Source organism: Cornus florida, unplaced genomic scaffold (assembly GCF_030987335.1).
Source record: "Cornus florida cultivar Cherokee Brave unplaced genomic scaffold, ASM3098733v1 CherokeeBrave_3.0.0_Hap2_Chr05, whole genome shotgun sequence".
NCBI lineage: Eukaryota > Viridiplantae > Streptophyta > Magnoliopsida > Cornales > Cornaceae > Cornus > Cornus florida.
Window position 1 is genome coordinate 101354032 of NW_026775575.1, and position 64896 is coordinate 101418927.

Here is a 64896-nt window from a genome sequence, read left to right on the forward strand (position 1 = left end):
TATTAGCTTTGCCGTGTGTTTGTTTATGGCAAGTGCCTGGCGCTCGGCTAGAATGCCACTTGCCACTTGGCTTTAAATTTTTAGCAAGTGTCTGGCGTTCGGCTTATAGTGCCAGCTGCCACTTATCTTGCTTAAGTGCCTGGCGCTCGGCTAGAATGCCACTTGCCACTTGGCTTTAAATTTTTAGCAAGTGTCTGACGTTCGGCTTATAGTGCCAGCTGCCACTTATCTTACTTAAGTGCCTGGCGCTCGGCTAGAATGCCATTTGCCACTTGGCTTTAAATTTTTAGCAAGTGTCTTGGCGTTCGGCTTATAGTGCCAGCTGCTACTTATCTTGCTTAAGTGCCTGGCGCTCGGCTAGAATGCCACTTGCCACTTGGCTTTAGATTTTTAGCAAGTGTCTGGCGTTCGGCTTATAGTGCCAGCTGCCACTTATCTTGCTTAAGTGCCTGGCGCTCGGCTAGAATGCCACTTGCCACCTGGCTTTAGATTTTTAGCAAGTGTCTGGCGTTCGGCTTATAGTGCCAGCTGCCACTTATCTTGCTTAAGTGCCTGGCGCTCGGCTAGGATGCCACTTGCCACCTGGCTTTAAATTTTTAGCAGGCCGTTGGAAAAGAAAGTTATTATTATTTTTTTGTAAATTTCAGTAACTTGCTCATTCATACGTATTTGATTGACAACAAACAACATCCAATTAAAGCCGAAACTTAGCTTTTATTGGTAGTACCTCTTCAGAGACGTGGCGTTCCAGGGCTTGCTAACCAACCTTCCCGCCATGGTTTCCAACGTATATGCCCCCTTGCCTATGACTTCTGCAATTCTGTATGGGCCTTCCCAGGGTGGCATCATTTTTTTGACCATCCCCACCTTTCTTTTCAGAACCAGATCGCCAGGGGCAAAATCCCTGTGTTTTACTCTTTTGTTGTGACTATTCGCCAATACTTGCTGATACGATGCTAACCTTATAGCCGCTGCGTCCCTCCTTTCGTCTATCATATCGAGGTTCAATCTTAACATCTTGTCGTTCTGATCTCGACTCCATGCTAAGCTTCTGATAGTGGGGACCAAATGCTCAACCGGTATAACTGCCTCGGTAGCATACGCCATTGCAAACGGGCTCTCCCCAGTCGGCCGCCTTGGGGTGGTTCTGTAAGCCCATAGAACGTTCGGTAGTTCATCCAACCACTTCCCTTTATGATCTTCCAGCTTCTTCTTAATGCATGCGAAAATGGTTCTGTTTGTGATTTCTGCTTGTCCGTTGGCCTGAGGATGACTTACTGCAGCCAACTTCTGGTTGATTCCATACTCCTCCAGCAGCTTTCTTACTTGCCTGCTGTCGAGGTTTGTGCCATTGTCCATGACTATTGATCTGGGAACACCGAAACGGCAGATAATATTGTTCCAAATAAATCGTCTCACATGAGTCTGAGTCACGCTAGGATATGGTTCTGCTTCCACCCATTTAGTGAAGTAATCCGTGGCCAGTAACACATACTTGTTCTGAGCTCTTGCAGTTGGCAGAGGACCGACCACATCCATCCCCCATTGCGCGAAAGGCCATGGCGAGGCCATTACGTGCAATTCCTCAGGTGATTGGTGGATCAATGGTCCATATCGTTGGCATTTATCGCACCTTCGAGAGAACTCCTCCGCATCTCTTGACATGTTTGGCCAGAAATACCCTTGTGTCATTACTTTATGCGCTAACGATCGCCCCCCAGAATGATTGCCACACACACCCTCATGAATAGCTCGCAATACCTGCTGCGCCTCCGCGGGGGTGACACACTTCAAGTATGGGCCAGAGTAGGACCTTCTGTACAGCTGGCTACGCACGATGGCGTACTTTGCAGCATTCTTTTTGAGTCTCCTAGCTTCATCCTTCTGCATAGGCAAAACGCCATCTCGAATATAGGTGATGATGGGGTCAATCCAACTCGGTTCATACGGTATGACGTTGACTTGCTAAGGGTCAGAGTCCAAGGGTTCTTCGAAAATAGATGGCTGGGTCAGTATTCCTACTGGAATCACCCTCGCCAATGTTTCACCGCAACTCGAAGCACTACATGCTAACCGGTCCGCATCTGCATTCTGTTCCCTCGGCAGCTGTATGAATTCAATCTTTGCAAAGTCCTTAGCTTTATGCAGAACGGCAGAACGATATGCCCCCATCGTGTCATCCTTGGTCGCGTACTCACCATTTACCTGCCGAACAATCAGCTGCGAGTCACTATACACAGTCAAACTTTTGATCTGTAGCTCTCTGGCCAACTTTAATCCATTTAGCAACGCCTCATATTCCGCTTCATTATTGGTGGCTCGGAACTCAAGTCTGAGTGCTTGGCTCAAGGAAGTACCCTCTGGGGTTTGCAGTTTGATCCCAATTCCAGCCCCCATCTGGTTAGAGGAGCCATCCACAAAAAGTTTCCAAGAGCCGCATCTAAGGTCTTCTTCCGTATCTTCGGCATCACATTCTAGCAGGAAATCGGCCACCGCTTGCCCTTTAACAGCTGTTCTCGGCTCATACGTTATGTCAAATGAACTCAACTCTATGGCCCACTTTGTCATTCTGCCCGAGAGCTCTGGCTTGTGCATAAACGTTCTGATTGGGAAAGTTGTTAGAACAGCTATGGGGTGGGATTCGAAATAATGCCTCAACTTTCTTTTTGCATTTACAAGTGCAAGTACCACCCGTTCGGCCTTTGAGTATCTTTTTTCTGCCTATGTCAGTGTTTTGCTTACATAAAATACCGGGTATTGCACCCCTTCCTTGCAACGAATCAGAACGGCACTCGTCGCGACACCAGATACTCCAAGATATAGAAATAACTTTTCTTCCGGATCTGGGGCTGACAGGATTGGTGGATTCTGCATATATTCCTTCAAATGAGTCAATGCTTGTCGTTGCTCATCCCCCCAGACCTGCCTTCCATGGCGCCGAATCGTGTCAAAGAACGGTTTGCAGTGATCTGACAATTTTGAAATAAATCGACTTAATGCAGCTATTCGCCCTGTGAGGGCTTGCACCTCTCTGATCGTCTTTGGCTCGGCATTCTTAATCAAAGCCTCTGCTTGAGCGGGGCTAACTTCGATGCCTCTGCGGTTGACCACGTGTCCCAGAAACTGTCCGGAACTCACACCGAACGAGCACTTGGTTGGATTGAGCCTCATCCCATATCGCTTCAGTACATCAAATACATCTTGCAGATGCTTTAGATGATCATCCTTCTTCCTACTCTTTACCACCATATCATCAATATAGGCTTCCACAATCTTACCCATTTGATTCTTAAAAATTTTGCTAACAAGTCTTTGATAAGTTGCTCCCGCATTCTTTAGTCCGAAAGGCATAACTTTGTAGCAGTATGTTCCTCGCTCGGTGACAAAAGAAGTTTTTTCTTCATCTGCAGGGTCCATAGGGATCTGATTATAACCTGAATAAGCGTCCAGAAAGGTTAAACGCTCATACCCGGTGGTGGCATCCACCATTTGATCAATCTTAGGCAGTGGGAAGCTGTCCTTCGGACAGGCTTTGTTCAAATTGGTGAAATCAATGCATACTCGCCATTTCCCATTCTTCTTCTGCACGACAACGACGTTGGACAACCAATCAGGGTAGTGCACTTCTCTGATAAATCCCGCATCAAGCAGCCTATCGACCTCTTCCGCTATGATTTGATTACGTTCTGGAGCAAATCTTCGCTACTTCTGTTTCACTGGTTTGAAATTGGGATTGACATTCAGGGAATGACAGGATACGGAGGGACTAATTCCAGGCATGTCTAGATGACTCCATGCAAATACGTCGGCATTGTGGGACAAGAAATCCACTAGCTCTTGCTGCTCTTCTCTGGTCAGTCTTATACCTACTCTGGTAGTTCGTTCTGGCCTGGACTGATCGATCTGCACATCCAGAAGGGGCTCCCCGGTCAAGTCGACTGACTCCTCCACCCTGTTCTGCTCGAGCGGAGGTTCCTGTAATTGCTATCTGGGGCTTGCCGAACGGACGGGTGCCTTCCCTTTCCCAGCATGCTTTAGTGTGACGGAATAACACTCTTTGGCTGCGACCTGATCCCCCCGAATGTCTATCACTTTATCTCCATCGGGTCCGAGGCACCTCATGACCTGATGCAGAGTTGAGGGTACACCTTGGACTCTGTGAATCCATCCTCTTCCCATCAGGAGATTATACGAGGGGTGAATTTCTACAACCACAAAAGTTTCCATAAGAGCTCGTTCTGCAGCTTGAACTTCCACTTCCACCATCCCGACGGGCTCCACCCTCTTCCCATCGAACCCTAACAAGGGATTTCCAGTGGGCTTGAGCCTCTCTGGTTTAATCTCGAGCCTATCAAATGTGTCCCTCGGCATGACATTCGCACTGCTCCCAGGATCGATCAGAACTCTGCGCACCAAGCAGTCCGCCACTGTTAAACTGACTACCAACGGGTCTTCATGGGGCAGTTGAACACGCTGCAGGTCTGTCCAGTCGAACTTTATCTGCATCGACGGGCTCTGCTGGTGTAGAGTATTCACACTGCTGACCCTTTTCTTCATCTGCGCCTGCCGCAGGCGCGCCCGGAGTAACTCATCTGACTCTTCACTAGGCTCGGGTCGACCATGGATAGCATTGATTATACGAACTGGTTGTGAATTGTGGGAGCTTTGTTTATGATTCCTTTTTATTTGTTCCACCGGTCGATTCTGCTCTATCGCCGAGCCTTGAACATAACTCGCGAACTCCCCTCTAGCTATCAACATCTCCACCTGCCTCCTCAGGTTCCTGCATTCATTAGTTTGATGACCGAAATCGGAATGGAAAGCACAATGTTTAGTTTGATCCCTCTGTTCGAGGGGTTGCCTAATTGGCAGTGGTGGATGAAACTTATCTTTGTTCTCCTGATACAGCCTCGCCAGAGTGACGTTCAGCGGAGTAATCAGCTCTTCCTCCCTGGACCTTTTTTCTGCCTTCCAAGAGGTCTGACGTTGCGGCTGAGCCTGCTTCTGCCTGATCTTTGCCTTGGACTTTTCCTCGGTCGACACGAGCGACGCTGTCCGAGCATTAGCTGCCTCCTCTTCTTCTAGGCGCACAAAGCCGTCGGCTCTTTCATTGAGTTCATCCATAGTAGTCGGCGTGTTCACTACCAGACTAGTGTGAAACGGAGTTCCACGTGTCATGGCTAACTTGAAGGCTTGAACTGCTGTAGAAGGGTGGCATTCGATCACCATACTCTTAGTGAGATTAAACCTGGTAAGAAAAGCCTGGAGACGTTCATCTTTGTGCTGCCTCATCGTGAATAGACTCGAGATGTCCTTCGGCGGGCACTTGTTCCCATAGTACTGGCTTATGAACCGATCGCACAGGTTTCTGAAGCTACCAATGGAGCTCCTAGGCAAGTTTTTGAACCAGCTGAGCGCCGGTCCGGCCAGGCTTGTAGGGAAACATTTGCACATTAAAGAGTCGTTTTTCGTATTCAGGGCCATTTTCAACTGGATATGGTACACATGATCGATCGGATCGGTTGTTCCGTTAAACAGAATAAAGACTGGCATAGCAAACTTCCTTGGATGCGGGGCATTCAAGATCTCGTCGGTGAATGGTGAATCAACCGTCCGAGCTGCGGATCGGAGAGCTTCATTCTCTCTCTGGAGTCCAGCGGTAGCTCTGTGAGTTACGGTTCTGCCCTCCGAACCGCGATGAGTGATATTAGCCATGGATGGCCGGTAAGACGGATCGAACGACCGTTCCTCTATGAACTCTCTTTGCCAAGGCGACGCTACTCGACGGCGATCAACCTCTATCACTTCCTCTCGGTCGAACCCTTCCCGATGCGGATCAACGTGAGTCGATCCTTCGTGATCTTCAACTCGACGAACATTTGGCGGCAAATTGTCCATCATCCTTTCATCACGGTGGTGAGCTGACTGATTGTTCTCGTCCTGTTCGCCTTGACGCGCGATATTAGATTGAACACCTCCTTCACCGACCGGAAGTGGATGCGAAACCGCAGGTATTTGCCGATGTTGCATTCCAGCTTTCAATTCTGCATTCTCTTTTCTGAGAGCCTCAATCAAGTTCATCAACTCCTCAAGCTTTGTTTGCTGGACAGCCTCCATCGGATTGGAGCTTTCACCTATCATTATTCCTGAACGGAGTAAAGGCATTAATCTCAAGTTCGCGAGTAGATCTGAGCTTCGTGAGTGGGAATTTTTCAGATCTGGTTTCGAATTCTCCGAATTACGCTCACCGTTTACGAGATCTGAATTGTCTGAACTCTAAATCCGTCAGATCCCGCCACAATCGAACAACTCGTTGTTGCGTAGATCTGAAGCCACTTCTGCCAAAGCTTCAAGAATTGTAATTCCTCCAGAGTAGGTCACAATCGCTCAGATCTGGATCCAAATCCCAAAGATCGAGTCTCGATCAACCGAATTGGTCTGAATCCACTCGATATTCCTCATTGATCAACCAAACTTCCATACGTTTCCCACAGACGGCGCCAATTGAAGATGCAAGATATTCATTCCCTCTTTCTCTCTCAAGAATTCTTACACTTCAACCAAAAAGATCCTCCCATCTTTTCCATTCCTTCCCCCATTTATAGATATTTACAAGATATTTGCAAATATTGACTGATTGCTGGATCTGGGCCTGTTCCTGCATAAGTCCTGGTCACCTTTGATGGGCTTACTCGCGTTCGGCCCATATGGCAGTGTCTTTATATGGGCTGACCCAGCTGTACGGACCGAATGTAGTGCTTGAAAGTCAGATCCGGCCCATGTCGTCCTGGGCCTCCTCATATATACTATTATTATATTATTTATTTTATAAAATGCTTATAAATAAAAGAATTTGATATGAATATTTGATCAAACAATTAATTAGATCGACAAAAATAAATCTTAGTTATATAAGTAATTGAATGGCACAAAGTAGCTATTAATTTTATAAAATATATATTCTTTAATTTTTTGATGATACATATAATAAAAATTAAATTAAATTTAAATATTATTATTCAAGAAAAAAAAAATGAAAAAAATATTATTTTTTTTAATCTAAATTCACACAATTTGATGAATGGCAATAAATAGGCCCGTTATTGCAATTGCAATCTAAGCGCTGTCATTGTTGTAGACTTCATCTACTAGTCCTTTCGAAACACGCCAATACCGCAATACGTACCCCATTCTCTTTCTTTTTTGGTTTTGTGTTTCTTTTATTCCCTCGTGCGACATGAGCTCTCTTTCTTAATTAATTATGGAACACTAGTTATATGTATGTATGTATATATATATATATAGACACACACATATGCATGTATGTACACCTAGCAACAGAGAGATACAAAAGCTAGCTCTTCAATAATAATCGGTGATAATGGCATGCATAAGGAACATTTCGTTGCCTTCTCAATCTTGGGCTGTGTGTAATGGTCCTCTTGTAGTTCCATTGAGAGGTCGTTCATGGCGGATAAAAACCTCCTCACGTTCTACTTCTATGCATTGCATGTGTACGCTTATTCCTTCACCACACATGTCAGCCACATTCGTCAACCATTCTGCTATCAAATCTCCACCCCTTCCCACGGTAAATATGATTCATATCATTTTAGTACCTTTAGATTTTTTGTCTAATTAATTAATTGTTTTTAGTACGTAGCTAACATATTAAAATCAAAACATGGATTTTATGGTTAATATGGTAGCAGGAGTTCCCTTATCAAACTGATCATAAGGGCGCCAAAACGATGGAACTGTTAGAAAGAACGCAACGAGAACTTCGAAGTACATCGTCTCCGACCAGCACGTTGAAGTTGATTGACACACTTCAACGATTGGGAATCGCATATCATTTTGACGAAGAAATCAATGCAGCACTGGAGGGGTTCATGGATTATTGGCATTCCGGTGAAGATCTCTTCACTACGGCACTGCATTTCCGGTTACTCCGACATAATGGTTTTCAAATTAGTTCAGGTACAACAATCATGAACCTCTTCACTACACTGTACTACTTTTCAGTATAAATAAGTCGAGGGTTCAACACCACACAACATTATTAAATTGAGGGTACAACACAGTGAAAATGTGTCGTATTCTATATTTATATGTATTGCATGTAGGTGGCGTGATATATGTTACTTTTCTGGAGTAACATTTTATTGTGTTGAACAGATGTTTTTCAAAAATTTGTCGACAAGAATGGGAAATTCAATGGATCGTTGAAGAATGACACATGGGGCATGTTGAGTTTATATGAAGCTTCGTATTTAGGTGGAAAAGATGAAGATATATTGTCCCAGGCTACGGAATTCACAGAAACTCAGCTCAGACAATCAATTCCACTAATGGAACCCCAACTTGGTAGACAGGTTAGTGAGGCCATACAGCTTCCGAGGCACTTGAGGATGGTGAGGTTCGAAGCTAGAAGGTTCATTGAACAATTTAGTAGGGAAAGCGACCAGAGCTCAGCCCTGCTGGAACTTGCAAAGTTAGACTATGACCAGGTTCAATCACTGCATCAATCAGAGTTGGCTGAGATTTCCAGGTAATCAGAGTTTGTTTGTTTGCTTTTAATAAATTGATTTACCCAAAAAAAAAAATAATTAATAATTAAAATAAGTGAGTGGAAGCTAAATTGATTGATTGATTAAAGCAAAAATCAAACACAAGATGTTGTAGAGAAATATGATATATGTTATTGATGAATGAAGGAATAATATGGTCTGTGTTGTATGTATTTATAATAAAATAAACTTAACAAGCAGTAAAAAAGAATTCGAGTCGGGTTATATCTTTAACAAATTTTTAAAAAATATTCAACAATCATGAAAATGCGCTTTTAAAGCCCTCAAAGCTACTGATCTCTGCGTAAAATTGTTCCAAAAAATGTCTCATCCTATGTTTAAATATTGGCCTTCGGATGGTCCAAAACAGTTTCCGTAACTTGTTACCCAATAATGAAATTTTATTAGAGGTGGTGATGATTGAACAATGGAGCTCTTGTATATATTCAAAACTCGATGCCTTTTTAGGCTCGTACCATGTGTATTTATACAGATGGATCGTGGCTTATTTTCCTCTTTGATTCTTTCTATTTGATACCCATTTTTAGGCCCCGATCGTGCTCGTTATTAACTTCCGGCTTGCCATTTTTGCTTGTGTGGCTTCTTCACGCTTGATGATTAGGACACGTGGCGGCTCCTAATTGGTCTCTAGGTTGGGCAGGTGGACTCCTCTGATTGGTGTATTATTTCTGGTCCCGCTTTCTACATCAAAACAAAGAAATGGGTTAAGAATTTCCATAGCATGATAAGAAAAAAAATTTGATATCCCAAAATTTTAATTTATTTATTTTTAACAAAATAATGACAGATATAGATAAGGTGTGTTTTTCATTCAACTGAGATACTCACACTAAAAAACAGCCAACAACTTGTCCTAATTTGAGATAGAAATAGAAGATAAAAACCATTCACTACTGATCCTAAACAAACTGGTTCATGTATCATAATTAATGCATGCCTCTAATAACACAGACATAAAAAGTTAATCTTTTGTAATATTTCAGGTGGTGGAAACAGTTGGGTATTGTTCATAAGCTCGGGTTTGGTCGTGATCGACCCTTGGAATGTTTTCTATGGACTGTTGGAATTCTGCCAGAACCCAAGTACTCCAGTTGCCGAATTGAGCTAGCCAAGACCATTGCCATTTTACTAGTTCTTGATGATATATTCGACAGTTATGGCTCATTAGATGAACTTGTCCTCTTCACTGAAGCAATTCGAAGGTTTACACACTTTTCTTCTCCTTTATATTAATTTCTGATGCATATATATCAGTTAGAAATTTAATGGACTATAAACTAAAATGACACATTAATTGAATATTTGCAGATGGGATCTTAGTGCAATGGAACAGCTTCCTGAATACATGAAGATATGTTACATGGCATTGTACAACACTACTAATGAGATTGGTTACAATATCCTAAAGGAACATGGATGGAGTATTGTTCCATTCCTAAAACGGACGGTAATACTTTTTTACTTGTGTTGTTTTTTTCTCGATTACTTGGGATCCGCTACATAAATCCTATAAAAATTTATTGATGTTGCAGTGGATAGACATGATTGAAGGTTTCCTACTTGAAGCCCAATGGTTAAACAATGGATATGTCCCAAAAATAGAGGAGTATATAGAAAATGGGGTTACAACAGCAGGAACATACATGGCACTGGTACATATATTCTTTCTCATAGGTCAAGGGGTTACAACAGAAACTATATCAATGCTGGACCCATATCCCAAGGTCTTTTCTTGCTCCGGAAGGATTCTTCGGCTTTGGGATGATCTTGGTACCGCCACGGTATGTAATATGATGAACCTTCATTTTAAATATTACAAATAGTTGTGGAATTATTTGAAATATATTTGATTTACTAAATGGGATATGAACACAAGTACAAATTTTTTTTTTTGGTGAAATAAAATTATATTAGGAGGAGCAAGAACGAGGAGATATTTCATCGAGCATAGAACTATTGATTAGAGAGAAGAATCTGTCGTCCCAAGGTGAAGGCAGAAAAGAAGTGAAGCAAATGATTCATAGCTTATGGAAAGAGCTCAACGGGGAGCTAATGGCTGCGAAGGCATTGCCGCTACCAATCATCAAAGCTGCTTTCAACATGTCAAGAACATCCCAAATCGTTTATCAGCATGGAGATGATCACAGGTTTCCCAACGTCGATGACTGTGTGCAGTCTTTGTTCTTCACACCAGTTCGTTTTTAGGTTTCAAATCAATGCATGGTTGGTACCTACGTGTGCAAATTAAGACTACCAGTTCTACTAAATCTAGTCCAATTATCCTTTACTGCTTGTTAATTATAATTGCATATTAGTACGTACAGTAAAATAATCCCAAAACAACAATTTCTAGCCTCATTAATTCAAATCTGTTCCCATGCACTATGGTCAGATTGCAATGTTTGATTTTTTTACATGCATCTACCAGCTATTTATGTAATGGGGTTCATTTGATTAAAAACAAAAATGGCAAGTTACATTTAAACTCTAAGGTTTGAAAACAAAATGTCCCGCATTACATGCTTTACGTATTTCAACCTAGCAGAGTGTATTTTCTTGTATTTCAATTTAAGTAGTATATACGCGTTTTAACAATATTATAAAAAACACTTAAACAAATACTTATTTCGTTCAGAATTAAATACTAAATTAAATTATCATACAACAGCTAAATAAGTTTGGTTCTAAACTTAAACCTTCTGTGTTTAGCATTATGCTGCATTCATTTGAGAGACCGCGCCTCAGCGAATCCCTGCCAGTTAGTTTGTCATTTTCTCATTGTAGTTTGACATTGGTGGGTTTTGTTGGACACCACATGAACAGGTGGGTATTTCCTCTCCTAAATTTGACAACCTTACGCAATTTAAATCTAAGAATGCAAAACACTGTATTAAAGGTATTACCAAAGCAAAAGTTCAATTCATTTTAATTCAAACATGTAACACTTATGTAATGTATTACAGTAGGTTTCAGAGCTATAACACTATTAAATCTAAAATAAATTATTTTTTATATTATTGTTCTATTTATAATTTGATATTAGTATTAGGTGGTGTTGCATTTTCAATTTAGTTACACTGAAGCCATTGGACTCAAATGTGTACTGAAGAGAACCGAACAACTAACAAAGGTTCGTTTTTATGTGTTGAATAAATCTTGGATACTGTTGCCCAAAAGAATGAGAACAGAGAGTCATCTGCTAAGTGTCCATAACACTTTTCATATATATACATATACATATATATATATATATAGTGACGGACTCAGAAAATTTAGTGAGGGGGCGGTCTTTTAATTTGTGGGGCAAACTTATATGTTGAGTCCATTTTTATAATTTTAATGAAGTTATCTTCATAAATTTTCAAAAATTTAAAGTATAAAATGCAAAAAATTAAAAATTTAAAAAAAAAAATAGTGGAGGCGAATTGTAATTTTAGTAGCATCATTTTCATAAATTCTTAAACATTTGAAGTATAAAATCTAAAAAAAGAGAACCCAATAAAGGCGAATTCTAATTTTAACAGGGACATCTTCATAAATTTTTTAAAAAAAATTAAAATATAAAAAATATCCCCTCTCACTGGTTCTATGTTTAGTCCTTGCCTATATTTATATATAAAATCCAAATTTATAGTATGGAGGAACAAAAATCCTCTTTTTCTCCCAACAATTTATTCACTTTTATCTTTATATGAACTTCATCCAAAGCTATCATTATATGTGTCAATCTGGTGGGATTGATCAAATCATCTCAGCTAAGATGAAGTTAATCTTAAGGATTAACCATTTGACTCTGGTATAATGTGAATGAGCATTAAAATGAGACTGTATATGTCGTAACCCAAGTGGTGGGCGAGTTTCACAGTATGGTTTGAGTGTCATGTTCCATCCATCCACCCTCTTGATTAGAAAATAAAAAATAAAAAAAATTTATTAGGTCAAGTATAAAAAATATTCCTATAATAAGTGCATATTACACTATTGACACGCCGAAAACACCTCTAAAATTTTTATTTGTGAAAATAAATCTCTGCTTACACATTTAACACATTTAAGTTATTGATGAACTAAATTATCCTTATTCAAACATTTTATAGATTATTTAAAAATACATTATTTTATAAAATGACATAAATAATACCTCGTTTAAGCTCATTGTTTCACATATGCATCAAATTGCAAGTGTAGACAACGTCGGCCGGTGACTCGAGAGAGTATTTGCGACCGGAGAAATTGAAGTCAATAACGTTCAAAAACGATGATAGCGGAGGAAGGTGAATCTTGGGTCTGGCGATGGTACCGAGCTGGCCACGTATTTATGGCAATGGTGGATTTTGTTGGCAGAGAGGCTCAAACTATGCCCGGCCGGAGTAGTCAACAACTCCGCCTCCGCTTCCCTTCGTCAAGCCTCTGGGCGTTCACCGATTTGATCGTTCACAGTCTCATCGGCAAGAGTTGTTTATAACTATGTCGACTGACTTGAAAAGAATTACTTGGATGTGCATAATTTCTTCTCTATTGCAAGGCCAAATTCGGTCTTCTCCGCCGTAAGGTATGTAATATATATATATATATATATATATATATATATATATATATATATATATATAGATGTATATATTTTCATATCTATATGTATGCATATGTATACATTCTTAGATCCATGTTTGAATTAGAGAAACTGAATGTGTGGAGTTTAATTTTCTGATTACATGTTTGCATTGGATTTGTTCGTTATGTTCAAAGATGAAGGAATTTTACTATGATATTGTCTCTAATATCCTATGTAGCACATACACTGTACAAGAATATGTTGGCACATCAAATTTTTAAAAAGTAGGAAACGGCAGTATATAAATATAAATTTTTATTTTTATACATATACTTAGTAATAATAATATAAACTTTAATTCATTTATAATTTTTATACTAAGAGTTGTTCTGAAATGAATTAGAAAATAAAATTATGTCACTATTTAAATAATTTTTATATCATATATATTATTATTTCAGTACTTTATCGTGATAGTATTTATATTATATTTAGAATTACTAAGTAGACTTGTGTTAGACAAGTTCGAGAAGTATTTAAAAAAAGTGTCCGAAATAATAAAATTAATTTTTATTTATGGACATATATCTAAAGTGTCGTATCCAGAGTGTCCGAGAGTATTGTGATACGATACGAGTATATCTTTGAAGAAGTGTTCGTGCTTTCTAAGAATATCATACATTTTAATAGTTCAATATTTAAGTAGGTAAAGTATTAGACTTATTGTATTGAAGCTTAGGGGAACTTAGTTGTTCTTCCCATTTTTATTTTTTATTTTTTAAATCCGAGTTGAATCGATTATCTTGCTCGCTGGTCGAAGGCACATTATAACTGGAGCCTTTCGGAAAAATCTAATTGCGAGAAAAAAAAATCACACTAAAGGCCTAAAGCCTGTATATAGAGAGAAAAAAAAATCTGTAAAAGTGGATTAGTGTTATCTAGTATGAAATTATTAGCTTACACAATCTCTTGAATATTTTTAAAAGTGTAAAAAGGTAAAATAAGCATTACAATATTATTTTATGTCAAATTTCTAATCGAGTAATATTTCTGTATAATGTTAAAAGAATAAGAGAATTATTAACATACTTTTTTAAGTATAGATAAAAATGCTAAGTAAAATATATACTAAGAGACTAAGAGTATTCTCTGCACTTCATCATTACATATATATATATATATATATGTTAAGATGAAACATACTTTAATAAATAATGTAGAAACTGATATAATTTAGTCACTTACTGATTTAATTTGATCAATTTTTTTTGTAGGTGATGAAAAAGTATTTATCAATCTTCTAATGAATCACAATTAATACAAAATCACTATAAGAGAATTAACAAACCATTTGACTCTAGTATAGACTGAATAAGCATAAAAAAACGTTGTACTTTGTATCCCAAGTGTTGAGCGCAAGTTTCACGAGTGTGGTATGAGTGTCAATATTTGAGTTATCCATAAATGAGCGAGCACAAATTTTTTAATATTGATATTGAATAAATTTGTAATTTAGAATGGAAAATCTGACATTTAATTCAAAAAAGACCTCTTAAAAGTATTACTACTTTAAAAAAAAAAAATAAATAAAAAAAAAAAAAAAAAATTCTAATGGCTCGTGGGCTGCCGTAAACAAATGAGTTGGAACTGGAGCATGATTTACCTTTTAAAAAATAACATTTATTCCAAGTCCTATTTTTTTGAATTGCAAAACATTTCTTTATTTTTTAGGAAGTATTTAGTTTCACGAAAAAAGAAAAGAAAAAAAAGTAATGATAAAAAAATTCCACAATAAATCATATTTACGTGAGTAAAGAATGATGGACGTGTCGGGATGATATATATTCACATAAATCACTTTTGGTACTAATTATTAGTAGTATACAAATACTCACGTGGGTTTTAGAATGCGAAATAAGGTGAAGAAAAGTTTGGAATGATTTAAGTTGCTGCCAATCATTTATCTTGTCAAACCGAGAACAAGTCTGACCAACTTTTAAAACGCGACCTCCCTCTTGTCGAATGGGAACCCAAACTTTAGGGAACTTTCTTCCGAGTTTCAAAGGATCAACTCTCCATATTCATAGTCAACACTCCGTATATATATATATATACACTATATAGTAAGCAAAGCTACAAATTAAGATTCACAATATATAGCATCCTCCGAATACCCAAACTTCCAAGAAAAAAGTTAAGCTGTTTTCAGCTTAATTGGTGTTTGCATAGTCTATTGATGGGTCGATTTGTGTTGGCTTGGACGATAGTAGCAGAGATCATGATGGTCCAGGCAATAGCTGTTAGATCAGACGGTTCAGAGCTCAAGCCACCAAACACCATCAATATTCCCTCAGGGGATGATAGTAGTGTGGCATATCCGCCTGTATCAGGTGCTACTGTGGAGGGGTCGACATCATCAGAGGGTGGAGCTGAGTCTGGTACTGCAGCGCAACCTCCAGGGGAGATCAGACGGTTGAGAAAGCATCACTGGTCTCACGAGTCAGCAGTGGGTGGAAGCCTGATCATTGGTGTGCTCGTGACCACCAGTTTCGCTGCTGTTTACAGATACATCCGAGTCACCAGAAGAAGGTTGTAGTAAGCTCTCTGCTCAAAACTCTGTTCAGTCTATCCGATCGAGCTGGTGTGATCTCCAGCTTTATTTGTTAATGCAATAGATAGTGAGTGATTGGATAGGAATCATAGGATATTATTAAGGGAGTTTCTTTATACAATGGATAACTTCTATATGTTCAAACAATACGGGTATTATAGTCATTTTAAGCAGGAAGCGGTAGTTGTACGGAAACTTACATTGCAAGTGCAACCCGCATGTATTATACAAATGGTCTAGATGTTTATGCGAAACGGACGCTAGCAAATTTTTTTACTCTTTGTATCAAATTAAAAGTAATAGGGTATGTTGTACAACATAGGCCTATTTTATTTTATTTTATTTTATTTTTTACTATATCAATAGCATAGCGAATTTTTTGCACTTAATCAGAATTTTTTGTACTCTGATACATCTGATTCACCCAATATCTTAGATGGCCATTGGATGAATTATGTGTTGGCAACAATTATTTCTTTAAATCTTGACCCCCAAACAACCATCATCTCTTTAAATCATTAATTAAAAGAGAGGCTTTAAAGCAAATACTACAAGGCAGCTAGATACAATCAATTTCATTTTTTATTGCTAATGTATTAATATGAAGAACACTAATTAACTCTATAATTTTTGTTATTCTTCTCCCCGTTTGAGATGCAAAAATAGAAATTGTGATGCTTAAAGGGTAGATTACGATTGGGAACATTGTGAAGGGTGCTTTATGTTCAATATAATTTTACATACTAATTAAATACTAAAATTAGAGATAAAATAAAGAAATTTAGCTATAGTGGTTCACATTAAATAAATCTAAGAAAAAATGGTTTTCTATTGGATTTGAAGGAACCAAACAAGACACAAGCTAAAAGGGCATGACCATGGGACCTTATTCATTTACCCTAACAATACTATCTTCGCCAAGCAAAGATAATAGGCCTTGAACCCTTTCTACAAATAGACTTCAAATCCCAACCAGACTTACAAGCCTCGACAATACTTTCATTTTTACTCTTTGACATGATATTATTTAATTGTTGTAATAGAGATTTCAAACGCATCCGATTACATTTATATAAGAACAAAATGATACAATTACATACGATGATATCATTTCTTACAGAAATAAACAAAAAATTGGGACATATACTACTCTTGAACTACTTATTATTTTACATTTTTTAAGGGTTGTGTCTAAATTATGAAGATGCTAGCAGGAGAGAAAATATTGGAGAGTTTCATGTGCTTCTTCACTAGATGTATAAAGTAACAAAGAAAAGGGCCAGTTTGAATTTTACCTTGTTGTGCCTAAGCTTGTTAATCTGTTGGGCCTAAGTCTAAGCCCATTTGGGTTAACGGGGTTTGTGTAATTGTATGTCAGACCAAAGCCCAAGCCCATCCAATAATTTTCAGGATTCCAATAAACCCCAAACCCCTCTCTCTCTCTAGTCTGTATCTCTATCTTTCTCTCTCCCCGAACTGATAACAATGGCGACTTCTTGCTCGCACTGGTGGCACGCTCCAATCTACTTCGCCATGTCGATAACTCTTGCTGTAATAGCAATCTCTGCATCAACGCCCAGAAATTCAATCTCATCAAACCAACCCATAAAGCACGAGCTCTCGTTGAACGCCTCTCTAGCTCTCCGCAAAAATGGGTTCAACGTCATAGCCACTCTCCTTCAAGTTTCACCGGAAATCTTCCTCTCATCACCGGAATCAACCATTTTCGCAATCCAAGACTCTGCCATCTCCAAAGTCTCTGTGCCTCCATGGGTCATGAAACAGCTCCTGCAATACCACACCTCTCCATCCAAGATCTCAATGCAAGACTTGTTCAAGAAACCCAAAGGCACTTGCTTGCCAACCCTTGTTCATCGAAAGAACATCGCAATCACCAAGATTAATCGCAAAAGACCATCCATTGAGATCAACAACGTGTCGATTTCTCACCCTAACATGTTTCTTGAGGGACCCATTTCAATCCATGGTGTTCTTGGTCCTTTCTCTTCATTACATTTTCATAAAAACTGGGACATCATTCAATCACCCATCTGTGATTTCAATCACAGCATGGTTTCAAATTCTAGTGTGTCCGAAGAAATGGTGGAATGGACACGAGTTGTTCGATTGTTGAGCTCAAAGGGGTTAGTGTCGTTTTCCATTGGATTGAACTCTGTTCTTGATGGGATCCTTCGAGATTACCCACATTTGAATTCGGTCACAATCTTTGCTCCCATGGACTTGGTCTTCGTGTCATCGCCTTCGCCATTGCTTGATAGAATTGTGAGGTTTCATATACTGCCTAAGAGGTTTACTTATATTGAATTGGCTTCATTGCCTGAGAAAACATCTCTGAGAACATTGATTCCCGATAAGGGTCTTGAGATTACAGGGTGTGTTAATTTTACAAAAGTACTGGCTATTAATGGAGTGGAGATCACTGCACCAGATATTTTCTCATCTAACAAGTTTCAAATTCATGGGATTCCCCGAGCTTTTGATATGCAGGAGCTTCCCAGGACATCCAGATAGATTGGTTTCAGTTCATCTGGAGGCTGTTCTCTGTGAAGTGACCGTATGTATGTTCTTAGTCAGACCTTTTTTTTTTTTTTTCAATTGACTGTGCTTTTCATCCCAAACTGTAAAAAGAATTAGATTTTGTGCACATTGTGCCATTTTTCAAACGAATCAAATTGAAGCATTCAAATTGAGGCATTCTAATTGTTTGTGTTTTATATTTTCTTCTGTCCATAGTTATTTGCTTGACATAATGGCCAAGCACTTGTCCATGACTACTTCCAGTTCCAAGTCTAATGAAAAATTGTCCTTTCTTTTTAATCCATGTGATGAGTACTCGGGTGATTATAAACATACCCTGGTAGAACCACAACCCCGAAAACAAAGAAGAAAAAAAGTGTCACCATTTATCTTTCTGGACCCTTGTCAAGTGATAGTCAGTTATTAGTCAAGTCTTGCCATGCGATGGTAAGGGTTCCAACAGTTGAGCTCCATCCAAAACTGAAGTTCTCAAGAGGGTCTCGAAGACTCCAATACCTTTTTCGCTCTTAATTTTTAATATTGATGCGGCTGCATACCACGGGACCATCAATACATGGTCTTGTAATAAGATTCACAAAGTGATTTCAGCTTTGACTAACATGTTCTTCCTTTGGTTAGACAAAATCAGTACGAATTAAGCTGTTTAATGGTTCATATCTTCTACTTAACTGAACTCACTGCAAATTGAGAGCGAGTGTCAATCCCCTTTATTGACAACATAACAAGCATGTATAAGTTAACTCATAGCTGACAGAATAATTAAAAAGGAGTCTTCTAATCACCCTCTTCCCAAGAATGGGACAGCCTTCCCATGAGCTCTTTCTCCTTAGTCTGTTAAAATTCTTTCTTAGTCTGTTAAAATTTAGTTCCATTGGTATTTACTACCTGCCAATATTTTTTATCAATTTGCTGAGAGCAGCAAATTATTATTATTATTTCTTTCCTTTTTCTTCTGAAAAAGGTTTATAGATGGATGTTGCATTATTGCCAGCAGTATCAACTCTGCAGGTGAACAATTATAACACCCTAATCTTAGGAAGATGGATGTTATGAGAAAATTATATCTACTTAACACAGGTTGGAATTCTTAAGAGGTGCTTGCTAAGCAGATATATGTACATACACTGCCTTCTTATACACTTCACTACTTGTACTGCAAAATGTATGGGGTGCATCACCAGCATTTTCACATATATAAACTGAATAATGGTGTATTATCACTTCTAAAAGATTTGTAGTAAATTGGATTTTTTTGTGATGTGTTGGCGAAATATTAAAGAAGAATCAAGGAGATATTTGTAGTAGTCGTTGCCTCTGGTCTATAGGTGATTTTTCTAAAGACAACAAGTGAATTTTACTTTGGAGACAAAGTCAGGAGACCAAAAACTTTGCCTTTATCTAGATGGGCAGAAAAAGCACATCAATACATGCTTTTGAACGAATTATATCTCATGAATGATTGAGAGAAAATATTAGATGGCACAAACCATTATTTCCTCAAAAATTGTGAACTCAATTCATTTCAACAAAGAAAAATGTTAGAAAAATTAAAACTACTCTCTGATTGATCCAGTGGTTATGATCGCATCAATATGAACCCTCTGGTTATCTTCTTGTAGCCCTGATAATCTGACGGCTTACATTGATGTACATGTACCACATGCTAAGTGGATTTAATTGTCACATTTGATTCTATTGTACAGCTAGTGTGCATTTCCACAAGTGAAAAGAAAAAGGAGTCCTCTCAGCTTTCTTTTAAACTGATGAATCCATTCCATGTAACATCTGCCACCACATGATGCAGATCTGAACACCTCAGACATAGCATTTTTTTCCTGGAAGTTTTGTTTTTGTTCCTGTAACTCCTTCATATTTTCTTTTTATGATTTCTTTATTTGCTGTTATATACAGTTGTGATGTTTTTGTGGAAGAATAATGTTCTATAGCTCATGTAGCTACAAAGGTAGTTTAATAAACATAAAAGTATGTGCCTTCTTTCATTCAGTCTCTGCTTGAGGAAAAACTTTATGCTATCGGTACTTTGATAATATCTTCCATCTCCTTATACATTTTGTCCTTGTAAAAGATCACAAAACGGCACAAGCTTTGCCAAGTCAGTCAGTATATTACTTGTTAAAACTAGTTCTCTGAAGGTCATATGTTGGGTGCAATACCTGCCACAGTTTAATATTTTGGTGGTACGGGAGCATTTTTTATTTTTTTTGGTAGGAAAAATAAACACACACTCAATATTTTTGAAAGGACAAAAAAAAAAAAAAAAAAGAACTCACACAGTAACATGCACACACCATTTCCCAATAGGAACTTGAACCCTCAGAGTCTCATGTGGAAAGAAGAGATAAAGCTTGGCACAGGAGTTGTTGAATAAATATATGACAGTTATATAAATGGTAAAATAATGTCAAAACATTGCTTGTAAACCTATATAATCGCCATGGATTTGTTTTCAGTGCAGAAACAAGATATTTGTCAAAACATTGCTTGTAAAGCTCTGAAAGAAATCATCCGACTCTTGCTTCTATGGGAGAAAAGCCAGGTTCTCTTTCTGACATGAATTATTACCGAAACTCTTATATATTGTACCTGAAGTTAAACTAGAAAAACAATAAACTACAGTTTTGATTGAACTAGAACGGAAAGAATCTTGAAAACCAATACATCATTCAAACTTAGTGTACAGAGAGCGAGAAGGTTGATGAGTTATCAAAGACATTAACTCAATCCAAGAAAGTTTTGATATCCTAGTCAAGCAATATAACATTCAAATTGGTTTTTGCTTGCAAGAATTAATTCAATCCAAAAGTGTTTGTCTCAAATATTTGGGATTTGCATAGGTATTTAAAGTTTATTTTGTTTTCTTTCTTAGACCTTTATTTAGTTATTTATTTATTTGCCTTTCATCACTCTAGTAATGTTTAGACGACTAAAAAATCTGGAAACTCTACAGATAAAAAGTAAGCGATACCTCAAAAAGTTAATGACAGATGCAAAACCTTAAAAATCTTCAAAAGGTTACAAACTCCAGATGAATCACTCAAATAAAACAAAACATGCACGCGCGCACACAGATTTTCTTAGTAGATCATCTTCTTAGCAGATTCCTAAAAATGGTTTGATTTGCTTAGTTTTATTTGTTTGAAACATCTCGTGTTGGGTCCAATAGACATTCCATACATACAGATGTAAAAGAGGAAACCTTTGCATTCAGAATGCAGCATCTACACCCAAAACTGATGAGTGTGAAGGAATTATTTTGTTTTCACTCTCAATTTACTTCAAAATATAAGCTGTAATTGGATTTATTGCAGGCAAAATGAAACAGGGTGTAGTCCTGGAAGCAGTGGTTAATGTCCTTGTAAAAGATTTGTACAAGTATCTCAAAACTCAGGGTGGGTATGCTCTTGAATTTCAAACTCAGTTCGGGGAGATGAAGATACAGCTTAACCTTATGTGGTCCATCCTTACAGATGTGGACAGGCTTAAAAAGAAGCATGAAACTATCAAAACAACCTTTGTCCAGCTTAGAGAACTAACTTACGAGGCTGATGATTTGGTGATTGATTGCCTATTTTGAGCTGATTACAGAAAGAGGAAAGGCAGTTCTTGGAGGTGCCATATCTCTCCCCGTGAACTATTCTTCCATTATCAAACAGGAAAGGAATTGACAGACATTAATATGCGAATAGTAAAGATGGACGAGAACATGAGTCATTATGTTACTCCCATTGTAGCACAGCTCTGCAGTGAAGAAAGTAGCAGTACAGTACTGTTGGAAGATGGACGTCACAGGTCGTGACCAATCGCAGATAATTGGATTGACAAAAGATGTTAGAAAGATAAAGGGTGGATATTCCCACAAACTGAAGTGTTACATCGCATTGGAATTGTGGGGATGGGGGGCTTGGGCAAAACCACCATAACCAAAAAGATCTTCAATGATATACATCTACATGCTCACTTTGAGGAGAAGATTTAGGTATCAGTATCTCAAACTTTTAGTGAGATTGAAATCATGAAGAGCATGGTGAGACGGTTAAAAGAAGATGATTCTGGGTGTGATAGAGGTGAATTGCTGCACAAAATTCATCAAGCACTCTTGCATAAAACATATCTAATTGTATTGGATGATGTGTGGGGCACTGACCAGGTTGGTGGGATCAGATCTCCAGTGGGCTCCCCAAGATAGAGGGACACCGCAGTTGCATCATAATCACGTCAAGAAATGAGGATGTTGTAAGAAGGATGGGAGTTGTGGAAGCACGAATTCACCGGCCCAGGTTGCTTAACAATGAAGAGAGTTGGTCATTATTCTGCAAAATTGCGTTCATGGCAACCAATGGAATATGCAAATTTCTCCAGTTAAAAGAAATAGGGAAGAAGATTGTAGGAAAATGTGGAGGTCTTCCGCTAGCAATCAAAACAATAGGAGGTTTGCTATCATCAAAAACTCCATCCTCTGTCGAGTGGAAACGGATATTTGATAATTTCCATGAAAAATTAGCAACAGAAGGCAGCAACTCTGAAAATTCTGTAATTGCTTCTTTGCAGCTGAGTTATGATGAACTCCCTACTTATCTAAAGCATTGCATGCTATGTTTCTCAATTTTTCCCGAAGACCATGTAATCGATGCTGAAAATTTGATTTATTGGTGGGTAGGGGAAGGTTTTGTCCAAGAGAAGAGCTCAGAGACTGCAACAGAATCGGCTTTGAGTTGTCTGTCAGAACTGATTACCAGATGCCTGGTTGAAGTTGTGCAACAAAGGTATTATGATGGTAGAGAGTATAAATGCAAGATGCATGATATGGTACGGGATTTGACAATAAGAATTGCAAGTGAAGAGGCATTCGGCAGCTTTGATGGAGGAGGAAGGCACATACCCACAGTTGATTCCCCCGCTTGGGTGTTACAAGTAAAATGGATTTGGATACCTTGGTGAGGATTTGAAAACTAAGGGCACTGTTACATATGACACCCCATTCCATTTTGTTCAATTGAAATATTGGCTTGGCTAAAGTAAAGTCTCTCAGGGTTTTGGACTTCTCAGATGCTTGAAGGACCATGGATAAGATCAGTACAGAGGATCTATGGAAATGGATTACTTCTTTGAAACGCTTGGCTTGTATAAATTTAAGTGGTGTTGACGACCTTGGGAAACTTCCAGATTCCATTGGAAAGCTTTGGGGCCTCCAGATTTTGATCCTAGCACGATGCCAGTGGCTAAAAAAGCTTCCTGCATCAATCACAACCCTAGAAAAACTAGAAGTCTTGAACCTTACAAATTGTGTATATCATGATTACCTACCGCAGGGACTATCTCGACTCTCCAATCTTGAAGAGCTTCACGGATTCAAGCGATGTGGTCAAACTCAAAACACTGTCATCTCCGTGAGCTTAAGGATTTGGCTCGACTTCTGATTCTAGGAATAGAAATACACCAAAAACAAAGTAGCATTGAGGAGAATGAATTGATTGTACTATCACAATTCCAACAACTAAGGGTATTTCGCCTCCATGCTAGCAACTGTGAGAACATAGATGTTCTACAAAAGTTGAACAGGCTTTCACCTCCTCCAAATCTTGAAGATCTGTACCTTGAGTGCTACTGCGGAGAAACTACTCCAGAGTGGATAAACCCCACTTCACTTCCTCAACTGCAATATCTTTGTATTGACTGCTCACCTGTACTCAAACACGGGCCTTTGCTTCTGGGGTCCCGATGGAGCGACCTGGGAAGTAGAACTAGTGTAGAAGGCCTACGTTTGAAGAATTTGTCAAGACTGCAAGAGGAATGGGCACTAGTGCAGAAAGCCATGCCTTTATTAAGGTACTTGGAGGTTAGTGAGTGCCGCATGTTGCAGTCATTCCCCTGTAATGTCGGGAAACTGGGATTTTGGAAGAAAGAAGAGAGAGAAAATGTGGATGGCATGTTGCTCAAGTAGTTGCACCAGACATTTTAGGCTGAATAACTCTATTCTGGGACCTTTCGCTGTTCACTTTGTTTATCATATCGTATCATACTGTGTGTGTTGCTCAAAATTTTCATTTTTTTTGCACATGTTCGCATGGTTGCTGCATTGGGGTGATGGTTTATCGTATTGACCGCGATGCCGATACGCAATGTATCGGCCAATTCATAACTATTTTTTAAGGGTTCCATAATGTTGCATACCTCAATGAACTAATCGGTACGACTGATTTACACCGATATTCATCCGAATTTGTTACACCACGATTACGACCTATACCGCAACTCAAACCATGATTGAGGTGTACAAGGGAGAGCATGATCATATATTAGGAGGTACATATGAATGAAATTGTTCTGGTGCAAATAACATTGACACCCACTCTGCTTAAAAAACAAAAGAAAAATGTCACTTAATGCTCAAAATGAAAACTATGGGCTCGTTTGGCATGTATTGTGTTTTAGGCGTTATGTTTTTTTGTCAATATCAAAAAACCGTTTTGTTATAGGAGTTTTTTTGGGTAGAAATCGAAACTGTATTTGGTAACGAAAATTTGTTTTGAAAAATTCAAAAATTTGTTTTAATTCCTCTGCTACGGTACCAAAAACAAAATATCATCAATTTGGTGATATGAATTTTGATCAAAAAATCTTATCTGTTATAAACTATTCCAAACTAATATCAGCTTCAAACGGCTCAAATTTAAGTATCAATATCAAAATAATAATATCATAATACAATCTCAAGTTTTGATTTAAGTTGGTTTGGTACTTTTTATTTATTTATTTTTGTTTATATCCCTAACAATGTGTGAAATAAACCATTATTAACTGTTTCATTATTTTTTAAACACAAATTATTATTATTATTATTTTACTGAAAAGAGGAGAAATGAATTTTATTTTTATTTTTTAGGAATTTGGATAATAGAAAAAGAAAATTTTTGAGCGGGAAAGAATTTCCTTGACCATTTAACTTCTATATATATATATATATATATATAATTTTTTCCTACAAACACACAAAAGACTTATTGCTTTCTAAAAGAATGAGCTTACAAGTATGTTCTTATTTTTTATCCGTTTAACATAAAATCTATTTATACATAAATTTTGTAAAGCATGTTACAATGACACATATCTCTAATGTTGTGTCCTAGAAAATTACTTATATTAATTCTTATATGCTATTAATTAAAAAAAAAAACCAACATAAATATCATTTAATACAAATTTATTAAACTTATTAACTCACTTAATAAAAATAATATTTGTAAATAAACAAAAATATTTATTTATAACTCTCATTCTAATCAAATTATTCTTCCAATTTTTATAATAATTTTATTATAAAAAACTAATTTTCCCTCTTTCCATTTCTTTTTTCATTTTTGTTTTTCCTCAGCAACAGATCACAGATCTTATGTTTCACCAGCAATGGTGGTCGATCACTCCAACCTCTTTCTAAAAGAAAACAAATAACAACCCATCAAAATGGACAGACACATACAGATTCTGCTGAACAGGCTATCATGCGCCTCAATCACCATTGCCACATTCACCATCGTCCTCCTCCTCCTTCACACCCCTGACACCTGCGTTCCACGACACACCGAACCCAAGCCCCACCAGAGGTTCCCCACTTCCTCCTGCGATTTCTCACACCGCTCTCTCACGTCACTCGACAAGAAGAACCAACGTCTCTGGTCCACCAAAGCCTGGCTCAAAACGGTCCACTCCTTCACCGCCCTCTTCCTCGACCTTCAATCCCTCACCCATCTCACCAACCATTCTAAGGTTCTCTGCATCTCCGCCGGAGCCGGCCACGAGGTCATGGCGTTGCACCAGATCGGCGTCAGGGACGTCACCGGCGTCGAATTATTGGACTCGCCGCCTCTGGTGAGTCGAGCCGATCCTCATAATTTGCCCTTTTTTGATGACGTTTTCGATTTGGGTTTCAGTGCGCATCTTGACCAGGCTCTGTTTCCGACTCGGTTCGCCCTCGAGATGGAACGGTCGGTTCGGGTCGGCGGGGTCAGCGTTTTGGCTGTGGAGGAGTGTGGGGACGTGGAGGTTCGGGAGATTGCGAAATTGTTTCGTAAATCGAGGTTTGTCAGTGCCAAGAATGTTACTTTGATTGGATTGAAAATGACACGACTTATATTGAGAAAGTATATGTTGATGTGATTTTATACATGTATGATGATTGTAATGGATTTGGATTTGGAGTATGCAATGCTTGTATAGCTAAGCTAATTGTGTTTAAATTGTCAGCAATTGAAGTTTGGCTGCATCATGTTGATTTGTAGTGTTCATATTATTTGCTGTTGTCAATGTGTAATTGAATTTGGTTAAGCCGTTTCGATTACTTGAACTTAGTTTCATCTCATACTTGAGTCTTTCTTAGGTCTTGATTCTAACTAGGGATCAGTCACTTTGTAGCTACGATTCTAGGTTCATTTTCTTCAACACCCCCGAGGATACATTTGTGGTTTTTCTGATCTCACTGTTATTTCTAGTAGCTCTAGGACTGCTATATTAGGAGGTAAATGCATTGTGGTGGGAGGTTTTTTTATGACTAATTTGATCATTCATGCGTTCATACCATTACTTCACTATTAGTTTTGAACCAAGGGAAAGGTGTAGAACAACTTTGCAGCCTCGTAAACTAATGTAGCTGCAGCAGCAGTTGCATCAGGGATGGGCTTCTTAGTGAATGCTAACTACAATTTGCTAGTTAAAATAATAAAATTCATTTGTAAATTCTCAACTTTACTGCTTCCCATTCTGGATTCCGTGGCTGCACGATGTTTAACGGGGTTTTACATTCTGGATTCCGTGGCTGCACTATGTTTAATGGGAGCATTTGTACATTAAGGGTTTAATTTTGATAATGATCTGAAATTGGTTGTTTAATTGATGACTATGTTTTCCAAGTAAAAGTGGTCAGCGTGTGTGTTTAGGATGAGTTTCCGAAGTTACTTGCAGTTCCTACACTCTTTTTTCCTGGTGTCAGCAATATTTTTTTTGTTATGAATTGTTGAATTACTAATGTTATGAAGCTTAAAATCGCTAATCTTGTTTGCTTAAATTGTCTGATGCCCAGCAAGATAGATATAAGTTTGTATCACTATCTAATTGTAGCAAAATTTAATGCAGGTTTTTATAACTTAAATGGGATGTGAAACTTCTAAATCTTTCACTTTTTGAACCTCTTAATTTTGTTTAAATAGATGATTTGATAAGTGTGTTTGTTGTTGGAAACAATTTTCTTGTATAACTGATTGAAGAATTGACAGGGTTATGAGAGTATATATGTGATTATTTCACAATACTAAGATTAGTGGCATAGATTATGATGAATATTGATGGACTTAAGTTTAAGGGGATTCAAAGTTTTAATTAGGTACACAAAGGTAATATAAAATACATTATGACAAGTAATGAATTCAAATCAACTCAATTCAATATAGTTTCAACTATTTGTTATTGGTTACATGAATCATATTTTCACCATTCTATTCTGTCTAACATCATAACTTTTGTTTAGTCATACACTATTATATCTTTCTCTACTACCTCAACCATGTTATTGATCTGTAATTGAATTTCAATACGCCATTTGGATTCCTTGGAACTTATTGACGTATGAAGTTCAGAAGATTTCAGATCAAAGATGAATAAATTTAAATATTTAGACCATAAATGAACCAAGTTATGTACAATTACTTGATGGTTTCAGGTGACTTTTGTCATCTTATACTTGCATCTTTTTTACATCTTGATTCTTTCTAGGCAATCCCAATGTGAAGGATCTGTCACTTTGTAGCTACTGAGCCTGAGATTATAGGTTTCTGTTCCTTAAAACCTCGACATCAGTGGTTTATCTGATATCACTGTCATTTCTTGTAGCAATGGAGGTTTAATGACTGATTATAATCGTTCATGCATTCATACCCTTCTTCAAGAAATTAAGGCCTACATCAACTTTTCAGCCTCTTAAGCAGTTGCATCAGGGAGTGGCTTTGTAGTTTGTATTAACTACTACAATTCACTAGTTACAATAATAGATATCATTCCATACTCATTCACGTTCTGGTTTTCCTGGATGGACCATGCTTAATTGGAGCATTTCTGTTTTTTTTCCTTCTTTTTTTTTGGTCGACGACGATGGTAGTGTTCATTTCGTATGTCCGGAAAATTTTGCTGGAGTTGAAAGAGTCCTTTCATTGTGCATAAATAATTACCATTCTGATAATAATATGAAGTTGGTTGTTTAATTGATGAGGTTGATAGTATGTGGGTCTAGGATGAGTTTTTGAAGTGGCTTGCTGTTTTAAATTTTTAGTTAACACTTTTTTTCCTTATGTCAGTGACCTTTTTAACATGATTTGGTTAATTGCCTATTATATGAAGCTTCTAAGCGCTGAACTTGTATGATTAAAAGTTTTCAAATTTATGATTAGTTTATATATGATTATATTCTCTCTTTGTCAGGATAAGTGAAAAATACATTATTCTATTGTGGAGTTCATAAGATCAAGCCCTTCAAATTTGGATATCTGTATCTCCCAGTTAGGTGCATTGAATTGTATTGATTCAGTTAAAAATATATCACAAAGATACTGATCAAGAAGTACTTATCCAATATAATTTAAAAAGAAACAAATATTTATCAACAGCACATAAATATGGTGTGATTTGTATATATGGGTAGATCAATTACCCAAAAATCTCATTCTAATTTTGAGCTCCATATTATTTTTCTCTCTTACAATTTTAACATGAACAAACCAATACCCTGTCAATGTGACTTGGCATCGAACCAAGAATTATGGAGGTCTTGTTTTGCTTGTTGAAGCCAAACCTCAGACTCTCTCATTAAATCAGGACTCAATCTGAACATGAGTACACAAAACTCCATCTGATTGAGGGCCCCATCACCGTCCATATCACCTTCTTTGACCATGCTCCTCAGCTCATCGTGTGTAAGATCCTGCAACCCAAGAAGAGCAGAGTTGTTCTTCAAGCTCTCAAAGGTGATGAGTTGTTTGTCTGTGTCCATCAACAGCTGAAACCCATTACACAGCTCTCTGATCAGGCCTTCTCCCCCCAACTTATCCGCCATCAATGGCAGTGAATCTTCAAACTCTACAGCAGTAGTGTTTCTCCCGGCCATTCTTGAAATATGTTTAGAGAGAGAAAATAGAGAGAGAATTGGATGGAAATGGAATGGTTGAAGGGGAGAACAGCAAGGGGTTAATATAAGGATAAGGGTGCGATTGGGAAGGGTTTCCAGGAAGGTGAGAATGAATCCTTCTTATGGGGTCCCCAATGGATGACAACCAAACCTAGGCTGGTCGACTTCAATTCTTGCACACTGCAATTGCCTATCTATTTCGCAGAAGAAGCTTGACACAGTCAGGGGTATAATCGTCATTTAAGGTGATTTGTTATAGGATATATATTGATAGATGTTCCCTTGACTTCTTTTCCTTTTTTGTGGGTTAGAGAATTTATTTCAAATTGTTTACTCATTCAAATAAATAATGATAGAAGCTGTTTGTTTGCTTGGTTGGAAAATTGGGAAAGCTGGACCTAGAAGTTCGGAGGAAATTGAATGGAAATTTAGCTAATGGGAATCCAAGGGCAATAGAGAAAGCATTATGCGGAATGGAAAGAGCTTTTATATATTTTATTTAGTTCTTTCTTTTCTTTTCTTTTTTTTATGGCATTTTGATAATATATATATATATATATCTTTTTTATTATTGCTATTATCTTAATAAAGGGGGGAAATAGAACCAAGGTCATTTCAAATATTTGATGCAGTATTTCACTTTGGAGAAGGCATGAATTGTCAAATATTTAATGGCTAACTAACACTTCACAAATAAATAAAGAAAAACATCATTTTCTTTTGGAAAAAGAAATAGTTGCCATAAATTGTTGCCAAAAGAATCATTTTTTTTTTTCTCCATATTTGGTGTTGAAGGAAAAGGAAAGAATAGGAGAGGAGAGAGACTGAACTCCAAAAAGTAATATTAGATATGTGTGGTTGTCCTTTACCATGAAATTGCAAGTCACATGCAAAAGTCTATTTTAATAAACTAGTGTTTTTTTTGTGTTCCTTCTTTCCCCGGGAGTCAAGCAACTTCCAATGTAACTCAACAGGAGACCTCCAACTCTTTGTCATGTGGCGAGTCTTTTGGTGTATTATTACTATTATTAAACTTCGTTTTGAAGATTATTATTGTTACAATAATTATTTTTTATGATAGATATTTTTTACAGCAACTCCTATTACTTAATTATTTAAAATTTATTATTATTAATATTATTTATTTATTTATTTATTTTTAAGTATCAAAATTGAACCATTAGGACCTTGTCCAAAACAACTTTTGAAGTCTTCAGTTAGCTATTTCTTTCCTTCCAGGTAGTTTTCACTACGGGGAGGAAAATGATGGAATGGAATATTTAGGTCAATGGGTGCACTTGATTTGGTATGGTACGTTTTAGTGGGTAAAAACAAATCAAATCAATCGGAAATAAATAAATAAATAATCAGAAATGTTCTATGAAAATGCGCACCAAACTGAACGAATAGAATTAATTCATCACAACTCCACAAACCACAATGCACACTGACAAATTTATGAATAGAGAATTCCCTGCTTAACATACTACAGTGTATAGATACAGATTTATATATAAAACCAAGAGATTTCTTGAGCATGACATATATGTACAAAGACCAAAAAGCAGTGTCTTCAGAAACATTTCTACAATCTTTAATCAAGAGGAAAAAGGTTAGCGGCCTTCGACAGTTGTTGTAGACATGTAATTTATGGAGCATGCAGAGGTGTCAGGCAAAGGCAAATTTGATTCAATAGTGCTTCTCTCCAAGATAAATGCAGGTTGTTTTGGAGTTGGAAGAGTTGTGTCGTTGCAGAGAATGAAAACTATTGTAGCCATGGACGGCCGATCATTTGGTTGTTCTTGAACGCACAAGAGACCAACATGAATGCATCTCAACACTTGTGAGGGACTGCTAATTGAGTTGGCTATCTCTGAATCCAGCAATTCCAATGCTTTCCCCTTATTCCACACGTCCCATGCCTGAAATAAACATGTTGGAGTTTATGTAAAGACGGACTTTTTTCAAATAATGAAAGAAAAAATAGTCCATTAATTTCTGCTTACATATCCCAAGAGGTTCCTATAGATTTCATGGTGATAAAAGCCCGTGTTTCTTTTACCACTAATGATCTCTAGCAATAACACCCCAAAGCTAAAGACATCAGATTTCTCCGAAAATATTCCTTCCATTGCATATTCAGGGGACATGTAACCGCTGCAAATGCAATAGGCAATAGCAGAACAGTTAGGTACAGAAAACACAAAAGTACATTTTTATTCACAATGTGCATGCTTGTGAACCCAAGACAGCACCAGTGACATGTGAAGGCATTAAAATTACAAGGTTGAATAAATACCCAACAAAGATGGTGGCAAAGGGGAGAGAGATATGACATGTTGGACCATAATTTAATAAAACAAAACAAAATAATTAAATAGGAATTATATAGCTAACAGAACAATTGAACTAAGATTTGTAGAGTATAACTGGTAAGTAAAACATCAAACTTACTATGTTCCCACAACTCTATTGGTGTTTGCTAGAGTTTGATTCCCTCTAAAAATCCTGGCCATGCCGAAATCAGAAATCTTGGGGTTCATGTCCTCATCTAGGAGAATGTTGCTCGCCTTTAGATCTCGATGAATGATCCTTAATCGAGAATCGCGATGAAGATAAAGAAGCCCTCGAGCAATCCCCTCAATTATGTTACTTATTTGATCCCAATTCAATATTGCTTTTTTACTTGAACCTGATCCAGAAACCAAATCTTATCAAATTCTCTAGAAATTTGATGTTGCAATATCACAACAAAACTGCATGAGATTTAAAATATGATTTTTCTGATGTGTTACTAATCCTTCTGACAACTAAGAACATAGTTTACTTTCCAAAATTATATATTGATGAAAAAAAAATAGCTAACCAAAGAGGAAGGCATCCAAACTTCTGTTTGGCATGAACTCATAGAGCAGCAGTTTCTCTTCCCCCTCAATACAAAAGCCAAGTAGCTTCACAAGGTTCCTATGTTGGAGTTTTGAAATTAATATGACCTCATTCTTGAACTCTTCTATGCCTTGCCCTGAGCTCTTTGAAAGTCTTTTGACAGCGAGCTCTTGTCCACTGGGTAGTTTACCCTGAGAAGAATCATTTAATCCAATATAAATGTTTTTAACGAAAAAAATAAAAAATGAATAAAATCTGAGAATGATATATAACTTGAAGAAATATTAGATATGCTTTTGGTTACAAGTTGAGAGGCAGGACAGTGTACCTTGTAAACAGGACCAAATCCCCCTTCACCAAGTTTATTTGCAAGAGAAAAGTTTTCTGTAGCAGCTGCTATCTTTTCCAAGTTGAAATATGGGAGTTCTGAGCTTTCTTCTTGACAAACATCATCTCGAGACAAAAATGCCTGCGGAGAATCTGTTGATATTTCTCTTTGCGTACTGGAAAAAACCTTGTGAATGATCAAGGAGTGACATTTCCTTGCACCTGGTTTTTGAATGATCAAGGAGTGACATTTCTACATAATTATATTTACCTCCTAGTAAGGTCTTCATTCTGCATAAAATTAATTGATCATGTTTACCTCCTAGTAAGGTCTTCACTCTGCATAAAATGTATGCCAAAATACCAAGGCCGAGTATCGTGGAAATGACTATGAGTATAATGATAAAGCCCCGTATTCCTCTCTTTTCACCTGCATTTTTCATTAGACATTGCTAAATTCAAGTCCATCCTTAACAACACGAAGTTTTTATTATCAATATAAAAATGATAAAAAGTTGCTAATGTACTGATTGTCTTGAAAATCTGAAATGGACATATGAGAAATCAATTTGCAACCCAACTTCCAATAAATGTGTTGTTGTTGGCACAAGCAAAATGAATTATCATTGTGGGCAAAGGCTAGGGAAGAATTGCATAATATAATATATATGCAATGGAAAGGTATTAGAGCCATCAAAATTACTACAATGACAACTCAAAAATTAATAAAATACTCACCTAGTTCAGAATATGCAAGTCGAAGATGCAAATCCTCTCCACCATTAGAGAACTCCCTAACATCAATCAGATGTCCTCCCCAAACCATACACCCAATTCCATTGACATATGCATATGCAACACAAGAGCAGTTCTTCAAACAAAAATCACCACATTGGATCGCGCCATCGACACTCGAGTAATCCGAAAAGTCTGGTAATTTTATTCCTGTCAGTTTTATAAAACCATCAGATTTGCTACGATCAGTGCTCGAATTCCTCTCACACTGTATTTCAACTCTTCGTATACACCCACCCGTCCAATTTCTTCTGTGCCATTCTTCTGAAGACTTTGGTACGTAACCACTTAAACAATTGCATATTGGGGAGTTCATATCATTACAGATCCCAAATGAGCCACATGTACCATAAATATCGCAGGGACCATTGGGTGTAATCACTTGAGTAACCCATTCCCTAGTCTCTGCATTCCAGTCCTTTTGAATTATAGCTCCCAGAGAACTCAAAAACAGAACTGATGGTAATGACCCATTGAATAAAGAATACACAAAATAGATCGTTCCTGCCTGATTATCCTCAACAAGGTTAAAGCCTGTAAGGTAGTCTGTGTTCATGCCTGGAAGTCCTATGAAGCTCCTCCCATTCCACTGCCCACTTCTCCAGCATTGGATTGTTCCGTTTAAGATCACACTTTCTGGCAGTTCACGAGGCTCCAAAACTAAGACAAAATTTCCGGGTGATGGATCCTTGTCACTCTTACATGATGTTAAAAATAAACTTTCCCCTGTCTTAGTGTTCAATCCCAGCTTCATGCCCGGCAACAAAGTATCTGATGGATGACTGAAGCTTTCCCATAAGACACTCCCGTTTGAGTTGTTTTCAATAAGAACAAGATTACCTGAAGCACGAAGTACCGCAATTGTATCATTTGATGCAACAGAAGCTAGCTTTGTGGACCAAACTGTGTTGAATCTGTCATCGATGAGCACCAAATTCCCATCCCTTCCGATCACTAGAACTCCAGACGTATCCGTCAATGGGTTGTCTCTGTTTGCAACCCATACAACTTTTTCAACGGGGAGTCCTCTGTACCATATAGCCAAATATCTTACATGAGATTCATTAGGACTAAAGAAGCCGAGCTCAAAGACTTCCCCTTCTGAAACCATGGTTTGACCATCCAATACATGTTGGGTTTTAGAAATGGTGTCTATTGCTAAACAAGATAGTAATAGGGAGATGTGAATGAATTGGAGGGTTGAAAGAAATACAGCCAATTTTTTGTTGGAATTAGTCATTAGGATTGAGTAGCTATTGTTGCCAGAAGGAAAAGAAGCAAGACTCTAAATAAGTTGTTTCTTCTTCAAAGCAAACCAGTTCATGAATTAACTCCATAGACTGATGTTGACAAAATACTAACAGAAGACTTTCCAAGTTAGAATATAGGTCAGATTGTCATGGATGATTTTTTGGATTATAGCTAATTAGTTACTGTTCGCAGCACTTATTTGCATCAGGTAGCTATTGTTTTTTTTGTTCCCACTCCGATAATTACCAAGTAGCTATCATCACCAAGAAAAATAAAAGATGGGATGTCAATTGTATAATGATTCAAAGAAAACCAGTTCATGATTTAGGTATACAACTTGATGTTGAATAAAACAATTATTAACTATATGATCCGTAATTAGAATAGATCACAAATGTTTTTTTCTCCTTTTTCTTCATTAATTAATAAGGAATCAAGCATTTACCTGTGATTGAGGTGAGCTGCAAATTTTTATCAAGCATTGTTTGATATAAAACTAAATTTATCAGTGAATGGTCAACAAAGATATAAACAATTCCTAACGATTTGACTGTGTTTTATCATTCATAGGCACAATGGGCTATGATGGTAGATCAACCCTCTGATCCTATAAGCGTGATGACAACCTCTACCAACTATGGCTAGGAGAAGATTCCACAGAAGTTATTTTTACCTAAATATATTTTAATATGCTTTAAAACATCCTCACGGTAATTATTTTTAATACAAGTCAAACTAGAATATGCTGAATCTCAGGAGCATGGATGGTCCAAGATAATAAAATAAAAAAGCTCCTCAACTGAAAATGGGATTGTAATACAATTGTACATTCATTAGTCCACTTTAATCCAAATACAATGTATAGCTCCCATTCATAAAAGGACAAACCCAAGGCTCCCACTGCCATTACAGGGTCTGAAAAGAGTCAAATGTACAAAGCCTTTCCTCCCGGGCACAATAAAGTAACCTTACCATTGCACCAAAGCTCACCCGCCCTCCTATAGATTCCATACATATTGGTTCACAATTTAATTTTTCTTCTTTTAATACATTAATTCTATAGGTATTAGCTGTGAAAATTTGTTTTACCCTACGTTACATTTCAAATTTCAATCGTGTACACTTAAATTGTATCCATCTTAGAGGATGTGGTCAATAACTACAGTTTTCCACTTAAAAACCAGAATAATTGTTATCCTATCTATTCAAATGTGATTGCCAAATTAAAAATAAAAAATCTACTACGAAGGAATTTTGTCAAATAATAATAATAATAATAATCTATAAATATGGCTCATCGCACCGGTTCAAATTGAGGGTTTATTACTATATAGGAGTTTGGTAGAATATACCTGATTTAGGAGCAACTCACGAGCCTCTCTAGCATTTGGGCCAATCCAAAGAAAACTTACACACTGATTCAGTAAGGTTTGAATACCTTCTTCAGTAATCCGGATCGTGCACAGAGAGAGCTTCTTCAGTAATCCGAAAACGTAGCAAGATCGACCGGCAATCCCCTTCCATCAACACTCGCACTATCATCTGCAACTTTTGATAGTTTGAGGTTTAATGAAATCATGAGTTTTATTAATAAGATGGCAAATGGACGGGTTTGGGTCGGGTTATAAACAGATGGGTTAGTAGTGGGTCATAAATGATAGCTCATAAATAGATTGTGTATTACATGTGGTAGATGATTTTTTTTTTTTTTTTTGATAACAGAAATGTCTTGATAATCTATAAATATACTTAGTACATAAATTCTTATATTGTTGCATAAATCAAAATTAATGTAACGACCCTAAACTGAAATCATTTATACAAAAATTTCGACATGACCTCTCCTAAAAGTGGTCCTTCAACAACCTGTCCCAACACACAAAACAAAAAAAATATACTCTAGCATCCCATTCATCCGTTCATTATACCTCAACATAGTTCCTCTCATGGTGGAACATGCACACACCAATTAATTCAAATTATCATAATTACAGTCCCAAAATACATGGTTAAGATCTAAAGTCTATGTCTTATAACGTTACATGATACAATTGCATGGAAATATATATACCATGATTCCATTAGTTTTATTTACATCAAACAAAAGATAAATTCGTTCTTAAATTACAACGCCATGAATACTAACTTAGTTACATTTCCACAACTATGAATACACATAGAATGGTCAAAATACAAAATAGCAAACAACCTTCTAACAACTTTCAAGCTTGCGGAAGATTGTCATCCGCCGTTTCTTTGCCACGACCTGAAAAAAATGTTAAATAAAACTTGGCAAAACTTGGCATCTCTTCAATCTTTAACTCCCACCTCTTGGGAGCAGGAAAATACTTCTCATAGAACAGCTCCTTGAACCTATCCCAACTCATCTCTTCAATCTTATACTGATTTGTGATCGATTTCTACCAAAACTTGGCATCCTTTGTAAACTTGTAATTGGTTAGGATGATTTTTAAATGATCCTCCGTCACATCTGTAGAAGTCAATTGAGTTTCAACTTGCTCCATGTAGTCATCCGCTACCATGGGATTTGTACCGCCTTCAAACATCACTGGCATCAACTGAGAAAACCCTTTAATAATCTTGAGACGCTTCTGTGCTGGCGTCTCCTCTACTTGCACTACCGGTTGTGGTACCGGCTGTGGTATCGGCTGCGGCTGAGTAACAATGGTGGCTCTCAAGGCCTTATGCAACAAACGATTCAATATTAGTTCCGCCGAACTTTCACCCTCTTCAATGGGTGCTTCCACATTATCCCTCCTTGTAGGAACAACTCTTGGGGCAATCAAATCCCGAAGAAGTGTGTCTTCATCAACTGGCTCCACTGGATTGGAGCTAGAGCTCTTGCCAACATCACCCCTTGTTGGCCTAGGGCAACTTCCCTGGGTTCCTCACGCCGTAACATCGTTCTATAAAACAAAGAAAACAGTTCAATAACAATTACACTAAGGTCCAACCGTGAACAACTCAACATAAAAGGATGTTATACTAACACTTAGCATGCAATACTATGCAATGAACACATTAATATAAGCATAAACACATAAGCACGTAAACAAGTAAACAGTTAAGTATGCCTTTTCACGTAGCAACACTTTTGCAATTAAGGAATTAACAATGCAAATGACTTCCCAGACAACCCTAGGTAGGCCTTTACCCGTCGTCCTAATGGTTTTCGAATCAAGGCTCTGATACCAAATTTGTAACGACCCTAAACTGATACTATTTATATATAAAAAAAAAATTCGGTATGACCTCCGCTAAAAATCATCCTACAATAACCTGTTTAAATGCATTTTTAACCTGTCCCAACACAATAAACATCTAATACATTACATGGTGGTACAACCACATACTATATCATCCAGGTATTATAATTACAGTCTCAAAATACAAGATTAATATCAAATATCGATGCTTTACAACATTTAGACAGCTTATATACAAGTTACAGCCCATTGGTATAATTATAATATTAAAAGTCCATAAATTGTCATACAAAATACATTCTGCTTAGTCTTACAAAAATAGTGAGACCCAAGTACAAAAATAACAAAATAAGCTCCTAATCCATACCAAGTCTGTGGTAGAATGTCATTCGTCACTTCTTTTCCGTTTCTTGAAAAAAATGTTAAATAAAAGGGGTGAGCAAAATTGCTCAGTAGGTGGTGCCTAAAACACATCTTTTGGGTCCCCGTGAATCCAAATAAGGAATAGAACAGTAGGAATTTAAGGTCATGCAAAGCCGGGAAAATACAATATCAATTCTAGGTTCTAAGCAAATAAATTTCGTGCCATAAATGCAATGTTATGCATGTCACTCCCCATTTTCAGAAAAATATTATCACTTCACAAAACTGTTAATATAATCAGCCCTTTGGTGACTCCGCAGCGACACTAGAGAATGATTGGCTACTGTCCCTAACCTTTAGTACCTCCGCAGCGTCATTTGGGGCCCAAATAGCTCAACCACACTAGGGCAATCTCCCTAATTCCCTCTAGGCTATATTAACACACCGGCCCTTTGGTGACTCTGTGGCGACCGGGTTTTTCTCAAAAACCGTTTCATCAAATTCTCCCCAAAAATTCCCCTTTTCATTCTTATCAAAACATTGTACCTTTTTTCTTTCATTCCCAATGTTATGGATGTATGTCACATGCTTTTACCATTTTAAAAAAAAAAAATTAGAGAAAAGTTCTACTACACAATTTAGCATGCATCCATATAATAAACACTTAGGTATGACAATTAACATATTAAGCATACTTTACAATAATTTTAGGAGAATTTTCATAAACTTCCATGAATAATTTCTAACAATTTTATCAACACAATAATATAAAGAATTCAATAATCAAGCATATTTTGCATACAATTCAATAATTTCACATACTCACATACTATATATACAAAATCAAGTCATTTAAGAGGCAAATAAATCAAATTGATCATGCTTGACAACAATTATGGTAGATGACTCACAAAGGCACAAGGTAGTGAGAATTAGAGACTCCTAACTCTATGTTATGCAAAACCCCCAATTTGCACCACAAACCCTCAAAATGGGTCAAGATTTTCCGACTCCCTAGTTTGCTCAAAACTGATATTACTGGTACACACGTGTAGAGCTCGCCGTGCTCTCCATTTTGCCGCAAATAGCACTTAAAATTACTTAAGAAATGATGAATTAATCAGAGGTTGAAGTTTCAAAGGAAAAAGAAAAGGAAAAAGGCAGCGGGAGGGAGCACTGGCCGAGAGAGAAGCTGATTTCATAAAATGGGTCTGTAATGGCCCTTAATTGGTTTAATGGTGGGTCTCACCATTTTTTTTTTCTTTTGCTTTTAAATTACACCACACACACACAATATATATGCACCATATATACACAGACATTACATATCAATACTCTATTCATATTTTTCATATAATATTCAGTTTTATTATTATGCATATACACATGCGCACATTGCGCGCGCGCGCGCACACACACACATATATATATATATATATATGTTGTTTGTTATGAATTAAAAATAAAAATATATATTTAATTTGATAGCCTCATTTATAGCCTGTCATATGTTCTTCTTTCCATGTTCTTCTTTCCATTTTTTCTTTACATATCATTTATAGACATGTTAACGGAAAAAAAAATCAAAAATGCACTAAAAAAAATTACTGGTAATTTGGCCTCCCCCAACTTTATATTTCTGGCTCCGCCCCAGATGGGTGTTACATGTTACAATTGGTATCAAAAAAAGAAAAAAAAAAGAAAAAAAAAAGAAAAAAAAAAAAGAGTATATATGGGTTGGGGGTTATTGCTTGTTATACCATACGAATGAGTGGAAGACTACTCTCTCAGTCTTGGTTAATGAAAATATATTAGCGTAGAGTGACTATTTGTTGATATTGTGTTTACTTGTAAATTGGACATTGAATGTTTACTATTACAAGTACTTCATTTGTCTAAAAAAGAATGTCTCATTTGCAATTCTTCAAAAAGAGACATTCTTTTTAGGGCAGAGATAATATTATGTTACACAATTTATTAAATTTTAGAATTTTTAACTGAAGAAGCAGTATATTAAATATTATTTAATTGATGAATCAACTGGGGTAAAAAATAAAAAAATAAAAAAAATCAACTGGAGTAAATGGTCACCTTTGAGATGCTTCTTAGATTTTGCTGGATGGACGTCACTGTAATCAAAACAAAACAACAATTTATTTATTTATTTTAAAGATTTGTACACAAAACGAAACTAAAAAAATAAAAATAAAAATAAAAATAAAAAACTCTTCAAAATGAGGTTTGGAGGATAAAAATTGAACTTTTAAAATAGACTCCTTTATTGGTTAGGCTAATTCTACTTAATTGCGTAATAAAATTTTTTAATCACAAACCTGTCAAGTGACCTCTGTGCACCTAATGGGTACCCACTTCCAACCGACCCAGACATACCAAGAGAACCGCCCAAACATACAAGCATTGATCTTGGGTTCTCTTTCTTCTTTGCTGTCTCTCAATCTTACAAACACAAACCCTAGCCACCCAAATACGAACCTTAGCTTGATTATGCAGCTCTTGGGTTCTCGTTGACTATCTCTCTCTACCTTCTCTGGAATTTCTCTCACCAGGTTCGATTTTTTCTCTGGAATATCACTCACCAGCTCTTGGGTTTCATTCATTTTATTGTAAAACTGCCAATATTCAGAACCCACCACATGGTGGAAATTCTCATTTCAGCACTAGGTAGCCCTCAGTTTAATAAACACATTTTTTGTTCCACTCCAACCTATACATCCCATCTAACTCCAACCCATATAAATTCAATTTTTGTTTAGGGTGTCAATGTGCAACTTTTTGATAGTTTAAATTTGTAATTGATTTGTTTTATTTTATTGTTCAGGGTTTTAAGTTGCAACAACTTAATAGTTCGCTGCATTTTGGCTTAATCTATGTGAGCTGAGCTGCAAACTCATATGAAGCAGCAGCGACAACATCATTATCATCATCTTGCTTTAATTACATATGAATAATAAGGTCAGTCATATCAATTCTTTTTTAAAGTCATTTTTAATAATTTCATTTCATGTTAATTTGGTTCGCCCTTTTTGTCTTGCAAATTAAACTTTTTCACTATATTAGTGCATCTATAGGCTTTCTTCACACATGTCCATGCCACCTAATTCGAGTCTCTCTCATCTTATTACAAATAGGCTGCTGACACTGTTCTTAATTTTTTTACTGCCCAACACTCAGCAACATACAAAATAATTGGCCTAATAACTACTTTAGAAAATCTTTCTTTTCCTTTATTTGGTATTCGTTTATCATATGGAACACCACTAAGTTGTCTCTATTTTGTCTACCGTATACCAATTGTACTAATTATGCCACCATCTATCTCACCATTCTCTTGTCACCATCTATCTCACCATCCATTCGTATTAATGACCCTAAATATAAAAAATGGTTACAAACAAAGATCTACAGTTGTTATGGAATTGATTCCTTTTACTTTGAGTTTTTTTTTTTTTTTTTTTGGGGGGGGGGGGGGGGGGGGGGTAGATAGTTAGAAAATTTCAATTCAATTCCAACTCTTCTCAACCAAAGACACCCTGATGTCTCATTTGGGACACCATAGCTTGAATACCTGTCATCTGAATACACATTTGATGTAAAATTAAAATTCCTTAGAACTCCACAATGCACACCCACATGCAGTGACTTCCAAAATATTTTTGCAAAATCAGGAGGAAAAAGTTTAGTACCCTTCAACGTTTGTTATAGAAATGTAATTATTGGAGCATATAGAGCTGTTAGGCAAAGGCAACTTTGATTCAACAGTGCTTCTCTCCAAGATAAATGCAGGTTGTTTTGGAGTAGGAAGAGTGGTGTCATTGCAGAGCATGAACACTATTGTGGCCATGGATGGCCTGTCATTCGGTTGTTCTTGAACGCATAGGAGACCCACATGAATGCATCTCATCACTTGTGAGGGACTGCTGATTGAGTCGGTTATCTTTGAATCCAGCGACTCCAGTACTTTCCCCTTATCCCACATCTGCCATGCCTGAAACAAACGTACCATTATTTATGTAAAGAAAACTTTTTATAATTATGAAAGTAAAGATCCATTAAATTCTGCTTACACAACCCAAGAGGTTCCGTTCGGTTTCATGGTGATAAAAGCCTGTGTTCCCTTTACTACTAACAATCTCTAGCAATAAGACCCTGAAGCTGAAAACATCAGATTTCTCCGAAAATATTCCTTCCATTGCATATCCAGGAGACATGTACCCACTGCAAAAGCCAAAGCAGAACAGTCCATATAGAAAGCACAAAATTACATTTTCATTTACAATGTGCATGCTTGTGAAGCCAAGACAACACCAGTAAATGTAAAAGCATCAAAATTACGAGGATGTATAAATACCCAACAAAGATGTGGAAAGAGAGAGTGATATATGAAATGTTGGACCATGATTTAATAGAACAAAACAAAATGATTAAATAAGAATTATATAGCTGACCAGAATAGTTAAACTTTAAACAGGCTTTGTAAAGTATTTCTAGTAAATAAAACATCAAACTTATTATGTTCTGACAACTCTATTGGTGTTTGCTTGAGTTTGATTCCCCATAACATCATTCTGATGTTGCGTTTGGAATCAACGCTCCCAAATATAATTTGAATGTAATCACCAGCTGAATCCACATTAAAATTTGTCAGAACTCCACAATGCAAACCCACATGCAGTGACTTCCAAAACTTTTTTTACAATTATCAAAGGGAGAAAAGGTAATTAGCGCCCTTCAAAGTTTGTTATAGAAAGGTAATTTCTGGAGCTTCCAGAGCTGTCAGGCAAAGGCAAATTTGAGTCCAAGATAAATGCAGGTTGTTTTGGAGTAGGAAGAGTGGTGTCATTGCAGAGCATGAACACTACTGTAGCCATGGATGGCCTATCATTTCGATGTTCTTGAACGCATAGTAGACCAACATGAATGCATCTCCTTACTTGCGAGGGACTGCTAATTGGGTTGCCTATCTCTGGATCCACCAATTCTAATACTTTTCCCTTATTCCACAAGTCCCATGCCTGAAACAAACATGCATGTTGAAGTTCATGTAAACATACATTTTATTTCAAAATAATGAAAGCAAAGATCAATCCATTAATTTATGCTTACATAACCCAACAGGGTCTGATGGTTCTCTTGGTAATAAAAACTGTTGTTCCTTGTACTACTAACGATCTCTAGTAATAAGACCCCAAAGCTGAAGACATCAGATTTTTCCGAAAATATTCCTCCCATTGCATATTCAGGAGACATGTAACCGCTGCTTGTGAACCCAAGACAGCAGCAGCGAAATGTGAGGGCATTAAAATTAGGATGATTTAATCAAAAAAAAAAAAAAAAAACTGATTAGACAAGAATTATGTAGCTGACTAATATAGTTGAATAGACTTAATTTTGTAGAGGATTACTGGTAAATAAAATATCAAACTTACTAAGTTCCGACAACTCTATTAGTGTTTGCTAGGGTTTGATTCCCCCTAAAAATCCTGGCCATGCCGAAATCAGAAATCTTGGGGTTCATGTCCTCATCAAGGAGAACATTGCTTGCCTTCAAATCTCGATGAATGACCCTTAATCGAGAATCACGATGAAGATAAAGAAGCCCTCGAGCAATCCCCTCAATTATGTTACATCTTTGATCCCAGTTAAGTATTGCTTTTTTACTTGAACCTAATCCAGAAGACCAAATCTTAATAACTTATGTGACACTAATCCTTATCACCAATAAAATAACCAAGTTTCCAAAATTTTGATATTGATGTGAAGTATAACAAACCAAAGAGGAAGGCGTCCAAGCTACTGTTTGGCATGAACTCATAAACCAGCATTTTCTCCTCTCCCTCTATACAAAAGCCAACCAGCTTCACAAGGTTCCTATGTTGGAGTTTGGAAATTAATACAACTTCATTCTTGAACTCTTCTATGCCTTGTCCTGAGCTCTTTGAAAGTCTTTTGACAGCAAGTTCTTGTCCACTTGGTAGTTTACCCTGGGAAGAATTATTTAATATATAATTGTTTTAAAGGAAAAAAAAAAAGGTCTGAAAATACAATCCCTGAAAATTGAGATACCCTTTTGGTTACAAGTTGAGAGGCAAGGACAAAGTACGTACCTTGTAAACAGGACCAAATCCCCCTTCACCAAGTTTATTTGCTATAGAAAAGTTATCTGTAGCAGCTGCTATCTTTTCCAAGTTGAGAAATATTTCTGAGCTTTCTTCTTGATAAATATTAGTATTTGCTGATATATTCCTTTTTCTACTGGAAAAAAGTTTCTGAATGATCAAGGAGTGACATTTCCTTGCACCTGCTTTTTGAATGATCAAGGAAGTGAAATTTCTAGATACTAAATTATATATCTAACAATTATCAAAACAGTAATTATATGTATTTTTAAAATATAATTTAATTGATCATATTTACCTCCGCTCTTCACCCTGCATAAAATGCATGCCAAAATACCCAGACCGATTATCGTGGAAATGACTATGAGTATAATGATAAAGCCCCTCAATCGTTGTCTCTTTTCACCTGGATTTTCCATTAGACGTTATAAAATTCAAATATATCCTAAACATCATGAAGTTTTTAATTTATCAAATAAAAATGTTGAAGTTGCTAATGTTGTGACTGTCTTCAAAGGTCTGTGATTGACATAAGAGAAATCAACCACCAGGGCCCCAACCATAACTAAGAAATGACTATGATGTCTACTACAATGACAAGTAGAGTAAAAAATGAATGAAATACTCACCTAGTTCAGAATATGCAAGTCGAAGGTATAAATCCTCTCCACCATAAGAGAACTCCCTAACATCAATCAGATGTCCTCCCCAAACCATACACCCAATTCCATCTACATATGCATATGCAACACAAGAGCAGTTCTTTAAACAAAAATCACCACAATAGATATTGTCGCGGAGTTGCACGTAATCCGAGAGTTCTGGTAGTTTTGTTCCTGTCAGCTTTATAAAAATGTCAGATTTGTTATGATGATCAATGCTCGAATTCCTCTCACACTGTGTCTTAACTCGTCGTATACACCCTCCTGTCCAATTTCCTCTACGCCATTCTTTTGGAGAGTTTGGTTCATACCCTCTGAAACACCTGCATATTGGGGAGTTCATATTATTGCAGATCCCAAACGACCCACATGTAGCATAAATATCACAGGGACCATTGGGTGCCATCACTTGACTACGCCATTCTCTAGTCTTTTCATTCCAGTCCTTATAAATTACAGCTCCTACAGAAGTCAAAACCAGAACTGATGGGAATGGCACATTGAATATATAATGCATAAAATAGATTGTTCCTGCTTCAACACTCTTGTTAATTGTATAGCCATTCACGGGGTCTGTGGTCATCCCTGGAATTCCTATGAACTTCCTCCCATTCCACTGCCCACTTCTCCAGTATTTGATTGTTCCGTTTAAGATGGCACCTTCTGGCTGTTGGTGAGGCTCCAAAACTAAAACAAAACTTCCAGGTGATGGATCATTGTCACTCTTCCATGCTGTTAAAAATAAATTTTCATGTGTCTTAGTGTTCAACCCCAGATTCATGCCCTGTAACAAAGTATCTGATAGATGACGGAAGCTTTCCCATAACACACTTCCGTTTGATTTGTTTTCAGTAACAAGTAGATTTCCCAAACCACCAAGTACCGCAATTGTATCATTTGAGGCAGCAGATTTAATGTTTGTGGACCAAACTGTGTTGAATCTGCCATCCATGAGCACCAAATTCCCATCCCTTCCGATCATTAAAACTCCAGAGGTATCCGTCAATGGGTTATCACCGTTTGCAACCCATACAACATTTTCAGCAGGGAGTGGGAATCTTCTGTACCATATACCGACATATCTTACATGCGATGCATTAGGAGGACTAAAGAAGCCCAGCTCAAAGACTCCCCCTTCTGAAACTAAGGTTTCACCATCCAATACTTGTTGGGTTCTAGAAATGGTGTCTATTGCAAAACAAGATAGTAATAGGCAGATGTGAATGAATTGGAGGGTTGAAAGAATTACAGCTAAGTTTTTGTACGAATTGGTCATTAGGATTTGAGTATTCTGCCGAAAAAAGTAAGGCCGTGAAGTAAGTTGTTTCTTGTTCCAAGCTGTTATGAATTAACTACCGCCTTATAGCTGCTTGTTATAGCTGCTTCCGCGATGATTCCATGCACGTATTACCCACATCTCATATGACCATTGTCACGATCCGAAAATTCCTAAAAAAATCCCTGATTTATTCAAGTACAAATACATCAAAATACACTCAGGATGATAAAAAAAAAAAAAAAAAATCCTCTTTTATACAAAATCAATTTCCTCAAATATACATAAAAATTCTCCAAATAAAGAAAATGAAATCCTGCAATGCCGACTCTTCAACCTAATCCCGAATCTAGCAATCCCCGTTTATCTTCGGTACCTGAAACTGGAGAGTGGTGAGACAAAGAGTCCCAGAAAAAAAACCGTAACAAGAATTTTATGCATTTAATAAAAAATTTTGAAGCAAAATCACCTCATGTCATTCAAGGTATAAAGAACCCTATACTGAAAAAGAGTAATTCCTCACTGGATCATCAAGTCTCCAAACTTCCGGCCTCCTCTGCAACTCTCGACTCACTCACTGTCTCAAAACTCTCGTCTCACTCACTATCTCAAAACTCTCGTCTTCTCTCCGACTTCAAAGATAAAATTAAGAAAACATCATTTTCGGTGAACCCCACCACCCACTTCTTTCTCCCACATCTTTACTTATTTACTTCCTTATCACATCTTTATTCCTCTCAATCAAGCAAAACCCACTTGAAGAAACCAAAGAAAGAAGAAAATTTGGCCCAAAAAATATTCAATGGGCCCGCAAGTACATACCACAATTTTCACTCTCCTCCCACTTCGGCCACATGCTCACATCTCCTCCACACCTTCTCTTTCTTATCTCCGACCTTATCACCGTCCAATATATAACTTTTATATATATATATATATAAATTTAACCAAAAAAAACACAAACCAACCCATTACTCCTGTGGGACCCGCGCCAATGACCAATTCATTATTTCTTTTTCCACTTTTCCTTTCTCTATTCCATTTCCGCAGCAGCTCCATTTGCATTTAGACAAGATATATATTATATATATAATATATAGAAATGTAACCAATTTCAAGCCTATTAAATCATCACTAATGTGGATAAATTTTTAATAAAATAAATAAATAAATAATCAACTATAACCACTAAAAAATCATGAAATAAATTAAATTAAAATCTTAAAAAAATTCCAATTATCACAACCACGTTTGCCTTTTTCCTTTGTTCACATTTTCATTGCAATTGACCAACACACTTGCAATAGAGAGTTGAGAAAATTCAAACCGAAGACTTTCCTACTTAGAATAGGTTAGATTGTCCTTCATGAAATTTCAAAGAGTATAACTCTGTTTCTGTTTGCAATACTTATTTGCATCAAATGCCTATTTTTTTCTCTCTTTCCTCCAATAATTATCAAGTAGCTATTGTCACGAAAGATGTGATGTGATTTGTTTTATGATTCAAAGAAAACCACTCCACGATTTTGATATACAACGTGTTGAATTAAACACTAATTAATCGTTCTTGGTTTACTAATAAGGAATCAAGCATTTTACAAGCAACCTGTATGATTGATTGAGGTAAGCTACAAATTTTTATTAAGCATTATTTTAAATAAAACTAAATTAATTTGTCTATTGTCAACAAACATCTAGTCAATTTTACTATGGATTTGACTCTCAACAGAGGTGTTATTATTCATAGGCACAAATGAGTTGAAGCGTTTGATGTGATCACAGGCAAAATGAGCTATGATGGTAGATCAACCCTCTGATCCTATAAGCTTGATGATAACCTCTACCAACTATAGGCAGTAGAAGATTCCACAGTAGTTATTTGTACACAAACATATTTTAATATGCTTTAAAGCATTTCATTAGAGGCCGCTCAATGTTCCTTTAGACTGTTTGCCCGATGCAGTGCTCCAGGCAGCTTCTGTGGATTGTAATCCTTCTTAATGTTGCTTTGTTTGCCAGCAAAAAAAAATAAAAAAATAAATTAGAGGCCGCTCAATATAATTTGAGACGCTAAGTTTTTGTTGGAATTGATCATTTGTATTGAGTAGCTATTGTTGCCAGAATGAAAAAGAGTAGGGTGTGTGAAATAAGTTGTTTCCTGTTCAAAGAAAACCAGTTCATGAATTAATTCAGTAGCATGAAGTTGACAAAATACATGTAGTAGACTTTTTAACTTGGAATAATAGGCCAGACTGTCGTGAATGAAAATTCGGGGTACCTCCTAGATAGTTTCTAACCAATATATATAAATATTAGTATGTTTTGTAGGTCACGTGGTAGAGCATGGTCTACATCAGCATTTTACCATTTTAATAATTTAATAATGCTAATATTTTAAAAAAAAATGTTTTTCTATCCAATTGACTGTGAGTTCGCACTAAAAATATATTGCTCTATTTGTTAGGTCGTTACCGTAATCTCAAGGAGGGGATGCTGAAGGTTGTACAGGAAGGTGCCCTGAATCACCTCAATTAGTAATAATATTTTATATCGCTCTGTAAATAAAAGGTCCATATAGAATGCAGAAAGTACATTTTCACAAGGAAGAAAGACACGAAAAAATTTGTTGGCAGAGAGAGATATGATATGACATGGAACTGAACTTAATTAAACAAAACAACAAAATGTATTTTGCATAATACTTTTGTTATTTAAACATTAGGTTTACTAGGTTCGAACAATTCTGTTAGTGTTTGCTACATTTTGATTCCTTCTAACAATCCAACTTCCACACCGACCAAGAAAATCAAAACGAATGAATAAAATTTGAGAAACGCAACAATGCTCAAACTTGTTTTGTTTTGAACGACATCAATGGATATAATTTAATAAGTACTCTTTGTCGGGACTAGACTAGATACACTGTGCTTGTACAGCGTTTTTATCAATTATTGTCACATCCTACCAATGAGGGAGCTGTCTTCTTCAAAATTGGAAAATATATAAATGAAACAAATGGCTTACTTTAGCAGTTTCACCTCTCAAATTAGGATTTAGAGATATAAGTCAGGAATAACTTGTCTCGATGCATGATCCACAAAAATGGAACCTTCAGCCCCACTAGGTGTTCTCACGACTTTCGGAGGATGAAAGAGGACGATGAAATAGTCAGAAAAATCATGTTAAATAATAGGTTTGATGTTGTTCTTAATCTTATATAAGAATGAATGACATAGCTAGCCATCCTTATAGTTTTTTGTAAAGTCACTTTGGGAAAAGTTGTATTTTAATATTTAAATTCAATTCAAAAAGTGTTATAAAGTGTCAGAAAAATATCGAATATATATTAGAAATTTAAAAATATTTTTTTAAATTATAAATATATTTTAAAAAATATGGGACATATATTTACAATTATCTGTTAAACATCGTATCGGGTATGTCGCTCTTCTAAGCGCACAAGCTGGGAAACAAAAATCCAATAGGGCTTAAGAGGACCTGAGAGGCCAGGGAGCCCAACCCGAAGGTCACAAGCAGGGAAACAAAAATCCAACAGGGCTTAAGGGGACCTGAGATGCCAGGGAGCCCAATAGGATTGAGGGCCCAAAAAAAGGAAATCAAAGACAACTCAACACTGCAAAACAACACAAACACAAATGGGAGCGAATGAGTTAGGTATTACCGATCTGGTCATTGTTGGAATGGAAAACAGAGCTGGGCAATCTGCAGGTGAACGCTGTGAATCTGGCAGCAATTTTTGAAGAGAATGGAAAGGAAAGGAGGTGACTTCTGGCGGAGTCAAAGATGAATTTCTGGACCGATTTAAAAGAAGGTACGATTATTCTCTCCTTCTGTATGTCAATGCTACATTGTATAAAAATTAGGTGCAAAATTTTTAAAGTTGATTAAGGAAATTGTAGAATTAGGTGAGAGTTTCCAAGTGAAGTGGCTCCATTGAATTGGTTCAGTAACCAGTATACATGCTAAACCTTATAACTTCACCAACAAAACCTTATATTCAACAAGTTTCTTGTCTAACAATATAGGAGTTATATAACATCTTACAATACATCTTTCTGAAACATACCTGTATTCAAATCAGGCCTTAGGAGGACCGAATCCAAATATGCGCCAAAATATGGGGATGACTTGTGGCTAGCGGCAGACGCCAACCAAGATTCGATACATTGTATATTTCCCTTGTACATACAGAATATTTGGGCATTAAGATCCTAAGCCAAGAGAGAAACAGCCCAGATTGTCCGCTAAGGTCCCTAACCAATCATTTCGCCGGAAAATGAATACTGAGTCCCCACATGCAGTGACTTCCAAAACATTTTTGCAAGAATCAAGAGGGGAAAGGTTAGCGCCCTTCAACATTTGTTATAGAAATGTAATTATTGGAGCATATAGAGCTGTTAGGCAAAGGCAAGTTGATTCACTAGTGCTTCTCTCTAAGATAAATGCAGGTTGTTTTGGAATAGGAAGAGTTGTGTCATTGCAGAGAATGAAAACTATTGTAGCCATGGAAGTCTTCTATGCCTTGTCCTGAGCTCTTTGAAAGTCTTTTGACAGCAAGCTCATGTCCACTTGGTAGCTTACCCTGGGAAGAATCATTTAACCTATAAAAATGTTTTATTTTTTATTTTAAAGTCTGAAAATGAAATATATTCGGGACGCTTGGAGGGCTATGCCTCTTTGTGTTTGGTGGTGTATTTGGCTTGAGAGAAATCGGAGATATTTCGATGGAAAGAAAAAGCCTGTCTCTATGCTTAAGTTCTCTATTCTTTCCACTCTTTTTTGTTGGGTTTCAGGGAGGGATTTTCGATCTGTAGAGAAGTTGGTTGTTTTCTTGGCCTCTTTGACGGCTTGAGGCGTTTTCGGCCTTGTTTTTGCCCTTGGGTTTCGCTCCCCTTTTGAGCGGTTCTTCAATAAAATTTACTTATCAAAAAAAAAAAAAGTCTGAAAATGAAATATAACCAGGGAAAATTTATATACCCTTTTGGTTACAAGTTGAGAGGCAAGGACAAAGTACCTTGTAAACAGGACCAAATCCTCCTTCACCAAGTTTATTTGCTAGAGAAAAATTATCTGTAGCAGCTGCTATCTTTTCCAAGTTGAAAAATGGAAGGTCGGAGCTTTCTTCTTGATAAATGGTATGTCGAGGCAAAAAGGCTTGCGGAGAATCTGCTGACATTTTCCTTTTTCTACTGGAAATTTTTTTTCTTAATGATTGTCTTTGCACCTGGTTTTCAATATGAATTATCAAGGAGTGACATTTCTAGATACCAAATTATATAACAGTCATCGAAATAGCAATTATTGATCATATTTACCTCTAAGTGAGGTCTTCATCTGCATAAAATATATGCCAAAATACTGAGGCCGATTATCGTGGAGATGACTATGAGTATAATGATAAAGCCCGTTATTCGTCTCTTTTCACCTGAATTTTCAATTAGACATTGCTAAATTCAAGTCCATCCTTAACAACATGAATTTTTTAATATCAATATAAAAATGTTGAAGTTGCTAATGTACTGATTGCCTTCAAAGGTCTGAGATGGACATAAGAAAAATCAATTTGCAATCCAACCACAACTAAGAAACATCAAATAAATGTGCTGTTGTTGGTGTAAGCAAAATTAATCATTGTTGGCTAAGGCTAGGAAAAAATTGCATATATATCCCAAGGAAATGTCAGAGCCATCATAATTGCTACAACGACGATTAAAAAATAAATCAAATACTTACCTACTTCAGAATATGCGAGTCGAAGGTATAGATCCTCTCCACCATAAGAGAACGCCCTAAACATCAACCTGATGTCCTCCCAAAACCATACAACCAATTCCATTTACATGTGCATATGCAACACAAGAACAGTTCTTCAGGCAAAAATCACCACAATCTATAGCGTCATTCAAAGCCAAGTAATCTGAGAAGTCTGGTAGTTTTACTCCTGTCAGCTTTATAAAACCGTCTACTTTGCTATCATCAATGCTCGAATTCCTCTCACACTGTATTTTAACTCTTCTTATACAACCACCTGTCCAATTTTCTCTGTGCCATTCTTCTGTAGACTTTGGTTCATACCCTCTCAAACAATTGCATATTGGGGAGTTCCTATCATTACAGATCCCAAATGAGCCACATGTACCATAAATATCACAGGGACCTTTGGGTGCAATCACATAATTTACCCATTTTCTAGTCTCTGCATCCCAGTTTGTTTGAATTAGAGCTCCCAGAGGACTCAAAAACAATGGAAATGACGACATATTGAATAAAGAATACACAAAATAGATCGTTCCTGCCTGATTATCCTTGACAAGGTTAAAGCCTGTAAGGTAGTCCGTGGTCATGCCTGGAATTCCAATGAAGGTCCTCCTGTTCCACTGCCCACTTCGCCAGCATTGGATTGTTCTGTTTAAGATCACACTTTCTGTCAGTTCACGAGGCTCCAAAACTAAGACAAAACTTCCGGGTGATGGATCCTTGTCACTCTTCCATGATGTTAAAAATAAACTTTCCCCTGTCTTAGTGTTCAATCCCAGCTTCATGCCCGGCAATAAAGTATCTGATGGACGACCGAAGCTTTCCCATAAGACACTTCCGTTTGATTTGTTTTCAATAAGAACAAGATTACCTGAAGCACGAAGTACCGCAATTGTATCATTTGATGCAACAGAAGCTAGCTTTGTGGACCAAATTGTGTTGAATCTGTCATCAATGAGCACCAAATGCCCATCCATTCCGATCACTAGAACTCCAGACATATCCGTCAATGGGTTGTCACTGTTTGCAACCCATACAACTTTTTTAACAGGGAGTCCTCTGTACCATATACCCACATATCTTAAATGGGATGCATTAGGAGGACTAAAGAAGCCCAGCTCAAAGCCTTCCCCTTCTGAAACTAAGGTTTGACCATCCAATACTTGTTGGGTTTCAGAAATGATGTCTATTGCTAAACAGCAAGATAGTAATAGGGAGATGTGAATAAACAGGAGGAACCAAAGAATTGCAGCTAAGTTTTTGTTGGAATTGATCATTTGTATTGAGTAGAAGGAAAAATAGTAAGGTGTGTGAAACAAGTTGTTTCTTGTTCAAAGAAAAACAGTTCATGAATTAATTCAGTAGCATGAAGTGACAAAATACTACTAGTAGACTTTTTAACTTGGAATAAGTCAAATTGTTGGGGATGAAAATTCTGGGTACTTCCTAGATTGTTTCTAAAACCAATTTTGTATATAACTCCAATATGTTACATCTTACTGCCTTCCGTTAGATAACCATTAAAAGATAGCCCTTAAATGGTCAAGTGACTAACACGTGAGATATTATTATTTTTTGTGTAAATATAAAAATGCCCTCAATTATACACTTGTATATGTTGTATATGTGTACATACAATCTCAAATATGTCACTCTCTCTCTATCTCTACTTTGCTCGACACTGCCCTCATTTGGATCGGTTGGCCAAGTACTTATTTAGCCCAAACATATAGTCCTGTGAATTCACGACAGCAAGCATTAGTATCAAAATCCACATTGTTAGTATTTCACTGAACACAAACAAATTGTCATGCATACAAAATTGAAATAATTAAAAGGACCATTTCAATGCATTTCATTCTATTAGGTTTTGTCCAAGACAGACACTAAATCATACTAAAACTCTAATTTAGCAAATAGACATGAAGAGACTTTGAGGGTTTCAGATATTTTTAATCAAAAGAGAGAACCACAGACGTGAATGAGTGAGGAAGGGGAGAAAGAAGTTACAAACCATGACGTTTTGGTCGTTATTTGAATATTTTCATCTCTTAGGTCCAGTTTGGTTGGAAAGAAACGGAAGGAAAGAAAAGAAAGGAAATTAAGAGAGAAGATTTTTTGTGTTTATATAAAATTTTGGAAGGAAAAGAAAGAGAATAGAAGGATTTGGAGAGATACATTAAAACTTGATGAGTTGGTTTTGTTATCTCTTAGAAAATGAGAGTAATTTGAAAGAAATGATAGCATTTTTAATAAAACTTTATTAATACGAAATTTGTCCTTATTTTTATAGTAGACAAAATTTATAGAAAATGATACGATAGTAAATTCATTAAAATAGTTTCTTTCATTTCTTTCCCTAACATGATTAATATACTTTCTTTTCTTTTCCTTTATTAATCAATCAAACACGATAATTGTTTAACACTATCAACTCATTTCCATTCTTTTCTCATCTCTCGTACTAGTGGGTTATCTAAGTTGCTATACTTTATGGTACCGAATGTTGGGCAATTAGGAAACAACATTTGTATAAAGTAAGTGTGATAGAAATTGGAATGTTGAAATGGATGTGCGGTAAGACTAAGAAGGACTGAATTAGAAATGACCATATTCGGGAGATGGTTGGAGTAGCACAAATTGGAGATAAAATGAGAAAAAAAATTGGTTAAGATGGTTTGAACATGTGCAAAGAAGACCTTTTAGGTGCATTGATTTGAAAAAAATGACATAGTCCACATTGAAGATAATACTAAGGGAAAAGGAAGACCAAAATTAATGTTGGTAGAGTTAGTAAAGAAAGATATGAAAGCATGTGGATTGATCGAGACTATGACTTTAAATATAACAAAATGAAAACATGAGATTCATTTAGTCACTCCAATAATTGAGAAAAGGCTTGGTTATTTGTTTATGTCCATAATAGGTTGTCTAAGAAAAGAATATTTCGTTGGTTACGAAGCAATTCATCATCACCTTGGGAAGAAGATTTTATTGAACTTCCTCCCAAAAAAATCTTAGGAAAGTCCATTCTGGTAGGTGTCCTATGGAAAACAACAACAAAAAAAAGCCACAATCAGGAGCTATGGTTTCCCCCCCCCCCCCCCCCCCCCCCCTTCCCGCTTGGATTAAACTTGGGCATATTTGTGTGGAGTTACACAGCCTAAGCTAGACCCCAAAATTGTGTGTGTCCAGGGTGCCAAGTTGACGAATCTTATAATAAAATCTAAATCGCAACTCTCTTTGTATTGTCCTTGTCCTATAACATTTTGAGGGGAACACTAAATGTAGTAAGCAGAGAAAGTATATTATAAAACAAATGACATATCCTTTAGCAGTTTCACCCCCAAAATAGTTTTTAATTCTTAAAAAAAAAAAGAATTTAATGAAGATTGAAATCTCAGATGATCCTAGACTACCATTCATATCCAGTGTCCCACAAGCAGGGGAACAAAAATCCAACAGGACTTAAGGGAGACAGACCTGAGAGGGCAAGAAAACAACAGAGAACCCAACCCAGTGAAAGGCCCAAAATGGGGCAAAAACAACTCACACTGCCAAACAACACACGCACAGACACACACACAAATTGGAGCGAATGAGTTTGGTATATTCTTGATCTGACTGATTGTTGGAATGGAAAACAGAGCTGGGCAATCTCCAGGTGAACGCTATAGATGCGGCAGAAATGCAGGCTACAGCAATTCTTGATTAGAATGGAAAGGAGGCCACTTCTAGTAAACAATATACATACTAAACCTTATAACTTGATCAACAAATGTACTCTGTCTATAAGTTTTGGTTACAAATAATATTCAACCAGTTTCTTGTCTAACAATATAAGAGTGATATAACATCTTACAATAGATCTTTCTGAAGCAAACCTGTATTAAAATCCTAGGTCAGGCCTTAGGAGGACCAAACCCAAAAATGCAGCAAAATATGGGGATGATAATGATGATTTGTGGCCAGGGAGGGGTAGAGGCCAACCAATATTCGATATAGCTGGTTTTCCACGAAATCCATTTAACTTGTACAGAAAGAATTTTGGGGCATTGAGAATGAAGTTGGGAGAAAAACAGCCCAGATCCTCTGCTAAGGTCCCTAAGCAATCACTTGGTGGAATAGTAAATGAGTCCCTACATGCAGTGACTTCCAAAACATTTTTGAAAGAATCAAGAGGGAAAAAGGTTAGCGCCCTTCAACGTTTGTTATAGAAATGTAATTATTGGAGCATATAGAGCTGTTAGGCAAAGGTAAGTTTGATTCACTAGTGCTTCTCTCTAAGATAAATGCAGGTTGTTTTGGAGTAGGAAGAGTTGTGTCATTGCAGAGCATGAAAACTATTGTAGCCATGGATGGCCTATCATTTGGTTGTTCTTGAACACATAGGAGACCTACATGAATGCATCTCATCACTTGCGCGGGACTGCTGATTGAGTCTGCTATCTTTGAATCCAGCAACTCCATTGCTTTTCCCTTATTCCACAACTGCCATGCCTGATACAAACGTGTGGTTGTTTATGTAAGGACAATCTTTTTAAAATAATGAAAGCGAAGATCCATTAATTTCTGCTTACATAATGCAATAGGTTCCGATAGGTTTCATTGTGATAAAAGCCGGTGTTCCTTTTACTACTAATGATCTCTAGCAATAAGACTCCAAAGCTGAAGACATCAGATTTCTCCGAAAATATTCCTTCCATTGCATATTCAGGGGACATGTAGCCACTACAAAAACCAAAGCAGAACAGTAAGTATAGAAAGCACAAAAGTACATTTTCATGTACAATGTGCATGCTCTTGAACCCACGACAACACCAGTGAAATGTTAAGGCATTACAAATTACAAGGATGAATAAATGCCGAACAAAGATGTGGCAAGAGAGAGTGAGATATGACATGTTGGACCATGTTTTAGCAAAACAAAACAAATTGATTGAATAAGAATTATATATCTGACCAGAATAGTTGAAATAGGATTTGTAAAGTATTTCCTGTAAATAAAACATCAAACTTACTAAGTTCCGACAATTCTATTGGTGTTTGCTAGAGTTTGATTCCCCATAACAATCCTGGCCATGCCAAAATCAGAAATCTTTGAGTTCATTTCCTCGTCTAGTAGAATATTGCTCGCCTTGAGATCTCGGTGAATGATCCTTAAGCGAGAATCACGATGAAGATAAAGAAGCCCTCGAGCAATGCCCTCAATTATTTTACATCTTTGATCCCAGTTCAGTATTGCCTTTTTACTTGAACCTAATCCAAAAAAATAAAAATAAAAATAAAATCTTAACAATTCTATAGATATTTGATTTTGCAATATCTCAACCCAACCGCACAAGATTCAAAATATGAGTTTCTGATGCGTCGCTAATCCTTGTGACCAATAACATATCCTAATTTCCAATATTTTATATTGATGTAAAATAAAACAAACCAAAGAGGAAGGCGTCCAAGCTGCTGTTTGGCAAGAACTCATAGAGCAGCATTTTCTCCTCTCCCTCAATACAAAAGCCAAGTAGCTTCACAAGGTTCCTGTGTTGGAGTTTGGAAATTAATATGACCTCATTCCTGAACTCTTCTATGCCTTGTCCTGAGCTCTTCGAAAGTCTTTTGACAGCAAGCTCTTGTCCACTTGGTAGCTTACCCTGGGAAGAATCATTTAACCCATAAAAATGTTTTATTTTTTATTTTAAAGTCTGAAAATATAATATAAACGGGGAAAATTTATATACCCTTTTGGTTACAAGTTGAGAGGCAAGGACAAAGTACCTTGTAAACAGGACCAAATCCCCCTTCAGCAAGTTTATTTGCTAGAGAAAAGTTATCTGTAGCAGCTGCTATCTTTTCCAAGTTGAAAAATGGAAGGTCTGAGCTTTCTTCTTGATAAATAGTATGTCGAGGCAAAAAGGCTTGCGGAGAATCTGCTGACATTTTCCTTTTTCTACTGGAAAATATTTTCTGAATGATTGTCTTTGCACCTGGTTTTAAATATGAATTATCAAGGAGTGACATTTCTAGATACCAAATTATATAACAATCATCGAAATAGCAATTATTGATCATATCTACCTCTAAGTGAGGTCTTCTTTCTGCATAAAATATATGCCAAAATACTGAGCCCGATTATCGTGGAGATGACTATGAGTATAATGATAAAGCCCCTTATTCGTCTCTTTTCACCTGAATTTTCAATTAGACATTGCTAAATTCAAGTCCATCCTTAACAACATGAAGTTTTTAATATCAATATAAAAATGTTGAAGTTGCTAGTGTACTGATTGCCTTCAAAGGTATGAGATAGACAGAAGAAAAATCAATTTGTAATCCAACCACGACTAAGAAACGTCAAATAAATGTGCTGTTGTTGGTGTAAGCAAAATTAATCATTGCTGGCTAAGGCTAGGAAAAAAATGCATATATATCCCATGGAAATGTCGGAGCCATCATAATTGCTACAACGACGATTGAAACATAAATCAAATACTTACCTAGTTCAGAATATGCGAGTCGAAGGTATAGATCCTCTCCACCATAAGAGAACGCCCTAACATCAATCAGATGTCCTCCCCAAACCAGACAACCAATTCCATTTACATTTGCATATGCAACACATGAACAGTTCTTCAGGCAAAAATTACCACAATCAACAGCGTCATCTAAATCCAAAAAATTTGAGAAGTCTGGTAGTTTTACTCCTGTCAGCTTTATAAAACCGTCTGCTTTGCTATCATCAATGCTCGAATTCCTGTCACACTGCATTTCAACTCTTCTTATACAACCACCTGTCCAATTTTCTCTGTGCCATTCTTCTGTAGACTTTGGTTCATACCCTCTCAAACAATTGCATATTGGGGAGTTCCTATCATTACAGATCCCAAATGGGCCACATGTACCATAAATATCACAGGGACCTTTGGGTGCAATCACATAATTTACCCATTTTCTAGTGTCTGCATCCCAGTTTGTTTGAATTAGAGCTCCCAGAGGACTCAAAAACAATGGAAATGACGACATATTGAATAAAGAATACACAAAATAGATCGTTCCTGCCTGATTATCCTTGACAAGGTTAAAGCCTGTAAGATAGTTTGTATCCATGTCTGGAATTCCTATGAAGGTCCTCCCGTTCCACTGCCCACTTCTCCAGCATTGGATTGTTCCGTTTAAGATCACACCTTCTGGCAGTTCACGAGGCTCCAAAACTAAGACAAAACTTCCAGTTGATGGATCCTTGTCACTCTTCCATGATGTTAAAAATAAACTTTCCCCTGTCTTAGTGTTCAATCCCAGCTTCATGCCCGGCAACAAAGTATCTGATGGATGACTGAAGCTTTCCCACAAGACACTTCCGTTAGATTTGTTTTCAATAAGAACAAGATTACCTGAAGAACGAAGTACCGCAATTGTATCATTTGATGCAACGGAAGCTAGTTTTGTGGACCAAACTCTGTTGAATCTGTCATCGATGAGCACCAAATTCCCATCCCTTCCGATCACTAGAACTCCTGACGTATCCGTCAATGGGTTGTCACTGTTTGCAACCCATACAACTTTTTCAACGGGGAATCCTCTGTACCATATACCCACATATCTTACATGAGATGCACTAGGACTAAAGAAGCCCAGCTCAAAGACTTCTCCTTCTGAAACTAAGGTTTGACCATCCAATACTTGTTGGGTTTTAGAAATGGTGTCTATTGCTAAACAAGATGGTAATAGGGAGATTTGAATAAACAGGAGGAACCAGAGAATTGCAGCTAAGTTTTTGTTGGAATTGATCATTTTGTATTGAGTAGCTATTGTGGCCAGAAGGGAAAAAGAGTAAAAAGACCTTGGCGAGAGATATTTTTTTTGTGCAAAAAATATATATAGTATATTACTCTCCCAATCAATTGTTGCGTCTTACTTACTACCTTCCGTTAGCCGTTAAAGAGACCTTGGCGAGAGATTTTTTTTTTTTTTTTTTTTTTTTTTTTTTTGTGTAAATCCAAAAATGCCCTCAGCTATTATACGTCTCACCCAAACTCATCCTAAAGCTCTAATTTAGCAAATAGACATCAACAGACATTCGTAAAGGCACAAATCCAAAGAAATTATCATAATAAGGATTGATGTGACGAACCAGGGCATCTTAAGTTGTGTAAAGCGTTCGATGCCGGAATCTAAGGAGTTTGCAGATGAAGTAAGTCGAAGAGGAGACGGAGCTCCGGTATAAAGACACAAAAGTTGCCGAAAACGTCGCCAAAGGTAGCACTGGATGACAATAAGGTTCTTGGACTTTTAATTTGTAAAAAAGCAATTTTCAAAGATTGGTTATTTGAAAAAAAAAAACCTCTGAAAGAGATGTTTACTGTATAAAGTTTGTCCAAGATGATTGATGGACCAGTTTGAAAAATAAATAAGACAAGCAGAATAAATAGACCAGCATCCCACACCAACTCGGCGAATAATCAAAATGAATGAATAAAATTCTAGACGTGTAAAAATGGAATAAAATTGAAAAAATCTTAAAGAATAGTCTACTCTCAGAGAGATGGATCGAAAGAAAAAAATCTTAATGTTTGAAGGGGACGCTGGCAAAGTTGAACTAGCACCACTAAAACACTAAAATGAAAATTGAACACACACCGGTAAAACACTAAAATGGAGGAGCAAACAGAGAAAGTATATACATAAAGCAAAACAAATGACAATCTTTTAGCAATTTCATCCTCAAAATTGCAATTTTTTAAATACTTAATTTTTTTTTTGATTAAGATTGAAATATCAGATCGAGAATCCTATTTCATATAATTTTATAAAAAAAAAATTCAATTAGAATGTAAATAAAAGGACACTTTTCACATCCGTTCATCATGCATACATATATATATATATATATATACACTAGAAGAAGGCACGTGCGATATACGTGATGAATATTTTATTTCTTATTTTATTATTTGATAAATTATTTTATTAAACAATTACCTATTTTACCTATTTTAATAATGATTTGAAACTCTTTTATTTTAATTCAATTTATTTATAGAAATTTTTTTATTTTAATTCATTTTTTATCAATTAATAAATATTTTTATATTAATAAATAAATACTGAAACACTAAAATAAAATAAAATAGTTAATTTGTGGTAGAGTTTTATCGAGTATTTTTATATTTATAATTTTTGTCTAATTAGATTTCCTTTTATTAAAAAGTCAAAATAAAAGGTAATTTGTGGTAGGATTTTAGAAAAATTATTTAATTTTTTATATCAATTAGTAAATATTTTTTATATTAATAATTTATATCTAATTAAATATATATTTTTTATTAAAAACTCATAATAAATAGATAAATAGATAATTTGTGTTAGAGTTTTATATAAACTCTTTTAAAAACTATTTTTATATCAATTAATAAATATTTTTTATATTAACAGTTCTTGTTTAATTATAATTTTTTTCTTAAAAAACTCATAATAAATAAGTAATTTGTGTTAGAGTTTTATAGAAACTCTTTAAACATATCCTTATCTAATGCGATAGAATTTTATTGAAAATAAAATAGGTAATTTGTGTTATAATTTTATATAAATTATTTTATTTTATTTAAATATATCATTGTCTAATTAGATTTTCTTTTATTAAAACACTCATAATAAAAGGTAATTTGAGGTAGAGTTTTAGAGATATTATTTTATTTTTTATATCAATTAATAAATATTATATCAATAATTATTGCTTAAATAGATTTTCTTTTATTAAAAAACTCATAATAAATAGATAAATAGGTAAATAGTGTTGGAGTTTATTTATTTTTTAAATATATCCTTGTCTAATTATATTTTCTTTTATTAAAAAATTCATAATAAGTAGATAAATACAGGTTATATGTAATAAAGTTTTAAAGAAAATAAAATAGGTAATTTGTGGTAAAGTTTTATATAAATTATTTTATTTTCTTTAAATATATTCATAATAAATTGGTTATATGTGATAAAGTTTTAGAAAAATTATTTTACTTTTTATATCAATTAATAAATATTTTTTTATATTAATTAATCTTGTCTAATTAGATTTTCTTTTATTAAAAAACTCTTAATAAATTAATAAATACGTAATTTATGTTAAAGTTTTATAGAAACCCTTTTAAAATCTCTGTTTATTTCAATTAGTAAATATTTTTTATATTCATAATAATAAAACAAGTAATTTGTGATAAAGTTTTATAAAAATTATTTTATTTTCTTTAAATGTATCCTTGTCTAATTAGATTTTCATTTATTAAAAAAGACATAATAAAAGGTAATTTGTGGTAGAGTTTTTGAGAAATTATTTAATTTTTATATCAATTCAAAAATATTTTTTATATTTATGATTCTTGTCTAATTAGATTTTTTTATATTAAAAAATTCATAATAAATGGATGAATAAGGAATTTGTGTTAGAGTTTTATAGAAATTTTGTTAAAAAATTATTTTACTTTCTTTAAATATATCTTGTTTAATTAGATTTCCTTATATTAAAAAAGTCATAATAAATATATAAATACAGGTTACATGTGATTGAGTTTTAAAGAGAACAAAATAGGTAATTTGAGATGGACTTTTAAACAAATTATTTTATTTTCTGTAAATATATTCATAATAAATATGTAAATACAGTTATATGTGATAAAGTTTTATAGCAAATTAAATTGCTAATTTGTAGTAGAGTTTTATAGAAATTATTTTATTTTTTAAAGTAATTTCTTTTTTAATTAAATTTTATTTTATTAAAAAAATCAAAATAAATAGATAATCTCATAGTGTTTTATAGAAAATAATTTGTGGTAAATTTGATAGAAATTTTTGTATTTTCTTTAAATATATTATTGTTTAACTATATTTTCTTTTATTAAAAAAATTCATAATAAATATATAAATAGGTAAGATGTATTAGAGTTTTATAGAAACTCTTTTACAAACTCTTTTTATATCAATTAATAATTATTTTTTTATATTAATAAATATTTTTTAATTAGATTTTCTTTTATTAAAAAACTCATAATAAAAGGTAATTTAGGGTAGAGTTTTAGAAAATTATTTTATTTTTTATATCAATTAATAAATATTTTTTATATTAGTAATTCTTGTATAATTAGACTTTCTTTTATTAAAAAAACATATAATAAATTGATAAATAGGTAATTTGTGTTAAAGTGGAAACTCTCTTAAAATTTCTTTTTATATCAATTAATAAATATTTTTTTATATTAATAATTTTTGTTTAATTAGATTTTCTTTCATTAAAAAATCACAATAAATAGATAAATAGATAATTTATAGAGACTCTTTAAATATATTATTATATAATGTAATAGAGTTTTATTGAAAATAAAATAGCTAATTTGTGGTTGAGTTTTATACAAATTATTTTATTTCTTTAAATATATCCTAGTTTAATTAGATTTTCTTTTATTAAAAAACTCATAATAAAAGGTAATTTGTGGTAGAATATTAGAAAAATTATATTATTTTTATTTAGGAAAAAAAATTATATTATTTTTTATATCAATTAATAAATATTTTTTATATTAGTAATTTTTGTCTAATTAGATTTTTTTTTATTAAAAAATTCATAATAAATAGATAAATATGTAATTTGTATTAGAGTTTTATTGAAACTCTTTTAAAAACTCCTTTTATATCAATTAATTAATATTTTTATTTATAAATAGTAATCCAAAGTAAACTTACCAAATCAAACACTTCTAAATAGAAAAATAAAATAAAACAAATCAACTACTTCTAAACATTAATTAGAAAGAGAAAAATAAAAATAAAACAAAAGAAAAAAAATAATAATAATGCTTCCAAAAAGAAAAAGTAAAGGAAAAAAATTAACAATCCAACCTTATCAATACAACAAATTAAAAATAAAAATTTTTGAACCATCCAAAGTATAATTACAAAGAGTAAAATAAAAATAAAAACTAAAGAAAAAAGAAGAATGATACTTCTGAAAAAGAAAAAAATAATAATAATGACTCAAAATAATAATAAAATAAAAAAATGAAGAAAAAAAATCAACCACTTCTAAACATTAATTAGAAAGAGAAAATAAAAATAAAACTAATCAACTACTTCTAAACCTAAACATTAATTAGAAAGAGAAAATAAAAATAAAACTAATCAACTACTTCTAAACATAAACATCAATTAGAAAGAGAAAAAAAAAATAATTACATAATAATAATGCTTATAAAAAGAAAAAGTAAATGAAAACTTGCAAGACCAATTATAAAGAGAAGAGAAAAAATATGCACACCACAAGCTTGACCTAATATATATATATATATAAAAGTTATATGTGATAGAGTTTTATTGAAAATAAAATAGGTAACTGAAATTTTATTAGGTAATTTGTGTTAAAGTTTTATAGAAACTTTTTTTATAAAAACTCTTTTTTATATCAATTAATAAATATTTTTTTATATTAATAAATAAATATAAACTACGGAAGCAATTAATAAATATTTTTTTATATTAATAAATAAATACTGAAACACTTTGCATATTTAATAATAGTATAGATATACATAATTTTACAACTCTTTTGCTAAAGATTTCACCGTACATACCATGATGCCAAGTGTGTATATCAATATATATATTTTTTATTTTTTCTCAATAAGGCAAAGAATGAACCATACAATTCCGGGG

The 64896-nt window shown here is 35.5% G+C and overlaps 8 protein-coding genes across 14 annotated transcripts; 3 read left to right on the forward strand and 5 right to left on the reverse strand.

Annotated features, from left to right (window-relative positions):
• The first annotated feature begins 7467 nt into the window (after positions 1 to 7467).
• On the forward strand, positions 7468 to 10796 carry LOC132309865 (monoterpene synthase TPS4, chloroplastic-like). Its single transcript, XM_059808126.1, has 7 exons — positions 7468 to 7539; positions 7713 to 7980; positions 8179 to 8551; positions 9575 to 9793; positions 9900 to 10038; positions 10124 to 10372; positions 10506 to 10796. Exons 1-7 carry the CDS (start codon positions 7468 to 7470, stop codon positions 10794 to 10796), a joined length of 1611 nt encoding a protein of 536 aa, XP_059664109.1.
• Positions 10797 to 17229: 6433 nt separating this feature from the next.
• LOC132310420 (fasciclin-like arabinogalactan protein 21) lies at positions 17230 to 18475 on the forward strand. Its single transcript, XM_059808593.1, has one exon. The coding sequence runs from the start codon at positions 17240 to 17242 to the stop codon at positions 18284 to 18286; it is 1047 nt and encodes a 348-aa protein (XP_059664576.1). The 5' UTR covers positions 17230 to 17239; the 3' UTR covers positions 18287 to 18475.
• A 7206-nt stretch (positions 18476 to 25681) lies between these two features.
• Positions 25682 to 26690, forward strand: LOC132310421 (uncharacterized). Its single transcript, XM_059808594.1, has one exon. The coding sequence runs from the start codon at positions 25796 to 25798 to the stop codon at positions 26486 to 26488; it is 693 nt and encodes a 230-aa protein (XP_059664577.1). The 5' UTR covers positions 25682 to 25795; the 3' UTR covers positions 26489 to 26690.
• A 2237-nt stretch (positions 26691 to 28927) lies between these two features.
• Positions 28928 to 29641, reverse strand: LOC132308026 (calcium-binding protein KRP1-like). Its single transcript, XM_059805977.1, has one exon. The coding sequence runs from the start codon at positions 29478 to 29480 to the stop codon at positions 29106 to 29108; it is 375 nt and encodes a 124-aa protein (XP_059661960.1). The 5' UTR covers positions 29481 to 29641; the 3' UTR covers positions 28928 to 29105.
• A 1247-nt stretch (positions 29642 to 30888) lies between these two features.
• Positions 30889 to 36092, reverse strand: LOC132308027 (G-type lectin S-receptor-like serine/threonine-protein kinase At4g03230). 2 transcript variants are annotated; one of them, XM_059805978.1, is made up of 7 exons: positions 33453 to 36092; positions 33034 to 33144; positions 32716 to 32936; positions 32368 to 32578; positions 31956 to 32193; positions 31508 to 31658; positions 30889 to 31423 (listed from the first exon to the last, which is right to left on the reverse strand). In XM_059805978.1, exons 1-7 carry the CDS (start codon positions 34747 to 34749, stop codon positions 31115 to 31117), a joined length of 2538 nt encoding a protein of 845 aa, XP_059661961.1. In that variant the 5' UTR covers positions 34750 to 36092; the 3' UTR covers positions 30889 to 31114. The 2 variants fall into 2 exon arrangements, with proteins under 2 accessions (XP_059661961.1, XP_059661962.1); XM_059805979.1 differs by lacking the exons at positions 33034 to 33144; positions 33453 to 36092 and adding an exon at positions 32986 to 33010.
• Positions 36093 to 42011: 5919 nt separating this feature from the next.
• LOC132308030 (G-type lectin S-receptor-like serine/threonine-protein kinase At1g11330) lies at positions 42012 to 47175 on the reverse strand. Of its 5 annotated transcripts, XR_009482362.1 has the most exons (10): positions 46895 to 47171; positions 45117 to 46801; positions 44786 to 44893; positions 44476 to 44669; positions 44142 to 44352; positions 43798 to 44035; positions 43475 to 43625; positions 43303 to 43383; positions 42436 to 42586; positions 42216 to 42356 (listed from the first exon to the last, which is right to left on the reverse strand). XR_009482362.1 is itself a non-coding variant. In XM_059805984.1 (9 exons), exons 3-9 carry the CDS (start codon positions 46423 to 46425, stop codon positions 42048 to 42050), a joined length of 2520 nt encoding a protein of 839 aa, XP_059661967.1. In that variant the 5' UTR covers positions 46426 to 46610; positions 46763 to 46801; positions 46895 to 47175; the 3' UTR covers positions 42012 to 42047. The 5 variants fall into 5 exon arrangements, 4 of the variants coding, with proteins under 4 accessions (XP_059661967.1, XP_059661966.1, XP_059661968.1 ...); XM_059805984.1 differs by lacking the exons at positions 43303 to 43383; positions 43475 to 43625 and having other exon boundaries at positions 42012 to 42356; positions 45117 to 46610; positions 46763 to 46801; positions 46895 to 47175; XM_059805983.1 differs by lacking the exons at positions 43303 to 43383; positions 43475 to 43625 and having other exon boundaries at positions 42012 to 42356; positions 45117 to 46610; positions 46710 to 46801; positions 46895 to 47175.
• Positions 47176 to 51773: 4598 nt separating this feature from the next.
• LOC132308031 (G-type lectin S-receptor-like serine/threonine-protein kinase At1g11330) lies at positions 51774 to 55286 on the reverse strand. Its single transcript, XM_059805987.1, has 2 exons — positions 52180 to 55286; positions 51774 to 51871 (listed from the first exon to the last, which is right to left on the reverse strand). Exon 1 carries the CDS (start codon positions 53478 to 53480, stop codon positions 52236 to 52238), a length of 1245 nt encoding a protein of 414 aa, XP_059661970.1. The 5' UTR covers positions 53481 to 55286; the 3' UTR covers positions 51774 to 51871; positions 52180 to 52235.
• Positions 55287 to 55935: 649 nt separating this feature from the next.
• Positions 55936 to 60518, reverse strand: LOC132308029 (G-type lectin S-receptor-like serine/threonine-protein kinase At1g11330). 2 transcript variants are annotated; one of them, XM_059805980.1, is made up of 7 exons: positions 58698 to 60512; positions 58279 to 58389; positions 57979 to 58187; positions 57644 to 57854; positions 57225 to 57462; positions 56784 to 56934; positions 55936 to 56703 (listed from the first exon to the last, which is right to left on the reverse strand). In XM_059805980.1, the coding sequence occupies exons 1-7, from the start codon at positions 59989 to 59991 to the stop codon at positions 56395 to 56397; spliced, it is 2523 nt and encodes an 840-aa protein (XP_059661963.1). In that variant the 5' UTR covers positions 59992 to 60512; the 3' UTR covers positions 55936 to 56394. The 2 variants fall into 2 exon arrangements, with proteins under 2 accessions (XP_059661963.1, XP_059661964.1); XM_059805981.1 differs by lacking the exon at positions 58279 to 58389 and having other exon boundaries at positions 58698 to 60518.
• Positions 60519 to 64896: the final 4378 nt, after the last annotated feature.

What these genes read in the sequence shown, in the direction of transcription:
- LOC132308026 (XM_059805977.1), bottom strand. Translation starts at nt 29,480, where the DNA reads ATGGCCGGGAGAAACACTACTGCTGTAGAGTTTGAAGATTCACTGCCA.
- LOC132308029 (XM_059805980.1), bottom strand. Translation starts at nt 59,991, where the DNA reads ATGATCAATTCCAACAAAAACTTAGCTGCAATTCTCTGGTTCCTCCTG. An exon ending in ACTCGCATATTCTGAACTAG is followed by an intron (nt 58,390 to 58,697) that starts GTAAGTATTTGA and finishes TTGAAAATTCAG; the next exon opens with GTGAAAAGAGACGAATAAGG. An exon ending in ATCGGAACCTATTGCATTAT is followed by an intron (nt 56,704 to 56,783) that starts GTAAGCAGAAAT and finishes CGTTTGTATCAG; the next exon opens with GCATGGCAGTTGTGGAATAA.
- LOC132308030 (XM_059805984.1), bottom strand. Translation starts at nt 46,425, where the DNA reads ATGACCAATTCGTACAAAAACTTAGCTGTAATTCTTTCAACCCTCCAA. An exon ending in GATTTGGTCCTGTTTACAAG is followed by an intron (nt 44,353 to 44,475) that starts GTACGTACTTTG and finishes AATTCTTCCCAG; the next exon opens with GGTAAACTACCAAGTGGACA. An exon ending in AACGGAACCTCTTGGGTTGT is followed by an intron (nt 42,357 to 42,435) that starts GTAAGCAGAATT and finishes CGTTTGTTTCAG; the next exon opens with GCATGGCAGATGTGGGATAA.
- LOC132308031 (XM_059805987.1), bottom strand. Translation starts at nt 53,480, where the DNA reads ATGATCAATTCCAACAAAAACTTAGCTGCAATTCTTTGGTTCCTCCTG.
- LOC132310420 (XM_059808593.1), top strand. Translation starts at nt 17,240, where the DNA reads ATGGCGACTTCTTGCTCGCACTGGTGGCACGCTCCAATCTACTTCGCC.
- LOC132309865 (XM_059808126.1), top strand. Translation starts at nt 7,468, where the DNA reads ATGGCGGATAAAAACCTCCTCACGTTCTACTTCTATGCATTGCATGTG. An exon ending in TGGTTTTCAAATTAGTTCAG is followed by an intron (nt 7,981 to 8,178) that starts GTACAACAATCA and finishes TGTGTTGAACAG; the next exon opens with ATGTTTTTCAAAAATTTGTC. An exon ending in GAGTTGGCTGAGATTTCCAG is followed by an intron (nt 8,552 to 9,574) that starts GTAATCAGAGTT and finishes GTAATATTTCAG; the next exon opens with GTGGTGGAAACAGTTGGGTA.
- LOC132310421 (XM_059808594.1), top strand. Translation starts at nt 25,796, where the DNA reads ATGGACAGACACATACAGATTCTGCTGAACAGGCTATCATGCGCCTCA.
- LOC132308027 (XM_059805978.1), bottom strand. Translation starts at nt 34,749, where the DNA reads ATGACTAATTCCAACAAAAAATTGGCTGTATTTCTTTCAACCCTCCAA. An exon ending in GATTTGGTCCTGTTTACAAG is followed by an intron (nt 32,579 to 32,715) that starts GTACACTGTCCT and finishes GATTCTTCTCAG; the next exon opens with GGTAAACTACCCAGTGGACA. An exon ending in AATAGAGTTGTGGGAACATA is followed by an intron (nt 31,659 to 31,955) that starts GTAAGTTTGATG and finishes TTGCATTTGCAG; the next exon opens with CGGTTACATGTCCCCTGAAT.